The sequence below is a fragment of the Parus major genome, chromosome Z, assembly GCF_001522545.3.
Source record: "Parus major isolate Abel chromosome Z, Parus_major1.1, whole genome shotgun sequence".
Classification (NCBI taxonomy): domain Eukaryota; kingdom Metazoa; phylum Chordata; class Aves; order Passeriformes; family Paridae; genus Parus; species Parus major.
The window spans coordinates 69,395,856-69,464,918 of NC_031799.1; the positions used below are offsets into that span (position 1 = coordinate 69,395,856).

Below are 69,063 nucleotides of genomic sequence, written 5' to 3' on the forward strand. Positions count from 1 at the left end.
TTTTTTTAAAATCCTTTTTTAAGAATTCATACATGTATTTTTGGGCCTCATTCTCTTTCCTAGCACTGTGCAGTGCCATGGCAGGACCCAGCTCCATGACAGAATGCACTGGGCCTGTTTTGCAAAGCCTGGGGTGACCTGGAAACATTCCCCTCTTTCAGGGCAGGTGAAAGCTGTCAGGAAACATCTGGTGGTGGGGATGGTCAGCTCCATGAGTTTGTTTTGCAGTAACTTCAGCAGAAGAGAGGAGGAAGAGCTCTGTTAGAAGGGACTCTGTAGGTGGTGCAGAGAGCACATCTACATCTTTCTTTTTTTTTTTTTTTTCCCTGAGAAATAAGTGGAGATAAATAATTCATCAGGAGAAACAGCATAGAGGGTTGAATTTGTTGTCATTCCTCACAGAGCAGGCTGTTAAAACACATAATACTTTCTGCCAGGACCAGATTAAAACTTACTGTCTAAATGCATGAAAAAATATTAGGAATCTAAATAGGGTTTCTTTGCATGAAAATAACTGTGGGTGAAGTCAATAAAATGTGCTGCAGGAAAAATCTCATGAGGTCATTGCATAAATGAGAGTTAGTTAGTTCAGGCTGAGCACATGCTGAATCCAAGCACTCCCCTCGATCATCATGACAGTGCAGAGTCTCTGAGCTCACCAAAAGCCTCGCTGCCTCCACTGGCAGGCAAAGCAGGGAACAAACAGGAGAATCACAGAATCATTTAGGTCAGAAAATTCTTCTAAGATTAGGTTGGAAAAGTCCTCCAAAATCATTGAGTCCAACCACTAGCCCAGCACTGCCAAGTCCACCACTAAGCCATATCCCCCAAGCCATATCTACATGTTTTTTAAATCCCCCCAGGGATGGTAGCTCCATCCTGGGAAGCCTGCTCCAACACTTGACAACCCTTTGAAGTGAAGAAATTTTTCCTAACATCCAAATTAACTCCTCTGGAACAACTTTAGGTCCTTTTGTCTTGTCCTGTTACTTATAACTTCTGAGAAGAGGCTGAGCAGGGGAAAGATCTGAATGGCAAAAGGCTCATTGGAGGGCAGTGAGAACCCAATATTGATAATCACTGATCGTTGCCTGTTGAAGCCTAGCCACCATCATCACTAGAGTTTCCATTAATGTGAACATTCATGATAGGCATACTGGCTCTTCCCTGTAAAAGTGATGCTTATGGCAGACTCTTGGTGTGGGGCTATCACAGCCTCACCAGGACAAGTGGGAGCCACTTGTGAAGACAAGAGAAGATGTTGCAAGCTGATTTACCTCTGGGGATCTCTTGAACCAAAGTCCAAGACATCCCCATTGCACCAATGAGTGGAAGCATGGGCTGTCATGTTGTCTGGTTTAAAATCTGATATTAATATTCCTCATCTTCTCCATCAATGACATTTCAATCAAACTGTTTGTGAAAGTACCCTGACACCAATTCTTGTTTTTAAAATCACTCTAGAGAAGCCAAGTAACAGGAACATTTAGGCTCAGCTGGCAATTTCCTGTGTTGCCAGGTATCATCTTGTTTCAGCATCTGATCTCCACTTTTGTAACTCCTTTTCAGGCCAAGGCTACATATTGTAGTAACTACCCAAGAAGTTTGTCACGAGAAGAGATGTCCCACTGGCAAAGAGATAAGCACATCTGAATGCATTCTAAAGGTTTTCCTCATAGTTCAGCTCATTTGCAGGTGGCCATACAAACCTGTTTGTGTGGTTACAATTGCAGCTCTACTTAAGATGTTATATGTTATATACATGGGCTGGTTACAGCATGAAGAAACAGAAACAGCAAGAAAACATCTTGGGAATGCCCTGGTTTCATAGCTCCCTTCTTTCCAAAACTGGTCCGCTGCACTAAGCATCATCTGTGTTGGTGAGGTGGGACCCTGGGCAGGTGCCAGCTACAGAGCTGGGAGGACCAGCCCAGTCATCAGAACAAGGGATGTGGGAGTGCATCAGTCGTTCCATACCCTAGACACGGGGTCAGGGATGATCTCAGGCACCAGCAACTTTCATTACCTTGAAAACCCTGACTGCCAGTCCACGGCATGATTCCTTGTTTGCAGAGATAATGTCAATGGCTGGAATAATCCATCGACCTGATCCAAACGGAAAAGCAAACACTCTATTTCCATCCAGAGCCCTGTTTGCTAGGCTGTAGTGCTGGTGACACACTGCAGGACGAGCTCACACTCATTAAATATTTCAGTTCCCACTTCTATTGTCCTTTGCAATGGAAGCTCTCACCTCTGTTTTAACTATAAAACCCTTGTAGGAGACAGATCATCCACAGCTCTGACTCAGACCATTAAGGGCATGTTGAGAAATAACTTTCATTTCCCAGAAGACTAATTTACGTCAGCAAGCAAAAAGATAATCAGAGTCATAAATCTTGTTCCATGTCCATATCTCCTGATTGTTTTAGAAATATTGGGACAATACTTTCTATACCTTAACCAAATGCAGAAATTTGGCTTGGCTTTCCTAAGATCTGCAGAGCATGGTAGTTAGGCTGGTTTATATCTGCCTTATTTCCAGCAGGCTGGAATTAAGCATGGCCTGTAAATTATGTGCAACTTTTTAACATTCATGGATACCATAATTTTACTTCATTGATCTGTTCTTCACCATAATTGGCAACAACCCATGAGGAAATGGATGTTCTACATCAGGCAAATGGGAATTTTATTGATGTAGTTATTTGGAAAGCAATAGGCATGCTTAGCAAGCTAAAATTTTCCTATCCTTGATGTATGTTTGAGAGCAGTGTTGGTGTCCTCCTGCCTGCGTTTACCTGGGGTCTTCATGGGAGTTAGAAAACCCATTGTATTTAATATTTATAGGGAAGCTATCTTATCCATCTAGCCCTCTATTAATATTAATCAAGGTAACCACATATGTTCCCTCTATTAATATTAGTGGCAGTGAACACAAGTGTCAGTGCAGGGATTCTGAAGATTTTCCTTAGGACTAGCAGCCAATTTTTCATTTTCCCGCTTTCTCCATCTTCATTCCACACATTTCCTGCACAGTCACACATGGCCAACTGCAACACCAAGCTCTTCTGCTGATCCCCATCCTGAAGGAACAGCAATTCCTTTCACTTTAGGAGAAACAAACCTGCTGTGAATAATCTGGTTAATAAAGGCCATGCAGTGAACTACAGCCTTTGCCCTTGTGCCAGGTGTAAATTACAGAGACACAGAATCATTCAGGTTAGAAAGAGCTTTAAGATCATCAATCTTAAATAGCCCCAGCACTACCAAGGCCACCACTAAACCATGTCCTCCAGTGCTGCTTCTACGTATCTTTTAAGTTCTCCCCTGGGCTGGTGACTGCACTGCTTCCCTTTGCTAACACCAAATGCAGAAATTTGGCTGGTTACAGCATGAAGAAACAGAAACAGCAAATAACAACCCTTTTGGAACAGAATTTTTTCCTAATATCCAATTTAAACCTTCTCTGCTGCCACTTGAAGTCATTCCCTCATCCAGTTGCTCACCTACCTGCGAGAAGAGGCCAATTGCCCTCTTGCTACAACCTTTTTTCAGAGGGTGGTAAGAACCCCGCTGAGACTCTTTTTCTCCAGGCTAAACAAGCTCATCTCCATCGGCCACTCCTCACCAGACTTGCATTCCAAACTCCTCTAAAACCCTGTTTACCTTCTTTACACGTTGTCATGGAGTTACCTTTACCTTTAAGAAAAAAGTTGAAGTTTCTGAGAACTGCCTGGAGTCTTTTCTCCTGACCAATTATCGGTCATTGCTGAGAATTGACAGCAGTATAAGCCATTGAAAAGTGGGATCAACTTGTGAACCCTACCTTAAAGTGTAAAACCAGAGCTCTCTTGGTTCTCTTTGTTTCCTGGCTGTGAAGAGTGGCAGAGCTCCAGGCCTCCCGTTCTGCCCAGGCCATGCGGCCGGGCGGGGACAGGGCTGGGCCTGCCGCGTCTCCCGGCCGGGAGATGAGGGCCCTGCGGAAAGTTTTCCCCGGGCTCTGGCTGGGCCGGGCCGAGCCGATCTCTGGCTCGGCTGCAGGGTTTTTGCTGTAACTAAATTCACTAGAAACTGCTGAGTGAAGAAGGAGAGAGGCTCTGGACCTGCAGCGGGCTGGGGCGGCGACTACACTCTCCAGAGCAGCCATGAGGAACTCTCCATCGCAGACGGCTCCAGTTCCTGCACCGACCGAGGCCACAGAACTACCTACAACAGCCTGGGCAAGATTTTAACTCTTTCATTACCCAGATGAGACTTGCGGATTAATCTTTTTATCCAGAGAGAAAAAAAGAGAGTGATCAACATGAAAAGAGACTTTATAAACTACCAGTGACAGGAAAGAAAAGAAGCTTGAGAAAAGGTAGAGAATTAAGAAGATGCTTTAATTTAGCTGAAATATCTTTCTGTTAAAACTATGGAGATGGACAATGAAGTCCTGAAAAGAACTCCTTTAATTCATGCTAAAGTATGTAGGGAGGAATAAAGTGTTCAAAGTGTAAACTTGAGTAATTATGGTATAGTGAAGTGCTGGGAGATTTGAAGCCTTGAGAGGCAATGAGAAAACTGTTGTCCAGTGAAGCTCACAGAAACAGATGAAGAAGACTTTTTTGCTTTTGAATACTCATCCTTAAAAGTGCCGTCCCTAGAGATAACAGCACCTCTGGGCAGCTGATATCAGGGCAATGGAAAACTATAACAAAAATAGTTTTCTTGTGAGAAACTTCATAAATTAACAGGAAGAAACTTCTGTTTCTCTACAAAGACTGGTGAAAAGATTGTAGCAAGAATTGGGACTGTTTTAACCACCAAAGTTCCAAAGTTTTTGTCTCTGTTGTCATGTGAACAAAGGAATAGTGAGTAAATAGGGGATGAAAAGGTTTTTCTGGAAGTTTATTCTGGTGTTCTTATTATTGTAGTTTTGTCAATAAACTTTTTTTTATTCCTTTTAAGTTTTATGCCTGTTTTGCTCTTGTTCTAATCCATATCTCACAGCAAGAAATACGTAATTTTCTTAGTTATTGGTTTTAAACCACGACACACATGCACAAGAGTTTAGACACATCAACAGCCAAAAAAAATCAATGTCCAGAGAGGAGCCACAGCCGTATCTCTGCTGTCCTTATGTTTAGATGACGGAAAAGGAGAAACAGATCACTTTATTCCAAGGGTAAACACAGCCTTAATTAGATCAAATAGATTTCTTATAAAAATGGCTCCTGGTTGGACAGGGTGACATCAACACCTTTACTGCTTTTAAGAGTGAGAACAGACAGACTTCCTGGTGGGCCATGTAGCAGAGAGTTTTAGATGGTCCCCCAAAACTCCCAAAAAGAAATCATGATAACAAAGCATTGATGGTGACCTTTTGTGACTCCAGTCGTACATCTGTGGAGGTAAAGATTCATAGTGTGAGGGCTCTTAAAGAAAATTTAATTCTCTATATGCACCTCCTAAATAATTTTAATGGGCCATTTGCACTCCTTGCATTCTGCTTTGGGAAGACACCTTTTGGGAAGATTATGTTGATAAAAGAGATTTGGGCAAGAGAGTCAATCCTATGTCAGCTATTGGGTATCCATAATAAGATCCATTTTCTCATTTTATTTTCTGCTCATCAATCAGGCTTATGCTTGTTGAGTGTAACTGAATTTGTGTCCAACAGCAAAATGAAGATATTTAGATTTACTTTAATAAAATCTTGTACCAAGGTTATATTAAACTGCAGAGAAAAATGGGAACTGCTCTAAAGCATCTTAACTTGAAGTCTGCATATAGCAAAAATGATTCTTGTTCAAGCGTAGCTTGCCTTTAACTCCTCATTTTTCTCCAGAATGCACAGTAACAGCAATAGAAAAATGGAATGACCTTGGGCCTTTTTATTTTCTTTTTTTTTTTTTTTTTGGGTGGGAGAGAGGGAAAGAACTTAAAAATAGTTGATAAAAACCCCTTAACTGTGGTCTCAGAAGGTCTTGGATGGGTTCACATCTTATAAAAAGTATAAGTCTTTGTAATTTGTGTTACAATTAAGAAAGGATTATTAGGAAGAGAAAAAGCCATTTCACATAAATAATCCTAAAAGTGAAGTAAAGGATGTATTAGTATCCATACTAGTGCAGGAAAAGCTGGTGTAATGCAGCAGACAGATTAAGCATTTCTTTAAAGATCTTGGAACCCAAGAGCAGATTGTAATAAAGTAAAATGGCAAAAGAAAAGTTGTCTTTACCTTGTCCAGAGATTTTCAACCCTTTAGCAAATAAAGCCTAGAAAGCAGAATCCTCTCTGCACAAAAAAAAAAAACCAACAAAAAAACAACAAAAAAAAACCAAAACAGAGAAGGGGAAAAAAGGGAAACAAACCCCCCTGAAACAGAGTGTGTGCAGTCCTGCGCCAAGGGGATTTGTTGTGAAAGTAGCCTTGTGAGAATATCATCAGCCTTCTTGGGAGAGCAGCATTCACAGACAGCTTTTTTGGGAGTAAAAGCAAACATAACTTCCTGATATTTAACTTATTGACCATTAATAAATGGGTTGTGAGAAAACCATTCTTTATTGCACATAGGTCTTGATTTTTGAATTTTTGGGAAGGCAGTTAATGCAGTGACCATCTCACTGAATCACTGACCATTTTCTTGAACATGGGGAATTAAAATACTGGTTTTTTTTACAAATAACCCTTTTACAATAGGACTACCTGATATTACACAACCACAGCATCAGAGTGCACTCACCACACTTTTTCCAATGTGTGTGATCTTCATAGTAACTTTGTGACTATGCAGAACTCTTCATAAATATTTAATTCATATTATTCTGCAGACACAAGTGCTGGGGAAGAGTCAGAAAGTGACTCATTGTTTCTTAGTAAGAGATGAGGGACAAAGGAGCTCTGGCGTCACAGTGGGAGAGGGCTCTTGGTGCTTGATCTTAAAAATCATCCCAGGATTTAAAAAAATCCTGTGGAATGAAAAGAAAGTGTCTCTTGCACTGTCAACAAGGGTATGTGTGAGAAAACAAGCACAACTGGTCTACTCTGTAAAAAAAAAAAAATGTTAGCAGTAAAATAATGGTAAAAACAGTAGGAGTAATTTCTTTCAAGAGCTTTAGCCATCATATCGTGGATGGAAATAATAAATAAACAATGTAATCACACACTAAAATAAATGATTTATCATTGAACATTTTATGCAAGCCATTCCTATGCCCTTCTGGTACAATTTAATTGACTTACATTTATGCTCATATTTTTCTGGAATTTGTCTTCACTGATTTGGTGGCTTACAGCAAATTTACCATAAATGGTTAATTTCAGGATGGCTCTGAGACAATACCAAGCATTAGCTCCACCTTTTGATTTTAGCTGGTTGAATAAGAGCAGACCACTGACAGCTATGAAGATCCTGCAGGAAAAATTGGTGAAAAGATATTTTCCTGAAGTGAACTGTGCATGAGGTTTCCCATCCCATCCTCTGGGTGAGAAGGTGAGAAGGTTACAACCCACATTCACTCAAGCCAGATACAGAGACGGCTGAGCTGTCTATACTGTTATCATTATTATTATTATTATAGTTATTATTATTATTATTATTATTATTATTATTATTATCATCATCATCATCATCATCATCATCATCATCATCATCATCATCATCATCATTGTTAAATATAGTGATAATATATAGTCGATAATGTGTGGGAAATTTATTTACTATTCATTTTAAAATACTAAAGCCTTACACAGTAAGACCCCCTTTAAAAAACAAACAAACAAAACCGACCCAAAACAAAAATAACAAAACAAAAACAAAAGAAACACCACAATAAAAAGACCAAATATGTCTACAAATGTCAGCTGGACAGCAACCTCTGCCTCCTCAATACTGCCCCTTGTGAATTCTTTAAACATTCTTGAAAATGACTTCGAGATGACTTTAGATATCTTTTTCTGTGAAAGTTTCCACTCCATAAACCAATAGGGATTTTATTGAAAAGTGTCTATGCAAAGGATATCTGAAAAATGACTAATTGTCATTACATCAGCCTCCTTGATTTATCCTCATTACCTGACACTTACTCTCTCTGCATATGAAGGTTTTTCTCTACTTTGCATACCCTGGTATTAAATTCTGCCTTCAAGCAGAAATTTGAGCAACTGCCCAGGAGATAAATGGTCAGGTGTATCTTGCTAGAGTAACTACATATTTCTATTTTTGGCTGGGCTACATTTTGAGTTGCAGCACCACCCCAAATGTGATGTCTGATGCATGACATTTATTGTTATGAATTGCTTTTGCAGATCTTTCAAGCCTGCAGGATGCTATCAATCCTCAGGGAAAGCATTGAAGGGTAAATTCAACATCAGTTCCCATTTTAATTTTAAATTAACAGCGTCTAGATTGAGTGGAGCAGCACACTAAATGAGCATCCACAATTTCATGAAAAATACCATGTTGCTTCCAGTTTTTGTTGGTCCTGCTATCATTTTTCCTGCACCAAGAGGTCAGTGCTGGAGAGCTTAACCCATCTCCTGGGGATCTGCCAAGTGCTGCTCAGCATGAGGGGAGGGTTGAACAAGGGGATGCTCCTGCCTTCACGTGGAAGGAGCAGGCATTTTTTTTTACAGCCCCGCTGAGCTGATAAAAAGGTTATCAGTCAACCAAGAAAAATGTGAGTGCCTTCAGAAGCAGATTCTTCCCTATTATCCCCTCCAAAACAGATCAAAAACTGTGGTGCTACAGCTAATGTGTGCAACTCGTGTTTCACAAATCTGGCACTATCACAAATAGTGTGTCTCCATCCTACTATAATATTTAGGTGCTGTTTAAAGAGAAGTGCAAATCCTTCAGGGTGGATTAATCATTCGTGTTCAAATCAATCCTTAATTTGCTTTATACCTGCTAAAATCCTCATTTGGTTTTATGCTGTAATGTCACCAAGACTCACTGGGTACAGCTGCTCCATGACTTTGCTTTGGGCTGCTGTGTAACCTTGGAATGGCCACAAAAATCAGAAGAAAGTTGTCCTTTTTTGGGTGCACTGAAAATACAATCATTAGTAACATTTCAGGGGGGCCGAGAGACCACAACAACAACAAACAGCTAAATTGCCTGAGCTGTTTTACCAGCCAAGAGGGTGGCAACTTTGAGAGCAGATCAGTAAAACTGAAAGTCTGTATCAGTACAATGCTGACAGCAGGGCCAGGCAGGCAAACACTTTGCAGCCCATTTGTAAAACTCCTCTTTGGCACAGAGAAACTCAAACCCCAAGGAAGAGGTGGATTTTGAGTGGAAGCTTTGGTCCCGAATAGCCTGAAGCTGGTAAGGGAAAGCATCCCCAAAAGGATCCTGGTGACATCCCTGTCCTCCCTGCTGCCTGTGGCCTTGCTGATGTCCAAGAGGTGGAAATTGTCTTTGTTGCCCCGGGATAAAAAGCACTGCCTTCCTCTCTAGCTCACAGCCATTCAGGCTTCCAAACTTCTGCAAGAAGAAGCAGTAAAATAAGATGTAAAGTCAAGATACTGCTGTTTTATTCCCTGAGCAATGCCATAAGAGCTAAAAAAGGCATCATAAATATCGGCCAGCAAGTGGGAAGGCTGTTGTGCTCGATGCCAGTTTTATGATGCCAAGGTGAAGCTGGTTTGAGTCACTCATAACTTACATGGACATGGCACAGACTTTTGATGCTCACTATTTTTTCATTCCACCACAAGTTATAATCCTGAAAGTGTAGATCCACTTTCTTTTCCTACCTTTTCTTGTAAAGAAGCATAAGAGGTAAGAGTTTTCAAAAACAGGGTGCAGGAAAAAATCTGGGTCTATTTCACCTGTAAAATTCGCTAACATTTCTGAGCCAAGTTTTGTGTCTTAAGACTAGCACTGCCTAATATGTAAATAATATTCCCATAAATACATAAGAAAAAGCATTTTCCCCTTTTGAAGTGTGTGTTTACTTTGTAGGAGAGGTGTTTACTTAGTGTCAAAGAGATGAAGATTTGAGCTTTGTGAGCTCAGAATGAACTTCCCACTACCTGCTGTGGGGGCAGAAGAGGGTCCTGGCCCAGCTGGAGCACCCAGCTGCTACTTTCTTTCACAAGGAGATAGTAGAAAAGGGACAACTGAAAAGAATAGATGTTTTTTATTATATAAATATGTATAATAACTATACTAAATCTGGAAATATGGAATACTTCACTCATCTTGACAGCTTTGAAGACTAAGATTTCCAGTAGGAAATTATCACTGGTCATGAGGCAGTGTGATCACCAGCAAATTCCATGTAGGCAGCCCATACTCTAAAACAACCTAAGTTTCATTTTATACATGTATGTATATATATAGGTACTTAGCACTCTGAACAGCCTCAGCTGGTACTCATTCAGTGAGGGCAAATGCAACATTAATAAGTGATAAAGAAACAGATTTCTGTCCTGGTAGACAGAACTTGCAAGATGGACAGCCTGTGGGATGGGCTTTGGAAAACCAGTTTATTTTTCCCAGCCCCTTTATCTTTGAGCGATGGATTAGGAAATGAAGTTCTTTTGTAAAACGCCTTACAATATTGATTACTAGTCCTGCTGTAAAATGCACCATGATAAAGATGCTGTGCTTTTTTCTGTGATGTTTTTGTGGCGTTTTTTGTTTGTTTTGTTTTGTTGTTGTTGCTGCTGGTGGGGGGGGTGGTTTGTTTTGTTTCTTTTTTTTTGTTTTGTTTTTTTAATTGGCCAGGGCAATCATAATAATTTTGATTCCAAATACTGCTGCCCATTTTAAAGGGTATTTAAAAGCTTCTTTCTCTCATTCTCTACAAAACCATCATTTAAAAATTCCTCTCCCCTTACAACAGTCTATCAGGGTGCTTTGCACAATGAAGGATACTATTGACATATTCAGTGGGATATTTTTAGCACAGTGGGAAAAATAAAATCTTGGGAAAGGTCAGCCCTTTCAGTGTGCTAATTAAATTTCTGCAGAAGGAGATTATATCACGATGGTGACACGCAGGCTTGTGGGGACGTCATGCAGCGGCCTGCAGCAAGCAGCTTGGGTGAGAGAGGCTGGCAGGGGTGGACCTGCTCGCCTGACAGATCGCCCCTGAGTCATGCAGCACCAGATTTCCTCCCCTGATGTTTCCACTGAGGCAGGGCAAGCAGAGGGATCTTGCAAAAAGAAGTTTTTCCTGTTAGATAGTGGCAGCTCTGTGCATCCTCTCGGCACTCGGTGGGATGTGCTGAGGGAGGGATGGGTGCAAGGTGGGGCTATTAGCAAAACTGCATCCTAACTGCACTTGTAACACAGATAAAATCCCCAAGGATTCAGACTGGGGAAAACAAGTTTTCTGCAGTGAGAGTGGTGATGCACTGGCATCAGGTTTTCAGAGGAGCTGTGCCTACCCCATCTCTGGAAATGCTGCAGGCCAGGGTGGACAGGGCTTTGACCAACCTGATCGAGGGGAAGATGTCTCTGCCAGTAGCAGGCAGAGTGGAACTGGTTGGTCTTTAAGGTCCCTTCCAACCCAAACCATTCTATGATTTTATGTTGTGACTCTATGTGTCTATGACTAGAAGCTTCAATGCATTTCCAGTTCTAAGATTCTATGATTTTGGAGGAAGAATTCAAACCTAAGGTCACTTATAAACCAAAATAATGTCAACATAACCATAGGTAGAGGTGGGATTTGATATTTGGTGACATCTTGGTATCAGCAAAGTGCTCTGTAGAGCCTGGAATTTCAAAGCTCTGAACAGTGGTTATTGCTTGTCAGTAAACAGCAACCTTCTCCTCTCTTCAGGGGAGCAAAAACAACTTGCTCCAGTGGAAAAATCAAGGACGTGCTAAGTAAGATATTTCAAATAAGTAAGCTATTTTGAAAACTGACTTCCAATGGATATGAAGAACAAAAACTGCTTTGTGTTTTCTGTGGTAATTTGCTGTCTGGACAAGGCAAGGCACAGAATATCTGCACCAGGAGATGATTTGTGTTCTGCAGGAGAGTGAGAGGAGCAGCTGGGCAGCAAAGCCAGTGGCTTCACAGTCACCTGCAGCCTGACAGGTCCTCCCAGGCTTTGGATCCCTGTCTGCACCTGCCAGGACATAAAGAATGCCATCAATTCGTCCCAAAGCACTGTCAGAGGAGGACGTTCCAGCAAGATGAGCTGCCACAACAGGCACAGATGGCAAGCAGGAAGGCATTCATCTCAGGCCTACATGGAGGTGAAAGGCTTGGAATTAGCACACCAGACAAGATTCCACTGAGCTGCCTGAGTGAAAAACAGGGAGGGAACAAGAGGAAGATGCCAGGCCTGGTGAGGCAGATCTGGGTAACTCATCCAGACAAAAATTCCCACCATGGCAAACTGTAGGAAAGGAAGCAACTGTTTACACATATTCCATCCCAAGCTGTGGGAACAGCTCGTACGGCTCGTGGGTACCTTGGGGTCGGACTGTATAAAATTGGTACCTCCAGAAGAACACTCAGGGAACCTCTCCACTGAGCAGAGGAAGAGGGGCCAGCAGGACACCACAGGAAGCTGTGGGGTGGTGACTACTTAATCTGTCTCTCTCTTTCTCTCCCCCCCTCCATCCCTTTCTCTACCTCACATTTGCTGTTAAATAAAACCCATACTATTGGCTTTGGCATACAGTCCTGTTTGCACCTTAATTCCAGCAGAGGCATATTTTGATAATCAGATCCTAAAACTGTTTCAGAAGTGGGATCCAACATTATTCTGGGAGGTCATAGCAGCATAACAGCTGTCATGTACTGTCTCTTCCCCATCCTCCACCTTGCCACCCCTGCCCCAACCAGTGACTGCTGCCTCATTCATCCTCTGGTCCTGCTGTGGCTGCCGGTGCCAGAGCAGCTCCCTCCATCATTCCTGGCCAGGGATGAGCAGGGACTTATTTTTCCAAACATGTTCACTCATCTCCTGCAGAGCCCTGTGGAAATTTAGCAAAACCTTTGTGGCTGGGGACAATTTTGGTTGGTTACCAGCCAATGGCACAAGGGTTGTTCACCCTCCCAGTCGAGTCACTGTCACTTCCCAGCAAGTGTGAACCCGTCTTCACGCTTCCACAAGCAGACAGGGCAAGGTGCCTGTGCTGTGTGTGTTCAGTGGGGGATCCATCCTCCAGGGTGGAACTGTCACCGTCTTTCAAGACTCAGATTTTAATCAAAAATTCTGCACAAAGCGTCCTAACTCTGAGCTGAATGACTGCTTTGAATGGAGCAATTAAAAAGATGAAAGGGGGGAGGGTAGGCCTGTGTATCATGTTGTCATATGCTTCAGGAGAGTTCCTGGGGTGGGAATGATGAATCCATGAGCAAATTAGACTGTACAAGAAGATCAACAGAGTTAAACCTGGGTGCTGCACCCAGTTCTGGACCCAGAAATGGGAGGTTGTGGCTGAGGATCCCAGAGGAATTTGCTGGAACTTCACTTGGGAAAAGCAGATTTAGGATCATTAATTGCCTATGAAATCCTTGAACACATTGTATTTAAATTCAGATTAATTGCTCCAATCTGCAGTTAATTTCAGAGGTGCTGTCAGTGTGTTCTCACCGACACAGACATGAAAGAGGCTTCTGAATAAAATGTCTATGGCTGAGCTCTTACCCCACAAATGAGTGAGCAATGCTCCCAGCATCACGTCATTGGCCTCTGCCCCCTTTTCCACAGTCTTTTCGGGTTGGATGTGCAGAGGAATAGCAGCCTGGCATTTCTGAGAATGCTTCATGGCAGAGATAATTACATGGTGAAATGCAAACTAACAAGCTGCATCTACTTAGTATTAAGGATTAATGATCTCAGCTTTAGTCTCTGCTTCCCTGCAGGGTGGCACATCTCATGAAAATCATGCTTCAATAAATACAAAAAGTGTGGTGTGCAGTCTATGCAGAATGTATGTACAGAAATTAGATTCTTGCTCTTCTCACCCGTCATCTGAGGGTGGTGCTTCACTTGCCTGAGAAAAACAAAGATGCAGATTAAAGAATCATGGCATCACAGCATGGTTTGGGTTGGAAGGGACATTACAGACCATCCAGTCCCACCCTTGCCATGGGCAAGGGACACCTTCCACTAGACCAGATTGCTCCAAGCCTCATCCAGCCTGGCTTTGAACCCTTCCAGGGATGGGGCAGCCTCAGCTTCTCTGGGAAATCTGTTCCAGTGGTTCATCACTCCCACAGTCAAGATTTTCGTCCCAATATCTAAACTAACCCTGTCTTCTGTCAGTTTAAAGCCATTCTTGTCCTTTCACTCTAGTACCTTGTCCAAAATACCCCTCCAGCTCTTTTGGAGCTCCTTTAGGCACCAGAAGGGGCTCTAAAATCTCCTCAGAGCCTTTTCTTCTCCAGGCTGAACAACCCCAGCTCTCTCAGCCTTTACCAGACCTGCCATTTGCTGAGACACAAGCCCTGTTCTGCTCTCTGCTCTCCAGGATTATTTATCCCCATTTCCAAGCTGCCTTCACCAGCCCTTTCTCACTGTTCTTTGTGCACATTTCATATGACCTACTGACACATCCAGCTTAATCATCTTAAGCCTGTTTGAGCAGGAAGGAACCCCAGGTGGGAAAAAGGAAAAAGTGATATTTCTGTATGCAGAGAGAGAAGGGTTGCCTGGAGGCATAAAACACCAGCTCTGCCTGGGATACCAGATTTTGGATTCCCTAAATGAGGGACAACACAAGTGGATCCCTTCCCTCTGGGAACACAAACCATTTTGCCAGGCTGGCTCCCCAGCCAGGGTATCTGTATTCTGGAAATACGCTGAAGGTTGCTTATTATGTCGTTTCACTGGCTGGTTGTGTGAGTAAATCTTGTAGTCAGGTGAAGCATGAATAGTTTGGCACATATAATTTACTCAATGTATTCAGATGTGGTGTCCTGAATACTAAGCACTGTTCTCCCATCAGTGGAAAAGGTTTTAAATGCTGGGGGCTTTTTTTATCTTCCTTGGCAATCAGTGGGGGTTATATGTAAATCCTGTACTTGTGTGTATGTTTCAAATAAATAGATCTGGGTTGTTTTGGTTTTTTTTTATAAAAAAGAAATTATCCCAACTTACAGTGAGACAACAGGCCTGTTGAGTCAGACTCCAAGGGGAAATATGGGAGGAAGAAAAAAAGCAGGTCAGGACTGAAATGGAAAGGTACTCTCTTGAAGAAGGCTCGAGGAAGCATGCCCTGTCCTCCCAGCCCTTGGAGGCAGGACAACCACGCTTTTCCCAGCCCCTGGAAGGCAGTGCCCAGTCTCTATCACCCATGCCCAACACTGCTAATCATCATCAGTGACTTCAGAAAGGTTCTGCTCCCATGGCCACACCTGGAAACCCTTCTCCCCATCCCTGGGGAAGAACTAGAAACATGTCTGTGCATCCGGGCTGAGAAGTGGAAGGTGTTTATTAGGCAGAAATCTTCCCTCACATATTCTTTTTTCCTTTTTTTTTGTTCTTGATTTTTTTTTTTCCTTTTCTTTTTTTTTTTTTAAAGTTAGAGAGCACTGTCACAGTGAGCAGTTATTATGGCACAGCCTGTCAGCTGTAGTGCTGGCAGGTGGGCATCTGTGGGTTGTGTCTTGGGTTTGCTGATAAGGACCTTACACAAATAATATCTCCTGCCTTCATCAGTCCCTCTGAACCAGCCTGTCAGCTCAGGAGACAGGGAACAAGGCTCAAGCTTGATTGCAAGCCTCCAGCTCCCTGCTGGGGAGCTGAGAGGACAGGAATCAAACCCTGGGGCTGATTTCTAATTGGTAAGATAAGGAGACGTTTTAAATGAGATAGCTGCAATTAGGATGAGAGGCACTACAGAGATCAAGAGAAATGCTTCTTCATAAGAACAAGCTGTTGCTTCTCTCAAGGGGAGCAAGCAGGGGAAGGGTAGCCTGCCTGAAATGGGTTAGCTGCAGCAATTAGGCAGGAAACTCAGTATACAGAAAGAAATGTCTTCTTTCAAGCTTATGACGGATTTCAAAGGAATCAGGGCTCATTGAAAAATAAATTAATAATATTCATCTGACAGCTTGCTTAGCTCGGTTATTTTGCTCTTACCTTCATGTTTGGAACATTATTTTTAATTACTTCTGTAATTTTCAAGCATGCATGGGAAGCATGGGCCTACTGCAATGTTTGAGAAGAATGAGACAATTTTTATGAATCCAGCAGGGAAAGTTAATGGTCTGCCAGGCCAGTGGTGCCCACGGGGCAGTGGAGCTGTTGGCAGTGACCCCACATCCTGTGGATGATGGCCACCACTGGCTGATTCCTTCATCCACACCTTTCCTCTCAAAAAGCCATCAACCATCTTTGGAAACCAGAAGGGCTCAGAAGTGCTGTTTACCCCTAGAAACAGGGGTAGGAGGACAACTGCAAACTGTTTAGCAATGGCAGATGACAACTGAGATCAGAGCTAACACAAAAGTTCCTGGTAAACACACCTCCCAAAAGCAGTGACAGAAGGTATCCTCCACCACCATGATGCTCTTACCACAAATCTCACTTCACCTTTTCTATTTTCTTCACCGCTAATTTTAGTCTTCCATATTTAACACAGTCCACAGGTTTCTGATATCTGCAATTTTCTGGTGCCTCTTCAGTTATGACACGATTTGGATGTGACCTGTTCATCCACAGGAAGCTGGAGATGAAATTTCCAGCATTTGAAGAACACTGCTTGAGCATATGCTGAATGCAGAGCAGCTGACTTTTCCCTGAAAGTTACTTACAAGCAGCACTAATTATCTTATTTTTCTGAAATTTTACGAGTGGCGTCAGTGCTTAAAAATACCATCAAGACAGTCTAGAGAATAAGGTTTTGCTGGAAATGTTGAGCAGAGCTCAGAGCTGTAGATGATAAGGTCACAGTGAAAGGGAGCACAGAAACTGAATTTCTTCTGACAGCCCTCCCAGTGCAGCAATGTTGAGTATCAGAGAGAAGCAGAGGTTTCCATATCTAAAAATAAATTGAAACAAGAGCATCTTGTGGTCTGCTCAGTAGCACAGAGCAGCAGCAGCTGTGGCACTTCCCTTGGTCTCCCCAAGGCTCCAACTGGGAGGATTCAGGCCACTGCCCTTCGTATATTGTTTAAATTGAAGCACTCCAAATAAGCAGCCAACAAGTATTTTGACATGAAAAACTTGCCTTTAGGGTTTCTGCTTTTTCTCATGCAATTTTTTTTTCTTTTTTTTTTTCATCCTTCCTGCTTGTGCCTTGTTCTCCAGCTCCCTTATTAGCACAGAAGACAAGGATCCAGAGAGCCAGAGATTCTCATCTGTTTCAGTTCAAAGGGAAGAGAAAAACAGGGCAGAACCAGCATTGCCCTGACAGAGCACAATGAATCCTTAAAAATAAAAAAGAAAAGGCCAGGATCAAGCACTTTTTTATGTCACAGGACTGCAGCAGATAAAAATGGATCCACAATGACCCAAATGCCTTGAGCAGAGACCTTTGCCCCTTTCTGCTCTTGCCCTTTGCTGCATCCAGCAATAGACCTGGGGGTTACATGGGGTTGCCACTGGCAGGTGAGGGGCCACACATTCCCAAAAACCTGCTGGTAACCTTGCTGCTGCATTCTGAGGGTCTCTGCTCTTCTCAGGGCATGAACCCACAGATGGGGGCAGCCCCTGGAGCCACACAAGGGAAAACCAGGCAGGGCTGCTGCCAAAGCAATGCAGCAATGCATTTTCCTGGTTTTAGATGAAAGCTTGGTTTAAGAGAAACAGGCATTTAAAGAAATTCTTTCCTGTGAGGGCTGTGAGGCCCTGGCACAGGTTTCCAGAGGAGCTGTGGATACCCCATCTCTGGAAAGGCTGCAGCCTAGTGGAAGATGTCCCTGCCAGTGGCAGCAGAGTGGAACTGGATGGTCTTTAAGGTCCCTTCCAACCCAAACCATTCTATGATTCTATGATTTTATGACTCTATGATTCTGTGATTAGATGTTTCAATGCTTATTTAATTCCACGGTTTCATGATTTGGAAGAGGAAATTCAAATCTAAGGCCACATTTTAACCAAAATGATGCCAACATGACCAAAGATGGGACTTGACATATCTACATTATTTTATCTCTGCCCTCAGTATAGTTTGAAGAGGATTTTGAAGGAAATCCTAGAAATTAAGTTTCAGTAGATACAAATATTTGCTGTTTGCTGGGGTTTCTTCCCCAAAATTGAATATATTGCTGCTGCTGGTGGACATCTGTTGACTTTTGCTTGGTATCAGCAAAGTGCCCTGTAGAGCCTGGAATTTCAAAGCTCTGAACAGTGGTGATTATTGCTTGTCAGTAAACAGCCACCTTCTCCTCTCTTCAGGGGGGCAAAAACAACTTGCTCCAGTGGAAAAATTATGAGCTAATTAGGCTATTTCAGTGCTTGAAAACTGGCTTCCAATGGATATGAGGAATGAAACTTAATCAGTGTATGGATAAAGCACTGGCTTCCCCCCTGAGTGCTGAGATTTTATCTGTCTGCATAGTCCTTGCAAAGTCATGGCATCTCTGTGTTCCTCCAGTTTCCCTCTGAACAAAAGAGAAATAACAATTCTGTTCCTTGTAAAGAGTAAGTTGATGAATCATGCTGTCTTCATGTTTTATCTCTTAACTTGCCATCCTCCCAAAGGGAATCATGGGACACTGTCAGAATACGTATTTAAAAAAAAATAAATTGGGATTTCTCCTTAAGATATTCTTAGCATTTGTATAACCAGAACAGATGCCATTGTTTATTCAGTTGAAACAGATCTATGATTTCTGGCTCTCTTTCCAAACCAAGAGCTGGCACACTGATCCCAGAAATGTGTGAATGGATTTGAGAGTTTTGTTACCTTGCAGACCACTGAGAAAATTCTGCTTTGCAGTTCTGTGTTTGGCTGTGCTTAGTCCTCTTCCACTGTTTACACAGGCCAAAAGAAGAGGTAGAAAGGAGGACTGACAGCCTCTCCCACCTTTCCAAGGACCACCACCTGCCCTGGATCTGCAGGCACCCAGCGGGATGGACACCATGGTGTGGGCACACAAGCACCTGCTGAGCATGGAACAGATAAATGAGATACCAGGCTGCCTGTCTGGGAACATCTACTGCTATGGCAACTTGGATGGGCTTTTTTTTCAAGGAAGCAACCTGAAAAACCACCAAGATGCTGACACAACATCTCTTAAATTTCATCAGTTTAAGGAGGGAAGGCAAGGGAAGGCAAGGCAGGAGAAGTGGCACATGGACAGAGGAGCAGACACACAAGTGCCTCAAAATCCAGAAAGGGAGACGGATGCCAGGATGCCAGAGAGGCCAAAGAACTGCATCAGAGACCATCTCCAACCTACTGAAGCCCACAGAAGTCATTAAAAATCTATCAGGTGGCTGATACCACATTCAAAAATTTTTTTCTCCATTTTCCCCTCCACTCCCCCCTGACCTTTTGTTAGCTTCAAGAAAAATATCAGCACAGAAACCTCCACTCAGGAAACAGGGTTAGAAATTTTTTTCTCTCTCTCTCATTGGCATTTTGTTCTGAAATTTTCTTCAAGAACTGTTTATTCTGAGAAGTGCGATGTTAAAATTAATGCCATGGTCACTTTGAATATCACAGAGCCATCTAACCACCCCTCTCATCTCTGAAATCAGTTGTGTAGGTGATGCATGACACTGTGATAGTGCAAACAAACATCTGCTCCTGTGGGCGTGGGCTTGCTCACTCCAACATGCTCTTGAATCTAATTGGGAATTTCCAGGCATATATTGCTCACGCTCCTTCCAAAATAACTTGTAAGTATAAAGTGTATGAATTAATCATCCTTTTAATCTGGCAAAAGCTGTGCTATATCTGCTCAATCATGAGACATTTATTTCTGTTCTGGGTATTCAGGATGGAATATTTTTGGGTTGTTGGGTTTGGTTTTTTTTCCACCAAGTGCTGAGAGGAATTTCCAGCTTAAAGAAGTAAAGCAGTTGTTTTTTTGCAACAGAAAAGAGATTTAGCAGCATGGTTGTCAAGCCTACTGTCTGAAGGGAGAAGGTCAACCGAGGCTGTTTGTTTGATTGGGTTTGTCCAGAGCTCCACACCACGCTGAAGTGCATGTACAGTGTGATAGCACGAGTGTCCTCGTAGCTCAGAGTCTGGATGCACACACCAGACAGTCAGCAACATTTCCCTGTCCAGTCTCCTCCTTGTTGTGGCTGAGAAAGGGTGCTGTGGCCACTCAGGCACCAGCCCAGGTGCTGGAATATCACTGACTGTTCTGCTCATGCTGCTGCTCATGATGGACTGTGCTGTTATCAATTTTGGCAGGTCATTTCAGACATATCCACAACTCAGAGCCATGCAGGTCCACATGGCACAGACTGTCAAAGTTCCCTGGTCCATGGCCATGAGCAGGTGGAACACACCCCCACAAAAGAGTTTCTGAGCACTGAGGGAAAATGACCTTTGGCTTCCTGTTATGGAACTGTGCTCAGGCAGCAGCCAAATTGACAGAGGGAGGTCCGCGGTGCCATCTGAGCAATGCATAAATGTGAGAGTACTTCTAAAGCAAGGCAGCTCAGGTGTTTACCTGAGCCTGGAGTAGGCAGGAGCCAGCCAGCTCTGCCAGCAGCACCCTGCTGGCCAGAGAGCTGCAGCAAAGCCCACCCAGCAGGACAATTTCCAGATGAGAGTTTCAGACCCACTGTCCTGTTGCCCTGGTGGAGTCACCCTGGAGCGGAAAATGAGGCCTGAAGACCAATTTTGGGCTCTGGGGCAGAGAATCTGCACATGGCAGAGACTGATGACACAATTCACAAGGAACTCAGCACAACCAGAGCTCAGGATACTTTTCCCTCATACTTGGCTGGGGTAGGCTCCAGAATCTGAGGGCTCATGTCATTTTCCCAATGGCTGTTTCCTCAGGCAAGGATTAAGATGTAGGAAAACCTTTCCACTAGATGACTTATGAAGAAGACTGTAATACTGAACACATAGACAAGGTGAGTTTCACAACCAGCAACACTGTCATATCATAAGCCAATTAATTCTACACAGTGCACCAAAACAATAACCTAAGTCTAGACCCCATGGGGGATAAACATCTGGAAGCCATAGCACAAGAGAAAATGGCCTCAGATTATGCCAGGGAGGGTTTAATTTGGAATTGGGAGAAATTTCTTCAGCAAAGGGTTTGTCAAGTATTGGAACAGACTTCTCTGGGCAGTGGTGGGGTCACCATTCATAGAGGGGTTTAAAGACATGTAAATTTAGGACTAAGGGAAATGGTTCTGTGGCAGGCTTGGCAGTGCTGGGTTGAGGTTGAACTTGATGATCTTAGAGAGCTTTTCTAATCCAAATGATTCTATGATTCAAAAGAAAACATGGCTAAAATTACTGTGACTATAACACATCAGACGTGCTGGCCTGAACAGGACACTTCTGCCAGACCCATGAGAAGGAGAAAGGATCAGTTACAAAGGAAGAGCTCCACTCACCTGCATGACCCTTCCTGACAGCTATGACACAGGAGATTGATTGATCCATGTACTATGTTAGAAAAATAAAATAAACTTTTTATTTATTTGACATGGAGAGCAAGCGTTTAAGTGGTTCTTGTGACTGAAAATAAGAATTTTTCTGCAACATAGTATTTCAGCAAAAGTTTCTGTGGAGGAGAGAGACATATAGATATTGGCAGAGTAGCTGAAGGAGTCTCTAATTAAAATTTATCCCATTTCATTCATTAGTTACAGAAGGTCATTTAATAATGCCTGTCTTAGCAGTTTCATCAAAGTGGTACCAAATAGCACAATGTCTTATGTGATATATTCTAGAACATGGTGTAATATAAAATACTAGTCACAAAGTCAAGTCAGATTTTTATGGGAGAAAACCATTAGAAGAGAAGCAGTTACAAGAAAGTGAAATGTCTACAGCAATTCAAAGATGAGCTGGTATGGCTTGCCTTCTATATTGATTTTGCTTTCTGCTTAGCAACAGGATCTCATGTGGGTTATATAAAAACACAAAAACACCAAACAATATGATTCAGGATCACCTTTCCCAGAAATATTACTGACATTAATCTTGGATGGAACTGTTTTACCTTGGAAGATTTGAACAATAAAGTACAAACCTGAAGTATTTGATCTGTGGGGAACTAACTGGGAGTGCTTGCTTGCATCTAAACAAAGGCTTTGATTTTAATGTGATTAAATACATCTTTATGTGACATCTGTTCAAACATACCAGGGGCAACTGAAGACAAAGGAAATGGGTTGATGGAAAATAGTGTAGAAAATAGGCTGTCCATAATGGCTTGTTTCAGAGAATAGGACTTGTTAAAGTATTTCTATTTATGCAGCTCCATTCATCTCCCCAGCAATGTTATAGGTAGGATACCTTTTGTTCTGTACCCAATCTGGTGACTTTTGCAGGACTACTGAAACTCTTGTGTGAGATGACTGGAGTTTCAAATGCCTGTGCTTTGAATTTGTTAACCTTTTACATCTCTGTTCTGATGATACTCGAGTGACTGTATTCCCCAGAAAGGACATTTTTGCCTGTGGCTAGACACCATCATCTTGGAAGATGCTTAATGTTTTCAGCTGTCACTGGAATTAATTTTAGCTTGTTGGGAGCTGAATTTTCTTTGCTTATGTGGTTGGCTTTGTTTGTCCTGCAAGGTCTTCCACAATCCTGTGGCTCTGTGCTCTGCCTGAATTATCTTTTCCTAGAGGAAATGATATCAGATTGCTCTTCCCTGGACCCAAAAGTGGTAGCTAGGGAAATCCCAGCATGTCTTTTCTGTGCAGGAAGAAAAAATTTCTGTGATTCTTTGGCATTAGCAAGGTGATTTGGAGAATGCTTTTTAAGACACACATGCTTCTTCTTTTGTGGCTTCCCTCAAATACAGGATGAGATTAAAACATCCAGTGTCACATGAAGCTGCTACTCTTTTGTAGATGACAGAGAAAATATTTCTTCAGATAACTGGCAGACACTGTGTGGAATGTAATGTTAAAAAACCCCAAACCAACAAACCCAAAGAGATAGCTTCAGGTTACACAGTAAGTTCAGAAATGCCAATACACTTATCTAGGGGTAGTTCACCTGCCTGCTTAAAGTGTGCAGCTTGTCCTTTTGTACCCTACCAGCACTGTTACTGCTTCTTGGATAGCTCCTGGTTCTGCAGTTCTTGTGGGGGATTTCAGCCCTCTCAGCACAAGATGCTGAGACAGTACAGGTTGGGAAAGGGCCTCATCCCTCATTGGCTCCCCTGCCTTTCATTGCAAATGTTATAAATCCTAAATCTCAACAGGTACATTACCTTTGTGATAATTTATGGATGTTGATGTTACATTGTAGTGGGCTGACCAAGCATCCACCCTGTCCCTTCACTCATTCCCTTTTGCCAGGGGATGGAGAGGAAAAAACTCAAAAGGAGGCAAAGGGACTCATGTGTTGAGATAATGGAGTTTATTAAGTAACACAAAAGCTGCCCATGTAAGCAAAGCAAAATAAAGGATTCATTCAGTACATCCCACTGGTGGGCAGGTGTCCAGCTGCTTCCTGAGAGGCAGAGCCTCAGCCTGGTTAATGGCCACTTGCAAAGACAAATGTCATAATCACTAACATCCCATCTTCTCCTCCTTTCCCTGAGCTTTTATTGCTGAGCCTGACATCATATGGCATGGGATATTCCCAAGGTCAGCTTCAATATCTCTATGTCCCCTCCTAACTTCCATCCCACCTCCAGACTCCTTGCTTTGGGACAGGGCAGAGGAAAGAGAGAGAAAACATCAGAGCTCACATCAATGCATCACATTGCTATGGGAAAAGGGACCTCCATCCCAGCCAGATGGGATGGAGGCATCAAAATGGGCTGGGGTGGGGTGACCATGGTTGGCAGACAGACAGACAGACAGACACCCAGCTGCTCTCTCCCCTTCCTCAGTGCAGCAGGGGAAAAACGAGATGGGAAAGCTCATAGATCAGTATAAAGACAAGGATATCACAAACTGATTACCATCATGGGCAAAGCGGACATGGCTTGCTGAAAATTAGTTTATCAGTGCCAAGTAGAAATTAAGAATGGTTAGAAACAAAGATGGGAGCTAAAAAAGCCTTTCCCATCACCCTTTCTACCCTTCATTTCTGACTCTACCTCCTCCCACCCAAGCAATGTGAAACAATAAGGATTGAGGACCGTCATCAGCTCATAACATTCCCTCTGACACTCCTTTCTCCTCACACTTCCTTCCTGCTCCAGGACAGGCCCTTTCCCTGGGCTGGAGTCCCTCAGATAAGCCCATGCCATGTGGGTCCTCTCCATGAGCCACAGTTCCTGACTGAGAATGAGCACTGGCACCTCTTCCCACACCCAAATATTCCTCACACCACAATGGAAGGAACACCATCACAACACCAACAAAAGTGGCCAATTTACAAACATGATAAAACTGCAGTCTTGGCCCTTCACAACACTGCAACAATAAAATATTCCCCACAATTATTCCGCTTTTCTGGGTGTTTCCAGTCCAAGTTTTGTCCACTGCTTCTCCAAGTCTTTATCTTAAATCCCTGACCAGATCCTTCCTATTCCTAACTGGAGGGGAAAAGCAGATCCAGGTGCCATTCTCTTGCTCTTCCTACTGCCTGGGGGAGGACATGAGGAAGTGAGGGGGTGAAGCCACCTCTAAGCTGAAAGGCCACGAGCAAAAATTGAAGGGGAAAATAGCAGCTCAGAAGGGGTCACCACTTCTGTACTTATTGATGGCATGGGTCCCAGTCTTGTGCTGGATGCTGGGACAGACACAGCCAAGTCCCAACAGAGTGGTGAGGACACATCTCAGAAGACATTTTAGTTTTAGAAGTCTTCCTGAGATCAGCAGGGCCAGAGTTGGTCCATTTGCTGTGGCACAGGACACTTAATCACAGGATTATACAGTATTTCAGCCCATGAAGTGGGAAGCACAGGTTTTCCTTCTTATCTTTGCTTCTCACTATCCTGCCCTTATTTTCAAGCAGTAATAAATTATTGTCAATTAAATTGAATTAGTTAAATGAAATTCATTTTCCCCAAGTCGTATCTGTTTAGCCTGCAACTGCAGTTGGCAAGTAGTGATCTCCCTGTCCTTATCTCAACCCATGAGCTGCTGCTGTTGCCTATTTCTTTCCCACCACCCTTTGGAGAAGGATGAGGGAGAGATCAGCAGGGTTGGAGGCCTGGCAGGCTGCCCTGGTCATCCCACCACACATATGAAGGTTTTTAATAATTTTCTACCCTTAGCAGTCAGTACTCTTTCTACTTAAGGTGACACCTTGGGGTTTTTTTTTTGTTATTTTGGGCTTGTATTTCCTGTGGTGCAGAAGGTTTTTGAAAACCCCTCTAGAAAATCCCCTGGGGACAGAATTCAGCAGCAGAACAGATGCAGAGCCCAGCACAGCAAGATCCAGGCATCTTTAATGGGATGAGTGTGTACATGATAAAAGAGAAACATGCTTGGCATTCCTTTCTGGGTTCAGGAAAAGTCTCTGATGAGGAGACAGTGCAGACCCAGGGAACATGGGGGTCCTGGATGGACCTTCTATAGGACAGTGTTAGATGGAGGGGTGCACAACCATGTGCTGCAGAAAACCTCTGAATTTGCTGCCACATCTTTAAAGCATTTTCTAAAATGCATACCCTACCCTTAAAAATTGTGTTTGCTTTGGCTGCCACAGCACTGATAAAAATGCTTCCAACCACATGCATGGCACACTAACTGAAGGACTAATTTTGTGTGTTTATCAGCTTTGGACAGGGCTGAGTGATTTAGTTTGAAATACCACTGCTTTATCACAGCTGAACCTGGACTCAAAGAATATTTAAAGAAATCTTTTGGTACTTCAGTAACCCAAACTCTTGCACCTTTGAAGCTAGATTGTAATAATTTGATATAAAGCAGCACTTGAGTTATTAGATAAAAGTACACAGACAGCCCTTGGAAGCATCCAAAAGCGTCCAGAAGCACCCAAAAGCATGATGTGTGGCCAAATGTCACCCAGCAGGGCAGGCTGTGTGGCACAGACACTTGAGACACTGCTCCAAGGAGCACCAAACCCAGGCACAGGCCTGGCTTATCTGCAGCCTGATGCTGTAGAGTGGCCAAACCAACACGTGGATGTTTTCATTTCAGTTTAAGGGTGGTTAGACTTATTCCTCATGGGCATAATACAAACCAAAGCTAAGTGCTTTAAGCAGTGGGATGATGAGGAGAGGAATTTTATGCTCTATGAAGAAGTGAGATCAATTTTAAGCAAGTTTAGGGATGTGCTGAAGGGTGGGCTTGGCAGTGCTGGGCTGGACTCAAGGGTCTTTTGCAACCTTGGTCATCCTGTCCAGTTCTATGAATCTTTTCTCTTATTTCTGTGTGTTTCAGACCCAGTGTTGGCTTTGGTAAGGAGCACTAATGTGTCCCAGGTTTTCTCAGCAAGACTACCCTTTCATCAACACAAAAGCTTTCCTGAAATTTTAACCTAAATTCATCATTTATTGTAATTCTTTGTTACCCACTCATTACTTAAAAAAAAAAAAACAAAAAAAACAGAAAGAGAGAGAGAAAGACAAGATATTTTTAAAATGCAGCTTTTAATATAGCTCTGAATAGGATTTAATTTGTTTTCCTATGTATTTTTTCTCTTCTCTCATATATTCATGCTCTTTGTTCTTTCCGGTCTTCTCTCTGTTTCATCCTACTTGAAATGGAACACGAAGAGGAAGAACACAGCATAAGAGCCATTTAAAATAATTAATCAATGTACTTAGTCTTCTAAAAATACTCATACAAAACCACCCCCTATAAAATAAACGTGTAACTAAAACAGTAATTTTCAATTCTAGGAAATGTTTTCATTAAGGCTAAATATTAATTATGCTGTTATTAAAATAAATCAACAAGAGATTCATGAATTTATTTGTCCTCATATAGGGATTTATTGAAGAACTTGCAAGCAAGGACAATGAAATCATTACCATAAATAAAATATTATTAAAAATGTAACACAAGTATGAAGAAATTTAAAATGTCAGGTTTGTAGAGAAAGATGATAAAATTTTTCCTTAAAATATTTCCTTTCTTTGATCACTTCTTCTATCAGGATTACAAAAAAAAAATCCAGATTGTGAACCTAAATAATACTTCTTTCTATTGCCATCAGTGAAATACTTGAGCTGGACTTTGTCCTTACCAAATAGAGAGATTATTGCCGTTTCTCTGTGGATATCCACCTCACCTACAGTCCCACTATGCATTTTCCCAGGGCTTTTTGCTGGGATTGGCTTCAGCTGTAGAGCAAACAGAATCATCCAGGTGGCCACAAACGGGTGGTTGCTCCCCAAATGCTTCCTGCTGGCCCCGGGTGGCTTCTGGTGTCATCAGGGCCCCTGTTTAACCACATGTATGGCTGGGAGGGCATGTTTGTGTTTCATTTGTACAGACATGATGAGCTCCTTCTCAGGGTTTGTCTGCTGTAAAACTGGAAATGTGTCATGCGCTATTACCCAAGCAAATGTAATGCCCCCAGAATAAATATGCCCTGCGAGCTCGCAGGCTGTAATTGATGGAAAAACAGGTGTTCCCCCTTATCCTCTGTGATTGCCTGCCCATATGGCCTCTTTTATGCCATCCTCCAATTGCTCTGTAGTGCTGGCTCCTGCAGAAAAAGAAATAGTGCTACTGTAAAGGAGTGGGTTTCAAGAGTGTTCATCGGTCCAGAGCCAAATTAAATACAAGCAGCACAGCCCTTTTTGGTATTTAACTAATTAAACTGCAGCAGCCACCACAAGCACTTCAGGCATCAAGCTGCATTTCCAGCTACTCTCGTTTTGAAACGTGGTGCTCTGACTTAGCAAATTAAAGCCACATATAACACAAATTCCCATTTGAATGGTGTTAACATCCTCAAATTGGACCCTCCAAATAGAATTAGTAAAATAATATCAACTCCTGGTTGGTTTTATACTCTACAGCCCGAAGTTTTATGTTGAAAAAAACATTTAGCTCCCAGCAGCTGTGTAAGACCTACAGGCCTTCTGGTGTTAAAACCAGGAAGATTTTTTTGGAATGAGGTTGTAGTGGTTTAGGTTTGAAATCTGGGAAATTTGAGTTTCCCAGCTAACACACCGAAGAGTGTAGTGGGTTTAGCACTGGCTAAAATCACCAGTGCACCTACTAGAATTATTTGCTCATTTCCTGCAGGCAGAAATGTCAGTGTCTTATAGAAAACCATAACAGTTTTTCTACAAGATTTTGTTCTCCTGGGTGAATGCACATGGGGGAGAAATAAAAGAAGAAAAGTGGCTTCATCTTAAGAGATGAAGGCTGGTGATATTCAGCAGCCAAAATACTTAGTCTACTAAGTCTACTACGTCTAACTGAGTTGAATGTTGATCCCTGTGCATTGATCTGTTCCTCCCAGTATGTGTCTCTGTCTCTGCATCATTCTTTCTTTCACAGCAAGGCTTGCAGGGGACAGGAGAAATCTCTGCTTCGCTTGTCCATGGTGGTGGAAGGTTCCCAGTGTCAAGACCTGGTGTTATCGCTCTCTGTCAACCCAGCATGTGTGCAGGGAGTCAGTAGCATGTTCAGGGTATGTTCCCCCTGCTCCCTAAACACGCATCTTTTGGTTTCTCACAGGAGAAGTTTTATTGTTTACCCACCAAGAACTACCTAAATTCAGTTTACATATTGAAAGCAAGCTCTGTGATTAGACAAAATATGCTTGCCTTGATCTTACAAAACCAAGTGGGCTGATCAAGATATGACATCAGAGATTAATCTTCTGTCTGGCTTTTATATTGTCACTGATCTAAAAGAAAATGTCACTTCATAATACCTTTCTTCATCCAAAATATGCTTGCAACAAAACAAGGTGATGAAATGGTGGCATCCTCCTGAACCCTTTTGAATTTTTTGCAAGTAAACAAGGTGATTTTACCTACCTTTGGTTTTCCATATGCCCTGCTCCTGTTTATCTCTGCTTTTTTCTTAATTGCCTCAGCAAGAAGACAGCTGCTCCTCTTCCACAAGGTGTACAAAGAAGAAGAAGAAATGCATCTTTCTCACTTTATCCCCTCCTGGGGTGCTTTCATTTCTGTGACAGCTTTTTCAATTCACAGTTTGCAGAGTTTTGTGCCTGTGCTTCCCACCCTGTAACATAAATAGGGCCCTGGCCACAATTGAGAGGTGCTGGAGCTCCTGAACCCTTCCAGCTTTCCCCTCTGCGCTGTTCTGACTGAAGGGATGGGTTTGTTGGATGTCAGTGTGGATGTGGTGAAGCCACAGGGTAGCAGCTGCAGAGAGTGATGCCCACACCGTGAATAGATAGTCTGGGGAGATGCCATGGCAGCCAACAGAGAGCTGGGCTCAAGATTATGGACTTGAACTTTGAATAAGGATTACTAAGTTTAAATAAGTTTAAATAAGTTTTAATAAGCAAAGCTGGTTTTGGCTTTTCAAAACCAGCCTGTCTCCCCTTTTCATCGACAAATCTTAGAAGGATCAGAAATGTGGGTACAAAAACACAGCTACAGCCTCAGAAGTTTGCATGCCTTTTGACAATAAGAGAGAAAGATCCACTCAGTTAAACTCCTGGTCCTTGTAACTTAGGATTTAATCCTTGGTGTAACATGCTGTATTGATGTCTTACCTATGTGCAAAGGAATATTTTGTACTAGGTCTACAAGGACATATTTCTACTTGGGAAATGTAATGATTCCCACTGATCTACCACACACTGAAAAAAAACTGGCACCATATCCTTACTGGGATGTGGATCCCCTGGAAGCAGGTCTACCTTGAATTTCATGTTAAACTGAAGTTATAATGAAGAAATAATATTTTAATAATCAGCCTTGTGCTTGTTTCTGATCTTATGCTCAGGCAAAATACCACTGGGTGCAGTAGGGACTAAATAAATATTTCACTGATAAACAACAAGCCTAAATTGTTTATGAAGCATAAAACAATTATCTTTGACTCCACCTGATGCTGCTGAGCAAGCTGTTCCCATTTATTATGCTATTATTAGATGGGAATGTAGTGCATTGGACAGCATCTTTCCTGAATGGATGACATAACCAAATCCACGTAGCACAGACTCATTCTCCAGCACAATTCAGAACTCTGTACACAGCCCATCATCTTGCATGGGAGGATTTCTTTAAAACCAGACATATGTGAATGAATATTAATTTAGAAAAGAGTGCCTAGACTTCCAAAACACTCCTGGGGGTGTAAGTGTTCTGACCACTACTTAAAGACTTCAGGATAAATTGTAATTATACGTACATATGACCCTGATTTCATCTCTATATGGAGACTCAATTCTGCTGAGTTCCTTAATATAAAATGCAGTAAAAAAGCCATGCCAACTTGCAGTCTCAGTGATGAGAAATGAGAGGTAAAAAGCACTTTGTGTTTTGAGTAGAACATTGCTGGTAACACTCATACAGGAAAAACCCACATGGAATCAGAAATTACTTGGTGAGATGGCCACATTTAAATAAAGCCTCAGAAAAAATTCTAAAAATGGAACAGAGGGATCTTTAAGGCATCTGTCCAGGAAAGTGAAAAAAAGGCATTTTTGGCAGTGAACACTGAGAAAATCAGGCAGAGAATAAAACAAATTAAAATGAACAGGAACCACATGTCCTGGTTGCTGCCTTGGCTTTGGTGAATCTTGACCTGTCACCACACCATGTTGCAGAAAGCAAACGTGGGTGAGCAACAGGATGGTGCTGTAGTGCCATTTTATCAGTGTTCTATTCTATATCAATATTTATTGATATTCTCTTGTCGTTTCCAGTATACTTACTAGACACTCCCCCTTTCCCCCCTCTTAGATCCATTCATATTCCTGCTATTTGAGGCTCCTACTCTTATGGCAGAGCAGTGGCAGAGATTACAGCCTCCTGATCCCTGTGGGTCCATGGAGATACCCAGAACTATATCCCCTCTGGCATGGTGATGCCTGGGGCTGAAACGTGGGACACTGAAACACTGATCTTTTAAAATGCTTTCCTCTCCTCATTGCTTCATATTTATGTTTTGGTTATTTTCCCATTTTAGAAGCCAATGAAGAGCAAGGCAGGCATATCTGTCACTCCATAATAAATGGAAGGAAGCCTGGTACTGAAGCACAGATCTAAAACCAGCTTGCTAAAATTTGTAATTAAAAAGTTGGAACAATCAGGGAATTAAATACACTGCACAGTAAAGTGAAGATGCTAAAAGGTTCAGTTTCTGAGGCAAAGGGCATTTAGAAAACATCAGGAAACTTTTAGAAGCATTTTCTAGTAGGTGAAAATACAGTGAAATGGTAGAGGGAAAGTTAGATAAAACTGAAAGAGCTGGGGAAATGCAAATGCAAAATGAAAATGTGGAAATAAGTGTTAACAAATTAAAGCAATTGCTGAAAAACTACAATGTGCAGACCACCGGGTGCGACTGAAATTATTTTTAAATGAGAAATTGTACAAAATTAGTAACTGTTCTTGAGGATAAACATATTTGCCCACCATCATCAGGGTGGGCAGGGTGTCCATTAAAGCAGCGCCTCTGTGGTGTGTCAGAGGTGTCGGGGGACACTGCGCTGTAATCGTGCTGTGCCGCCCAGTGGGTCCCCGCTTACAAACCCAATTGAACAAAAAATGCTGGGCTCGCCTGGCTCTGCCCTCGCACCGAGGCGAGAGGGGACCCGGGCTGGGGGCGGAAAACCCACCGGCGACGGGATGGGTGCGAGGGGCGGGCGGGATCCGCGCTCCTGCCTCACCTCGGGCTCGGTCTTACCCATCACCTGCGGTAATAGGAAAGATCGCACACCGCCACCGGCCCGGCGCCCCACCACCCTCGGGGACCAGATCCCCCATCCCCCGTCCCGCCGAGCCGCCGCCACCCCCGCCATCCCCTCCCCGTCCCCCGAGACCCGCCGGGCTTCGCCCCCGCGCCCCCGTCTCCATCCCGCTCGCTTCCGCGCCCCCCCGGGAATCACCCCCCCCCGGCTCGGGGGCCAGGTACACTTGACGTCAGGATGGCTGTCGTCGTTTTGACGTGTAAACACTCATTTCCATTCCGGCTCCGGAGGGTCTGTGAGCCTCGGGCAGCCGCGCCGGCAGGCAGGCAGGCAGGGAGGGCTCCGCTCCGCGCTATCGCGTAGCAACGCTGCGCCGCATCCCGCCCGCATCCCGCCCGCATCCCGCCCGCATCCCGCCCGCATCCCGCCCGCATCCCGCCCGCATCCCTCCCGCGTCCCGCGGCCATGGCCGGGCGGCGCTGGGCCGGACGGTGCGCGGCCCTGGCCGTACTCCTGGCAGCCTGGTCCCTGCCCCGAGGAGGCAGCGCCGGAAGGCTCTTCCTCAACGAGTGGGCAGCGGAGATCCCGGCCGGCCCCGATGCTGCCAGAGCTATTGCGGACGAGCTGGACTACGACCTGGTGGGGCAGGTACGGCCGGGAGGGGGACAGCCGCTGCCGTGCATCCCGCGGGATGCTCCGCGACGGAGCTCTTTCCCCACCCCGCGAGGCTCCTTCCGTCCCTTCTCCCTCAAACTTGTGCCCGGCTGCCGCCCGCGGGGCTCGGGGGAGTTTACAGCTCCCGGTCCACACCGCAGCCTGCCAGGGTCCGGGTCCTTTCCTGGCGCCCGGCCAGGGACGGCTCTTTCAGAGGGAACGGGGCAGGGAGACTCGTCTCTTCCCCAGGGGACAGGGCGGGGACCTCGGGCTCTCCTTGACGGGAACGGGCAGGACGCTCCCGTTCTCCTTGGCGGGGCTGGGCAGGGTCGGGAGGGGGGTCCGGCTCTCCCTGGAGGCGTCCAGGGAGGGCAGCTGCTCTTCCTAAAACCGGAGAGTCAGGAGGGGCTCTCCGCTCTCCCCGAGGAGACCGGCCGGGCACCGCGCTGTGCCACAGAGGACCGGGCAGAGCTCCCGGCTCTCTCCCGGCACTCCGGGCAGGAGGAGGAGGGCGCGGGTGGTCCCGGCCCCACGCCGCCTCCCTCCCTGCCGGCTCCATCGCCATCGCGGGGCTTCTCTCCAGCCATCCCTCGGGCGCTTTTTTGGGATGCCGTGACGTCAGCGTTGTCAGGGATGAGTAACCGCCGTGAGGGAGCAGCTTCGTCTCACCTCCCGGCGAGGGTCCTGTGCCGGGCACGGTGTCCCCCAGCGCTGGGACCCTGCTGCCCCCGGCCCGGCCCCGTGGTCGGGGTCGCGGTCAGCTCCCCTCCGTGCTGTCCCTCTGTCCGCCTGCCCATCCCCTCGTTAGGGCACGGCTTGTTCTCCGCACTCCCAAAACCATTGGTGTGATCCCACCTCTGAGGGTTTAGTCCTTCTGCTTTTGCAGCCAGTACATTTGCCCCCAGAGCTGCCAAAGGGCCCATCCTTAGGGGAGCGGGGTGCTCAGAGTCAGCGGGGTGCACCTGGCTTGCCCGGTGGCTGGCTGCTGAGGAGTGAAAATGCTGCTACAGTGGGTGCCTGTGCGACCCAGCCCCGCAGTGAGGTTTCTGAAGCCGCACAAAGCTTTTCACACCTGCCCAGCTGAAACCCGGTAAAAGCAGATAAAACTTTTGTTTTATCTGTGCACAGTGTGCACGACCTGCCCACTGAAATGTGCCGAGGTGTGTCCATGAGTGTTGTGGTCACTAGTACAGGTGCTGTGTAACTTGGGTACTGTAGCAGTAATGACTGCACTTGAGTAGCCCAAATGAAATTACTCCTCCAGCTTCTTTCAGCAGCACACAGGCTGAGAGAAGCACTTGTTACTTGAAAAGTGCTTCCTTGTTTGGATTAAAATATCTAGAGGCTAGTTTCTTTCTCTTTTGTCTTTCAGGCAATGTGAATTCTTCCATCTTTTTATTGTTGGTACTTGTTCACAGTGGGGAGATACCTCCTAATAATTAAAGCATGCCTGTGTTTTACAGATTGGATCCCTGAAAAACCACTACTTATTCAGACATAAGACTCACCCAAGACGGTCCCGAAGAAGTGCTATTCATATCACTAAGAGACTTTCTGATGATGAGCGGGTAAGTGTTAATTTATTTTTATTTTTATATTTTTTATATTCTGCCTCCTTACCGCCAGCTTCGTAAGGAGGTCACAGGCAGGCCTTCCTCATTTTGCAAGTCTAATATATTCAGCTATACTTGTGCTGAATAATACTTAACTATTCTGTCATTCACAGGCAGAATCTGACCCTCCCTTACCACATATTTTTACAAGAGTTTCCAAATTAAGATTTAGAATATGCAGCACCAGAATTTCAGATGTTGATGTGCCACTGATGAAAATGTGAACAGGGAACCAAGGGGCTGGATTCAAAGTAAAAATCCATAGATACACTAAGTTTAATTAGGCCACGTCTGTGCAATTACCATCTGAATTAGGTTTGATTTAAAGTGACTGAATATTAAGTAAAAAAAAAAAAAGAAGTAGGAAAAAAGGGCTGAGGTTCTGCTGGATTGGCTTCTACAACAAGCTAAAATCCCTTCTCAAAGGATCCATCAGACATTCCAGAGCTGCAGTCTTTTGTTACAATGATATGCCACTGCAATCAGAGAACAGACAAACTGGGGAGCCAAGGTACGACCCACTGGTGAGGCAGACTCCTTGTTTGTCTGGCTTTATTTCAGAGAGCAGCACTTCTCTGTGTAAGCATAATGAAAAACTGGGGTGCATGACAAATTTAAAGAGCAGACCAGAAAGCTGTCAGCCTCTCTTACAAACTGTTTTCTGGGAAATGTCACAACAACAACATTTGATTTTAAGATCAACATTGTTGCAGCAATCATTGTGACAATATGAGCTGTCCAAACCATGAAGTAACCTAGTTGTCAAAATGAGCAAATTATCATATAAGGACAATTCACTTCAGAATGAGTAATCTTCTATCTGGAGGTTTTAGATGCAAATGTCAACTAGGAGGAAATATTCTGTGTGGCAAGACAGAGTGTTTGTTTTGCCTGTTTTATTTTAAAACTGTATAGTATCATCTATTTCCTTGCAAACATGAGCTGGTTTAACAGTTAAAGTTAAAATAATCCTAACTTGGGAATGTTCAAACCTGCAGATTCAATCTAAACTAGTTCCAATTTAATTATCCAATTATGCCTACATAAGATGACAAGATGTCATACATTGCAGTATGATGCTCAGGATCAGAGTTTTGGGTGCAGTCTCTCTTTTTTTTGGACTTACTGCATCAAATTAATCTGTTATGTGGAGAAGAATGAGAATGTTCAACACATCACATTCTAAAATTCTAGCAGAATGGAAGTGATTGTATTATGTTGCTACCAGACATTATTACATCCTTGCATTCTTAGATTCAAAGTGCTGCAGGTGATTTGCTAAATTTATTCCAATTTCCATTTTATTTACCATCCAGTATGCAAATTAAGTCTGTGAATAAATGAGATGTAATTATGCATTATGTAAGTGTATAAACACAAAGCAATCATGTAACACTGTTTAGTTGCACAGGGACCTTTGCTCTAAAGAGCTGCTCTTGTTCAGCAGCAGCCTAGTTAAAAAGATTTAGATTCAACCTTTAAAAAGGGAGAGAAAAGGGAATCCTGTTTTTGTTTGTATAACACCTTCATGAATTTCACGGTATGTTACGTGTGAAAGCTGTGGTAAAACTTGGCTCTAATCTGAATATTTATCTGCTTCTTATAGTGTTTGTTGTAAAACAGAAAAAGGCTGTGAATACATTGAAGGGATATAATTATCTGGTTACCTAACTTCTTCTAGTATTTGCACTAGTTTCCAAATCTACTTTCTTGCAAGTAAACTTGAGTTGAGATGTTTTTTTACTGCTTTATGTATCAGTGATTGGAGATTTGGCATGGGGCCTTTAGCTTTTGCTGGAGATGGATGGTTGGAACCTCATCCAGCTGCCGAGTGACAAACATTTGGCTGGTTTGCCTGACATATGTGCTTGGGAGTTTCAGCTCATTTCCCTTCAGTGCACTTGCTCACCATGAAAAAAAAATAACAAGCATGGAAGTTTTCAATTGCTAATTACTGTTGGGTGGTGAAGAGGTCAAGCTTTGCTGTGGGGAGGGAAGAGAGATAGAGGTAATTGTTCCAACGTGTGCACAAGTATGTATGGCCTGAGATATGAAGCATAGTTTAAAATACCTATGCTTTTATGGGTATATTCATCTTCTACGACCAAGGTTTGTAGCGGCTTTAGGACTAAATACATAGCAAAGAGAATCACAAACATGCCTAATGCAGCTACCATTTTAAAGGATTTATGTTCTTGTAGTGAATTTTCATTAGGCTTTCATTAGAAAATTGCATTTTAATCAAATCATTCATTTTAATCATAACTTCTGAGTCATTATTATCCCATACGTGACGATAGATGTCAGGATCACAAAGCTGTTCAATCACAGTAGATAAAAGGAACGGAATCTATTCACAGCTTGAAAGTGAAAGATTAGATCCAAAGCACCCTTCATGTGAGGCTTGTCACAGGACCTTGGCAATCTTACCAAACCTGAGTTTGCTTTTCCTGCCTGGAATTTGGGATGAAAAGGACGAACTATGTCTGCATCAAAGTGACCATACAAGGATCAACTATGGATAATGTTTTATTCCCTTTCCAAAAGGAGCACACAGCACAGAGAGAGGCATCATCATCATCAGAATTTCATTTGAACTGGGTTCAGTAATACATTCAAGGGTGATACACACTTAAAATACAACCTAGTGCCTTAGAGACTGCTGTGTCTGTGCACAAAGGCTCGTTTGATGCTTTATCAAAGCATGCTGAAGCATTTTGGCTTCTAGTTGCCTTAAGTGGAATTATGCCAGTGATGAGGTTAGTCTAATATTCATTGCTTGCTAATTGACCACTCTTCAAAACACTGCTAGGAAGGAGATTTGGAGGTCCAGCTGGTCTGTGAGTAACAGCATTGATATGATTGCTAGACTGAAGCCAGATGTAATATTTCTTCCTTCCTTTTCACTCCCAATAGAGAGTTAATAAAAGGTAAGTAGCAGGAAGAAGCAGGCCATGGTTTTCCTTGTTTCAGTAAGCACCATTGCTTAGATGACCTTCTAGCCATACTACATGGTTTTACTCAATGTGAAAACCTGCCTTGTGTCACTCACAGGAGATTTTTATTAATGTGTACTTAAGGATTTTCTGTTAATTGATTCTACAGTATTTTGATTTCACCAAGTTCTCCTCCCTAAATCTCACTGCACTACAGTTTAAATAATCCTCTTTTCTGTACCAAATGTTCCTTATTTTGCTTCAGGCACCAAAATTTCTCTGTGTGACAAAATACTTATACTCTAGGTTATACCTTTATACTCTAGGTTGAGAAAGACCCAAATTAAAGAGGTTCACTTGTCATATTTTTACAAATAATTGTAGGTGTCATGGGCAGAGCAGCAGTATGAAAAAAAACGAACCAAGCGTGCCTCAGTGAGAGACTCAGCAGAAAGTCTTTTCAACGACCCCATGTGGAATCAGCAGTGGTATCTGGTAAGATTTTATTGCCTTGTGGAGCTGGGGAAGGTGGTTATGCCATCAGCTGCATTATTTTATCAGTATCAGAGTGATTGCACTGAAGGGAATAAATGAAGATTCCCTTTCGTTTTACAGTGTCCGCTGTAAAAATGAGTGAATTCTGTGCATAACATTTTCAGGAAACCTTCTCTCTTCTGTGGGGTGTTGCTTCAACAAAGATTCTAGATGCCAATTCAGCTGCTGTTTAGTATGGGGGGGGAGTGATTTCACAAATTCATAACTGGTAAAATCCACTTTAATGATGATTTTAAAATATTTTCTCTTTTTGTGTAAGAAGTCCATTACCATATCTGAAGCTGGCCATGTATTTCTTTATTAAAATTGGTAATGCAGAATATATACACCAGATGAAAACAGAAGCATCTGCATGCAAGTGACAAGCACCTTCAGCCACCTGGACTAGGATTTATATATTAGAGAGTCTCTAAAGCTCAATCACATGCTCAAAACCTCAGGAAAAAAAATTTCCAGGGCTCCACTGTTTCTGTCTGCATGTGCCAATTGAGAAATACAGTTGATTATTTAGATTTTTACATGGTTTCTCCCAAGAGCCTGTGTTTCTGTTGTGCATCTAGCTGTACCTTCAGTTTAGGATTCATTGCTTTCACTCAGACTAGGGATGGGATTAAAGGCAGGTATAACAAATCAAAGAGAAAGGTCAAGCACAAATGGGGTCTGGGTGGCTGGAAATACTTTTCCTGAGTTCATCCTAGAGAAATCATACCAAACTCTAGGCTGCTTTCCTTCATTTCAGCTAAGGAAGGTAAATTGTAGACCACGTAGCACAAAATATTTCCATGAAGATTCCTGCAGAGTTTTTCAAACAGAAAAATATTGTTATCTGTAACAATATTTCTTTTCTTTGAAGCAGAATGTCTCTTTGCTTCCTTGTCTGTATCCAAAAAAGCAAGATATTTCCAAGATGTCTGTATTAGACAAATACACAGACACATGCAGGATTCATAAAAGCAGTCTGGAGGAAAAAAAACCCCAAAACCTGGCAATGTTCTTCTGTCCCAGCGATGTAGTTCCTTTTTCCACCTATTTATGGTTTTCACTACTTTTCCCTCTAGTTTTCATACATGAGAAAAAAAAACTATGCTATTTACCCTTGCTCACAATGCACATTGAATTTTTCTGATTAAATGTATAAATGTGTTAGAGATTTTCTTCCAAAATACGTTTTTTGCCTTGCAGTGAATAACTGACTATTACCTTATTTTTATGATTTGATGGCAACAATTTTAGCTCCAGTGTACCTCCACACATCACCAGGAAAAAATATTATTTTTATATGGATTCAAGAGAACGAAGCTTGAAATCTCAAATAATTTCCTAAATGGAAGCAGTCAGGTATAGAGAGCAAAAAACGAAAGAAATCTCATCCTTATAGCAAATTTATTTTCCTAAGCCTTGTATTTTATGCAGCATCTCTTTGGAAACAAAGACATAAACAAACCTGCTGTCAGCTAATGTAATTGTGCACAGAGAAACAGAAAGAAAGTGCTTCTTTTTGCATCTGTGCTTTTATGGGGCTGCAAGCATGTTTTCTAAATTAGATGTATGTACTGATCATTTAGTATTATAGGGGGAAAATGACCCATTTAAGAGATACTCTTCAAAAAACTTGCTGCAGAAGGCTATACATGATTCATACTTCCAGCTGATTTACCAGAGGAACAGCAATGAGGGTAGTAAAGAGAAAATTGTGATTCAACACTGTTGTTCCCAACCAAACAACTACCTTAATTGTTTTACCCATTAATTATTTTGCTCTGGCTAACTTTAACAACCAAGGAGGAAATAGACTTGGAGGAAATCCAGCTCACTGCACTGCAGGCACTGCCTTGGCTCCTCATCAAATGGAAAGAACAAACATTGGCAGGTCTGATTATTAACCCAGTGTTCCAAGGTCCATGGGTGCATCCCCACCACTCCCTTCAGTGTCTGCTGCCTGCTTACCAAAAATACAAGATGGTTTTTGTTCAGAAGTTGTCTTCAGGGATATTCAGGCAGTGGGGTAAATCTTTCAGCGCCGCAAGTATTTGATGAAACTCATTTTTGTTTTGTGTTTGCAAAATTTGAGCAAATACAGAAGTTAAAGCTGAGATTGTTCACAGCATCTTTAAAATATGACTTTGGACCTGTTTAGTAGAAATGGATAAAATGTTGATATATTTTAACCCCCTCTGTCCCACAGCAAGATACAAGAATTACTCCTTCCCTGCCCAAACTGGATCTCCATGTTATTCCTGTGTGGCAGAAAGGATTTACAGGCAAGGGAGTTGTCATCACAGTCCTAGATGATGGACTGGAGTGGAATCACACTGACATCTATGCTAACTATGTAAGTTTGAGCATTAGAGTGCTATAGAATATATCAATCAGTCGTAAATTTGATAAACAGACACTCTTCCCCAGCTCATTGTGTGTTCTGTAAGTCAGCTCCTGCAGTACAGAGACTGAAATATTTGCCTTAGGCATGGTTTGAAACCTGGTCTGTGTCACAGGAAGCTGAATGTCACTTATCAATGGTAGCAGGGTGGATATTTTGTTGTTTTGTTTTTCCTTCAGTAGATTTAGTTCCCAGACACATTTGTATGTAGTGGTTTAATGCTAAATTATTAAAGCTCCATGAAAAAGTTATGGAATTGTTAATGGCCATCAAGTTCTACCAGCTTGATTGCTGCCTATATGAGGCATATCAAGTAAATAAATACAGACTCTAGAACCCATTTTGTTAGCAATTTAGAAATGTCTTTCCTAGTTGTCTGAATTAATTCTGCTTTTCTTTTTTCACATGTAGGACCCAAAGGCAAGTTATGATTTCAATGACAATGATCATGATCCCTTTCCTAGATATGACCCAACAAATGAAAACAAGTGAGTAGGTTCATAATTGTCTGAAGAGAACAAAACATTACACTGTTAGTTTCTGTGTTAGAGGATACAAGTGGAGAAATTTCTGTGTACATCTCCTCTGGCAATTATTTTATAAGAGGAAAAGTTTGTGTAACAGAATCACTGGATGGCTGAGCTTGGAAGGGAATTCTGGAGGTCATCTGCACAAGGAGGAGCTTTAAAGCCTGCTGCCCAGGATGATGAGGATTGGCTTTTGAATACTTGCAAGGAGGGAGAGGCCACAACCTCCCAGGACAACCTGTGGTGGTGCTCAGTTGGCCTCAATGTTAAGAAGTGCTGTTGGAAATTCAGAAGGAGCCTCCTGTATTCCAGTTTGTTATATTCTCATATAACATTGGCATAAGCACTGAAAATTCCCAGATGAAGCATTTCATAACTGTAATCTCCCTATTATGTCCTGAATTTCTTCATGTCTTTGTACATGTAAGGGGCTGATGTGTTTCTGCAAGATGAAGGGAATGATCTATTCATGCGTCTCTGTGTGTTTCTGGAATGAGACCTCCCAAAGTATATTTTTATATCAATTCTCTTCTTTGCACTGGGAATTAAAAAAAAAAAAAAAAAGTCTCTTGATGGGTCTGTTAGACCTGAGCACATCCATCATAGCCCTGTTACGGATTTTGTCCATAAGAAAGAGAACAAGAGGGACCTCCTTAGAACCTGGTACACAAAATAGTCAATTTTTAAAACAAATTAGGATGCCACTACTCAGTACAGATAGCAAGAAACTGATGCATTGGTCCCCTGTTTCCTATCAGACAGTACAGAAGCATTTACAACACAAATCATTGTATGAGGGGGAAAAAAAGAAAAATCAGTCGGAGGATAAAAAAACCCATGAGAAAGACATTAGAAAAATGGCATTTTTACTTTGTTACAGTGTTATTTTAGAGAAAGAAGCCATTATCCTCTTGTTATGATGTCATTATCTCTTAAATCTACCTGTATTGCCTCTAATCTTTATTAATAAGTAAATGGAATTCAGCCCAGAAGCGCTGAAGCATGTCATTGAATAACAAGCTGTAGCATTACGTAATACAACACTCTTACCTTGAGACTTATAGGAAAGCTTTCTGTATTGAGGAATTAGAATCACCTGTGGGGGGGAAAAAAATAAAAATAATTGCATAGAAAATCTTTTGTTACATGAAAAAAATAGCAATGGGGATACTTTGAAGGCTCACTTTCTGGAATCCTAAATGAATGCAGTCATTAAGAAAAAAAGTTTCTAAATGTGTGATTAAAAAATACTTGTATCATATTTCTGTCTGAAGACAACTTCTTAGCCCCATAATTTTATGTTGCTTTTTCACTGTACAAAAATACTGGTATCTACAGTGAGATTAAGAGAAGTATTTATCTTCTCATGAAAATGTTCCTTTGAGCATTAAATAGGCAAAATTATATTTAACGAAGTTTAGGTGAAATAAGTATTTTTGTATCATGTAGCTACAACTCAAAAGCTTTTCAATAGCTGCATTTCATCTCTTGAAAGGAAGAATTCAAACAAATCAAGGTCCTTGACGAGTCTTTCTGTATAACAAACAGCAAAGCCGTTATGATGTGTTCTTTATTCTTGCTGTATTTATTCAGGCATGGGACACGGTGTGCAGGAGAAATTGCCATGCAAGCCAACAACAGAAAATGTGGAGTTGGAGTAGCCTACAACTCCAGGGTTGGAGGTAAGGAAACAAAAATAAGTAGATGTCTAATATGAATGGAAAGGAGACAGATGCTGAGTGTTGCCAGATACCATTAATCTGAAATATGAATGATTGGTCATTCTCAGAAAACATTTATCTTGCAGTATTATAAGTTTCAAAATCCTGTCTGGCAACAGTGCTGAGTGATGCCTGTATATGACAAGATTTCTTTAATAAAGTCTGGAATTTGGTTATGAATAGATAGATAGATAGATAGATAGATAGATAGATAGATAGATAGATAGATAGATAGAATATATAACAACAGCAGCAACAGTATAGGCAGGGATGATGATGATTATGATAATTGCAATAAAACTAGTTATCATCTTGTTAATAACATTAATAATAAAAATATTAACAACATCAACAAAAATAATAGCAACAACTTATAATTTACCTAGAGTTAAGACATCTTTTAAGGAATGAAGGACTAATTACTTACTATTGCTTATCCAGGGGAGGAGAGGGATTGAGTAGAGTGAAAGTAGGAGTACACAAAGTTTTACCCATCCATAATTGCAGCATATTGTTCCCTTTTACACAATCACATTTGAAAGGTCATGTCAGTCAAGTTATGCAAACAACTGCCCTTTTTGTTTCAACAACTTCCTTCTCTAGTGTCTAGTAACCATATGTTAAATTTGAAAACAAGTAGAGTCTTTTTTGCCCATCAATCAATATCGTTGTTTTGTTTTTTAATCAATGACTCAATCTGTTGGTTGTTTATGAAATAATCATGATGCAAGTATCAGTTGCAAATGGTACTTAGCTCAGAGGAAATTATTTTTACAGTCCCACTTTTTTTAATTATTCCCTCTCTTTCCTTTTAAACAATGGGATGATGAGTGGCAATTGACTCCCATAGCTGTCGTTCCCACCTTTTCACCATGGTGTTTTGTCGGATCCCATGGATCCCAAGCTGTCATGGATGTCAGCCTTGCAGTTTGCCTTTGCCATGATGCATTATGCTGTCATGATCTGTTTAAATAAAATATCTCACTCATAACATGAAGACGTCAGATTTTCAAAGGAAGGCAAAATGGATGAAGCTGCAAAGATGTCTGAACTCCCACTGTGCCCATATTTTAAGGCTCTTGCATCTACGGAGGAGGTTCTTCCACAGCTATTTGCATAGGATCTGTGCTCATTTGCATATGCAAACTACAGATCTGTGTGGGATGATTTATCTAGAAAAGGGAAATAACAGTAGGAAAAGCAGTCCAGCAATCCACATTACCCAGCAAGCAGCATACACTTGGGTGGGGGAGGAGGAAGAATGGAAAAGAAAGAAATGGAAAGATCTGAAAGAAATTGTAAGCTGTTAGATGTGACCAGACTGATTAAGACAGGGGTGGAAGAAAAATATGTTCAAAGAGCAGAGGAAGATAAGAGAAGTCTCCAAAAGATTCAGATAAATTTGGAGTGGCTACACACTGGGAGATTTTTTTTGGTGTTCTGAGCTCTACAGGATTCATTTCTCCTGAGGCTGCTTTTTTTCCTTTTTCTTTTTTCTTTTATTTATTTTTAAATCCATGAAATGACACATTGCACACTTCTACTTGACATTAGCTCAGAATAACTTCCTTAAGTGGCTGTTTGCTTGTAGCAGTTGCCAGACTGGATGAATCCAGTGGTCCGGTAGGTGGACCTTCTCTCTGATAGTCAATATCTGCTTTAGGGAAAGAAACCCTGACAATCTGGAATACCTTGTTCTCCAACTTTCAGCATCACAAGTTGGTTTAACTTTGCCTTGGGGGTTAAAACAAAACATTCCATTATTTTTTGTTGTTGTTTGTTTCCTGTGAAAGTACTGAGTTTAGCAGTCCTGAATGTTCTCTCCAGTAACATCAATGCCTGGCCCTGTTGTGAAATACTGGCTAACTTCTCCATTGCTTTGTGGCTGTGGGTACCATGGGCTCCTCTGTGTGCTGTGTGAAGCAAAAAACACTCTTAATGCCAGTTTTCAAAGTGACACCTTTGCAGTGCCCTTTAACATTCACCTCTTGGCCTCTGTAGAGCTGAGAAATGTGTATTGCTCACCTCTGGTATAAAGCAGGGCACGTGTATTTTCATGCATACCTGACTCTACCACAGTGTTATGATATTTCCATGGTGCTGCCATGGTAATTAAATGGTTTAGAAGCTCCATTTTACAAAGGACTGGGCTGAGAATTTGTGCACAGTGATGTGTTGCTAAAAATAGCTTTCTGCCAGGCAGATACATATATGTGCATCCAAAATTACCTTGGGCTTTTCCTGCTTTTGATTTTGTGGGGCTGATGATGGGAGCAAGAATAGAAAAGAGTCCATGCAAGAGGACATTGGAATCTGCTGAAGGGAATATCACTGCAGTCATCAAATCCCTGACCTGACTTGAACAATCAGGGTTTCTGAGGATCAGGAATGCAAGGCAGTGTTTTTTCTTCCTTGAAAAAACATCACTGCGGATCATTGTTCTTGGTTTGTTTGGATTTTTTTCCTTATTACATTATTTATCTGCAGAGTTTTCTTTTTCTGTGGGAAGTATCAGCACATTACTCCTTGCATTCCCACTATCTTGTGTGTTGCAAGCTCTCACCTGGGGCAGGTCTTTGCTGGCATGAGAGAGTCTGGCAATTCTGAGACAATAGAAAAAAGAGTAATCAAACCATTCTAAGTTTAAGACAACCCTGGGTAAGTGGTGTATTTAGTACCTGAGGCACAGGTGCTTTTCCCAGCTTTGGGAGTGATAGTGGAGCAGCTGTAACACTGTGGTAGAGAGGATTAACTCCTTTGTCTTATTTTAGCAGTAATGAATATGAAATAATAAAGCTCAGCTTTATCTCTGAAGTATTAGGAGTATTAAGAGGTCAGCCATTTGGGAAAAGAATTATGCTTGCAGTCTTTTTTCCCCTGCTTAATAGCTTAAAAAAAAAAACAAGAAAAAAGAAAAAAACACGGAGCTGCAAGGGTAACGTTAGAGGTTTTATGTTGTTGGGTATTTGAGGATATTTTTGGACTTTTTTTTTTAATTGAATTACTACATTTTGCCTGCTGTGCTTTGGCAAAATCCCTCTTTTGTGGAAAATACTAAAGAACGAATCCTCATAATTCACCAACTGCCAGCAATGGTGCAGCTGCTGTAGCACTAACCTGCCAAATCCAAGGGAACCCAGACATGTTTATTGCTTGTAAACACAGGCTGAATCCTGACTGCTGTGGCTCTTATATTGCTGCTGGTGCTCTTAGCACCATACCACAGTGGGGATTTTGCCAGAGTTCTGCTTTTTCTGCTGTCTTCCAGCACTGGACAGTGGCAGCAGCCCCACTGCAGAGCTGTGGCTTTGCTCAGCAAAGGATCCGATGCAGATGAACCACAGTCTGCACCTGAATTTTAAGTACCACTGAGCTCAGGCTCACTCTGAAAGAGATTAGATCATGCAGGTCCTAATAAATTGTTAATGACTAGATATCTCTGGATTGCTCACAGTACAAAAAAACCCCAAAACATGGCAGTGGAAAAGCAGTGAGACTTTTTTCCTGTGGTGGAGATTGAAGAGATGGTGGAATTGCAGCGTCACAGAGACAGCAAAACCTTTAATGTGGGGGCCAAGTGCTTTGGTCAGAACATTCAGAACTACGCCTTTGAACTCAAACTCTTAGAACTCTTGAAGATAAAAGTAATGTTGGTAAAACCTATTTAATTTCAGTGGCATTTTTAGCAGCTTGAGGAGTCTTTGTTGCAGATGTAAGAGAGAAGACAGAGAAGAAAGAGAATGCAATAAGAAAAGCCAGGAACAGTAAGCAAGACATCATCTTCTTGGGTCTCTGAAGTAGTGAAAGAAATAAATAGGAGGCTAACAAGATTTTAAGGTTTTGGGTTTTTTTATGTTTGTAGAGAAACACTGAGCTTTGCAGATAAAATCTAACTGTACTTTTTTACACTGGCAGGAGCTATCATCAATATTGCTTACATGAACAGCAGTTGGCTGTGGTTGCAGTACTTATGGCTTAATTTTACTGGAAACATTAAAACCAGTTAACAAAGACAGGGAGGAGGGAACAGAAAATAAGTCCAGTCTGATTCTTTTTCTATTTTTTTTTTTCCTGTGAAGGTATACGAATGCTGGACGGAATAGTCACCGATGCTATTGAGGCCAGTTCAATCGGTTTCAATCCAGAACATGTGGATATTTACAGTGCAAGCTGGGGCCCTAATGATGATGGTAAAACTGTGGAGGGACCTGGGAGGTTGGCACAGAAGGCTTTCGAGTATGGGATAAACCAGGTATGATACTTCAGGGAAAAAAAAAAAAAGCAAAAAATTTGGCAGAGAAGAGAATTTTAAAATGGTTGATACCAGAGAAAAAAATGAAGATGGTTTGTGTTGTCTTTGCTCAAATATATTTGAAAGGACATGATATATTTTAATAGTACAGGTGAGAGAAATTTCCAGCCAGAATGGGCTTTTGAGAAAACACCATTAGGGCTTTCTAAACTGGTTTATAGCTGCTAATCTCCATGGATAAGCTTTTTTTTTTTTTTTACATCCTTAATTTTGCTGCCTTTGTCTCACCCTACACCCAGCCTTCTCTGCTGCTTGTTTTACATTGAACAGTAATTGGATTTCTGCACTGAAAGACCATAAAATTTAATACAAAATTCCTGCTCCATGAATATTTTTCTGTGCGAAATAGTGATGCATTTTAGCACCCTGTGGATGAGCTTGTACTGTGCTAATTGCATTAATTTTTAAATTGGTGCATGTCATGATCCAATTAAAATGAAAATAGTACAAATGTGTGATGAAGAGTACTGGGAGCAATATTTTTGCGGGTTTCTTTTTTCCTTGTTACACTCTTTGGAGCTGTTTGGATGATAAATAGGGTGCAAACTGAGAGCTGCCATGAATTTATTAGTAAACTACTCTTGCTCTTGCCAGTCAGGTGAAAAGATATCTAAAGATGGACAGGTACTAATAAAGAGAGAACAACTGAATCATAGAGGGGAGAAGAGAGAAATAGCCTGAAGGACAAGCAAACAGACAATTTTGGATAAAGGGCAATTAACATCAGTAGGTAGAGGAGAAAAGGAGAGAACAATTCAAATGCTGATAGCTGACAAAGATACTCTGAGGGAATAATGGAGACTGAGAGGAGAGAGTTTGTAACAGGTTATATGTCCATAGGCAGGCAGCAAGAGCAGAGGGAGAATTAAAGGTGAAAATTAGACAACAAATTTTCATTGGTCTTACTCTGAAAAATCAGCTTCTTTGGTGGAGAATGCAGGTTTTTTTGCAGCTTGTTTTATTTATAATAGGGAACAAATTTACCCATTTGCCTCTCAGGATTCAAGGATTCCTTTTGCAAAGGTCTGTCTGGTTTCCATTCTGCTTAAAGTCAGCCAGTGTTGGGATTGACAACAGCTCTGATCCCTGGATCTTCCACTGCTGCTCTGGTGAAGCAGAGGTTTAACCTGAAGAACCAAGGAATTGTTTTCATCACTCTAAGTGAAATCAGAGCATATGTTGGGGTACACCAGTGCTTTTCTGGACTGCAGCCTTTGTTCTCAAATACACTATATAACTTTCCGCAGTTGATGTGGCTTTTCTTTTCAAATTTAGAACTCGCATCACAGGGTACATCTTATTTCTCTTTGCTTTTAATTTTTTAATGTTTTAAGTGAAAATATCTTAGCATTTGCATAAATAACTTCAAACCTCACCTAAGTGGAATGAGAAAAAAAAAAATTGCATTCCAACTGCTGAGGAATATTAAATGTGCATATATTAATAATGAACATATATGTGCAAAGATATTAATAATGAACAACACATGAAATTTTGCTTGTCACACGAAACGTATTTCTTTCCTCTGAAGAACTAGTAGAGGTTAAGACTGGATAGAAATACATGTTTCTGCTGTGATAGCTGTGATATTTTACATGGTTATGCCTGGAGGCTGGTGATGCTGACCCACGGATCTGTGAGGGAAGGAAGGGTATTCAGTGTGTCCCTTGTTCATACTCCTAACACATACCTCCTTGAGTACAGGAAAGGAAAATTAAATAAACCCCACTAAATTTGCCCCTTTTTTTTTTTTTAAAGGCATTTTTTCTAGAAATGGTGAGTATCAAACAGCAGCATGTGGAAAAAAATTACTACTGGACACTGACAATACAGACTCTGTTTTTAACCTGAAAACCCAAGGAAAGCTTTTGTATCTGGAACACTAAACCTCGGCCAGTGAGATTAAGAGTTGTGCTGTAGGGTGAGCAGTGGCATATTGAAAACAGATGATTTATTCTGTCTCTGTCTTCTACAGTGCTTATGGAAATTGCTCCTCTTCTATGTTTGCTCATTTAGGCTTTTTGGGGAAAGGAGTTGTTAAGGATACATCGTGAGATCTGAAATCTCTTTTTTAACCATTCATTTCCTTTTTTATTTTTTTCCTTAGGGCCGAAACGGAAAAGGCTCCATTTTCGTGTGGGCTTCAGGGAACGGAGGTCGTCAGGGTGACAACTGTGACTGTGATGGTTACACTGACAGCATCTACACCATCTCCATTAGCAGTGCTTCTCAGCAAGGGCTTTCTCCCTGGTATGCAGAGAAGTGCTCTTCAACTCTGGCCACAGCGTACAGCAGCGGGGATTATACTGACCAAAGAATTGTAAGTTGCTTTTACCAGTTTCAGAATAAATAGAAAGGTATGATATATGCAAATAATAAATGGAACCTTTTAAATGCTTGGCTTTGAGTGCCTGTTTTATGTTACGTGTTATGTGTTTCGTGCTTTTGACTGGAAACTTTAAGGGATTGGTAATCCAAAAAGTGATTGTATTCCTGTATTCTTCTACCTTAAAGCAATGGTTAAACAAAATCGTTGTGTCAATGCAGTTAAATAAGCATCCTGAATTTGTCTGCGGTTTGTGAGCACTGTTTGTGTATGAAAGTGGTCCCTGCACGGTTTGATATGGTACTATTCTTCACAAAGGGCAAATGAAGAGAGATTCAGAGTAAAAAGAAAACCTATGATGTTGGGGCCTCTGCCATACCTTGCCATTACCTTTTTTAAGACAGAGACAAGAACAACGCCTCCAACCCCTCAGCAAGCAGACAGACCAGCCAGTGTTCTTTTCTTAATTGTGCTGAAGAAAATTGCTGTGGCACAATAATGCTGAAACACCTGTAATTTCTCTCCAGCCCTGGTAGATGCTAATTTTACAATACACTTCACTGATGGGGATTAAAACAGTGTCATTCCAAGTTAGCCTGGAGATCAGTCCTTATTAAGTGGCTTCTCTTTATAGTCGAGATACATGGGCTGATGAGTTTCGTGTTTATTCATTGAAAATTATAGTTCTGCTGAAGATGGAGCAGAACACCAATACTAATCCTATGAGTAATTTCCTAGTAAGCAGTAATTTTGAATGTTCTAGGCCCAACACAATGATCTGTTTTCATGATTCACCAGTAAGCCTGAAACACTTATTGTGAAACCTTAGACTAAAATAAGATATTCAGTGTGGGAATATTTTGTTCCAACACGAAACGTTTTGATACTAAAATTATAGTTGAAGCAAAAGGAGTGGATTGAAATATGAAGAGATTTAAACACTCATCACTTTTTTTGCTGGTGAGGAGTGTATTAATACTCATCAAGTAAGGGACGCATAGTTACGTTTGTGAGTATGGATATGACTATGTACAACTGTTTATTTATGAGTTTGTTTGTTTGTTTTTGTCTTATTTTCTGTCAGACAAGTGTTGATCTTCACAATGAATGTACAGAAACTCACACGGGGACCTCTGCATCTGCACCCCTGGCAGCAGGAATTTTTGCTCTGGCGCTGGAAGCCAAGTAAGTTGTCACAGCATCACCTTTGAAACTTCTCTCTCTCATCCACCCCCACCACCTTCCCCAAAATGCCTGTTTTAAGAGGCACCACCTCACAATGCAGCACCACTTTTTGTCAGTCAGACTTGGTCAGGCTGATGGCTAAAAATAAGCAGCTATTTGCCCCAACACTTTCCTAGCAAAGCAGAACCGATGTGAGTAAATCATGATGACAGGAATTTTGTGTATTGGCAACAGCATTTACTGATTTCTGGTCAGATGCATCTAAAAGTGAGGGTGTACATGGATTCAGGAGAATGATTTGAAGACAATAGGCTGCAGGACCCTAATAGGTCCTGCCTAACAATAGGCTGCACAACCCCAAACTAAGCCTCAGCCAATTTAGAAAAGAATTTCTGCCAGTGATGAGGCATAAAAGGGAAGGTGCTGAAGCTTGTCTGTCAGAGCAGGTAGGAAGCAGCCAGATTTGGATCCTGTAGGGCAGGCAGTCAGAGTTTAGACCTTGGGGAAGCTAAGAAAGGGAAGGACAGTGACTTTTTTCACAGAAAACACTTTAGACAGTAGTGCATAGTTCAACACTTGTATGGTGTAGATTCAGCTCCATTTTCCACTGAACACACCTTTGGTGACATGAGCCAAGGCACTTAGATATTTTAAAGGGTAGAGTGAGTCACAGATGGAACCAAATACCCAGTTTTCAAAATCCAGGTCCTAAAAAGATGGATGGGAAATTCTAGTATCACTAGCTAACTTTAAATGCCTGAATTGTTTCAGAGGATTGGGCTCTACTCTTGCTGGACACCTGTTCTTCATGGATACAGAAGTCTTGTCTGCCAAGGACAAGTGCAACAGGCTGTGTGTTATAAAACAGTGGGATGCCATATACACTCAAAGCATGCTCTGTTTCAGTCTAACAATTGATAGAAAAATGATAGATAGCCCTGCAACATTTAACCAGGAACATTTTCCAAACAGCCCAGATCTAACGTGGAGGGATATGCAGCACTTGGTAGTGTGGACCTCAGAATATGATCCACTGGCTGGAAATCCAGGATGGAAAAAAAATGGAGCAGGACTGATGGTCAACAGTCGATTTGGGTTTGGGCTACTCAACGCCAATGCCTTGGTGGATTTAGCTGATCCCAAGAGATGGAAAAGTGTACCAGAAAAGAGAGAGTGTATTGTCAAAGACAAGAGCTTTGAGCCCAGGTAAGGATTTTGCATCCAGTTACCAAGCTGGTGTCTGTTGTAATAAAGCCTGAAGGGTCATATTCTTCACAGATTACTCTGAATGAGAATAAGGGACTTATTTTTATTCATTTAGATTTGCCAGACTCTATTCCCCAGAAGCAGACAAGCAGCATTTGCTTCTTGGTTTGTTTTTTTTTATTGTAAGACTGATGGAAATTACTAGAAGGAAGTCTTAACAAAGACTAAGACTATTATTTCTGCTTGTGCAGACAATGTATGAAAAGATGATACTGTGAAGCTGAGCTAAATCAGTAAGGCTGTGAATTTTTAGACAACTATTAGAAGACAGATAAAAAGATACTGACGTCTTACAAAGACTTAAAAAATAAAACGTCTGTAATGGGTCTAAGCAATTCTTCTCATGTGACAGGTTTGTATATGCTGAAATCAAGGTGATATATTGAGCTTTAGTCATGTCTGTAGCATTTCTCTTATGAAACACAAGTGTCTCAAAAGCTCACTGAAAAGTCTTATCAGCCACGTGCCAACAGCACAATGAGCCTGAACAGACAGATTAATTATCATTAGTCACTGAGCTGGTTAATCAATAAGGATATCTAGACTCTTTCTGTCTCCACATGTTCTCATGGTTTTTTTATCGAGAAAAAAAGATCTATTTCAAAGGCTGAAATTATACCATATCAATGCAACAAAGATCTGTCTGCAGAAATATATTGCAGTGCTTTGGAGAGTCACTGCTTGGTAATCTTATTATTTAAGCTATATTACCATCAAATTGTTTTTATGGACTATGTCCTTTTCAAGGAATGTTGACCCATTACTAATGTATGCCACATTTGCTCATTAGGTATTTTCATTGCAGTCCTGTGTGTTATATGATGAGAACAAAGATCCCATGATCCTGAGTTTAGAATTATTTATGTGGAGATTTGGATACCCATTCTGTTTGGAAGTAATGGGAACTGTGCAGAGAAAGCTATGCAGAGTGTCTTTCTGTGCAGAGCATGAACACTTAGATATTGCCTTTATTTGTTGAGCTGGCACTGACTCCTCCTTTCTCATCATTCTGAAATGGCTGTTAAATGTGTCATTTACACTTCATGGCCCAAAATCAAAAATTCCTGTGGGTAATTAAAGAACTACCTCATTTTTGACAGATTATTAAGAGCAAATGAAGAAGTCATCATTGAAATTCCCACAAAAGCCTGCGAGGGTCAAGAGAACTCCATTGCATCTCTGGAGCACGTGCAGCTCGAGGCAACGATTGAATATTCCCGTAGAGGTGATCTTCATGTCACTCTGGTTTCTCCATCAGGTATGGGACAAAAAGGGACATTTTGTTTGTGATGCTGTGGTGTGCAGCATTTACTTTAATGAAAAAAAAATTTGGTTTTCAGTGGTTAAAGAGAGCTAAATATATCATTGGACAAATCCACTGAGGATAAATCATCCAGAGTGCTCTAGAGACCCCTCTTCAACCTCCCCCTGGTTCTGGGTTATTTCTGTGAAAGGAGATTTGAAAATCATACTTCAGAAAATAAGGGCACAGAATGTTTTCACAGAGGGAGCTGGACCTATGAAACCTCAGGTCTCCTGGCAGACAACGAATTATAGATCAATAATTCTTATCAGACTTCCTGTGATTTAGCAGACTAATGGAAAACTGAGGATATCTGATTCCTTAGGTTTCATTTCACGCATCTCCCCATTGGTGTATTTAAAAAAAATAGTGTTTTTGCACTTTAGTACAAATGTACTAAATGAGCTAGAATATGGCAAGCTGTCTGGACAATGCCTTGAAACAACACAATAAGACAAAAAAAATAAAAACAAAAAGGAAAAAGAAAAAAAAATATTATAAACAACTAAGAGTAAAGTCTGTTAGATCAACTGGCATTAAAATGAAAAAAAAAAAAGACAAGCTTTCATATATGAATTTAAATATCAGGCTTATCTAATTTTTCTGTTTCTAGGTAGCAATCATTAAGTACTGCTGCCTCTACTGCACTATCATTTTGCTTTCATGATGAAATTGTTTTTCCCTTGTTTCTTGTTACTCTTCTACTTTCCTGCAAAACATTAGTAGCAAATGTTTGTCATTCCTTTTCTATATTTATGTTGTTACCTTTAAATATATTCATAAATTGTGACAAGGCTCCTTGGGGCTTCACTGCTCCTCATAATGTAAAAGTTGCTCCCTTGCTTTTTTCCTTATATATAAACAAGCCAAACAAATTTCCTCCTGTGCAGTAGAACCTCTTTTGATGCAGAAATGCTTTGTGAGCTGCAGCATTTTTGTAATAATAGCAATGCAAATGCTTTTTTCACCCTGTTGGAGGACCAGGCTGTAACAATACTCATCCAAAAACCCCAAAAAACCCCAAACCCCAACCCCAAACCAGTGATGAAATCATGATAAAACTGTGGGTTCTGCATGAGCTGGTTTACCATCAAAACTTCCATTTCAGAAGTTTCTTGAACAGCTCATCGGTGGGAAAGACTGGCTGTGCCTGACATCTTCTCCTTATGCTTCTTTTATGTGCATTCACTACCTTTTGTGCCAGAGATAGAACACTGAACAAGATGTACCTTCTTGGTGTGACCTGACAGCTCATGCACTCCTAAGCACTGCTGTAAAAATAATTACAAGAGCCACTGCTAAAGGAGCCACTGCTGAAGAGTGTATTTTCCAGGTCACCTCTGCTCTAGGCACTGTGCAAGCTGACAAATATGAAAAGTAGGAACAGGCAGTGCATGGACAATCAGTGTTGATCTTGCACCCACACAGGGACCAGCACTGTCTTACTGGCTGAGAGAGAGAGAGACAAATCTCCCAATGGCTTCAAGAACTGGGACTTCATGTCTGTCCACACTTGGGGGGAAAATCCAGCAGGCACCTGGGTTTTAAGTATTACTGATATGGTGAGTATGCCTGCATGCTAACTAGCTGTGTTGGGGAGCTAACACAGATGAAATGATCACTCATTACTACAAAGCACGTTGGGTAACGCTCATTAAGCCAGCTAAATGAGGGGTTATTTAAGATATCCAGCTGGGTTAAAGATTAAAGAAAAAAAGTAGGGTCAGACTTCCTTGTTCTTTACCTAAATGCAAAGTGCCATTCTCATTTCACTGACAGGTACTTGTCAAAAAAATTTCATGCTTGTGTTTTTCAGACACACGTCATCAAAATTAATCATTTCATAAAGTTTTCTGCGATTCTTGGGTTGAAATATGAAAACAAATTAATGTATGGTTAACTGTAAATTCTTTTCTGCAGAAAAGAACACAGCATGGATCTAGTCTTCTTCTGGTCCATGTGCACAGTTTTCATTAACTGAAAACCTTTTGAATTAATGATTTTTTTGGGGATCTCAGTGACCTATTCTGATGAATACATTTCCCTAATTTCTTTCTGAGAGTATCTAGTGTTGAACAAGGTATAGGATTTAAGGATTATGTAACAAGTTATAAATATATAACAAGATACAATATTTAAGGATTAAAGCCAAGTTGCCTACAGATATGAAATAAATCAGTTTACTAAAGCCACGTGGGAATATGGATTACAACTGCAAGACACCAGAATTAAGCTGCTTGGTAGGCAAGTGAAAAATAATTCCCTTCAAAGAGAGAGTGATCAAGCTCACTCATCTCATTGAAGTTGTCTGTTAATAAGCTTGTCCTTAGGGGTCAGATCTTGCCAAAAACTGAAAGCTTCCTGTTAGACACTGAGCCTTCAGCCCCTATTGGCCTCAAATTGTAAACATGAGGGCATTGCCAAGAGCTGAGCAGATGGACAAGGCACCAGGAATAGACATTACTATCACCAGTGTAGTGTTAATGCTGCAGGCTGATAGATAACCCCATGGTTACAGATATCCTGATCTTTGAATGCATTTTTTGTGGAACAAAGCTTAAAAGAGCATTTTGTTTGTAAATTAACTCTCCTTTCAAGTGAGAGCTTCCTGAAACTTACAAAAAAAGCAAGATTTTTGCCCTCAAGGCATAATACACTCTTTCTTCACCTTACAGGTTTTTCTGTTTTTTGTACTTATCTCCTCCACTTTCTGCTTCTGAAATACTGCCACCAAAACTTATAAATAAACATCTGCTGTTTACTTCCACACCCTATATTTCAGATTGCTTTTGTACACCAAATAATAGAAAAGAATAATATTTCACCTTATCATTTCCAATGGTATCTTTTATAAGGAAACTACCAAGGAATGGCCTAGTGAACAAGTTCTAATAATACAAGATACTACATCAGTAACTTCTAGCATTTTGTTTCAAATGACAAAATTCCATTTATGATTACAAGATGAATTAATAATTCTGTTACATCAAAATGTGAATATTTTGAGTGGTTAAGCTATTGTGTTAAACCCCACATTCTAATATACTCCGTCTCCACTGCATCTGGGGGCTTTGTGCTTATGAATCATACTCTATAGGTAGGTATTGAAAGCCGGATAATTTGATTTGGTCGCTTCTGTGTACTCTGCATTCAAGTGTCTATTTTGATCCTTTATGTCCTGAGAACCTATTCTGATGCCACGCTTGTTTTTCAGTCCAGACGAATACAAAATGAGGGAAGGATTGTAAGCTGGAAATTGATTTTGCACGGCACCGCTACCCAGCCTGAACACATGAAGCAGCCACGTGTGTATACATCCTACAATGCTGTGCAGAACGACAGAAGAGGAGTGGAGAAGATGACGGATCTTGTAGAGGTAGAGTTATATTGCATTTATTCCTTACATGTTTTTCAGTTTATAAGGAAATGTTTGGGGTTTTTTTTTTGGCCTAGTAAGAAGACACATATTAATTTTGTATTCATTTCCTCTAACCCCTGACTGGTTTTGAGTGTATATTGAAATTTTTCCCATGTCAACTGATAAATTTATTAGTGTCCGTTTTCAAATTTCAAAATGTAAGGGGTTTAGGATGATAACAGGAAATTTCTCCTAAACCATGGAACTCTATGGCTAATGCAATTGAGTGGTGGAAGGAGGGAGGAAGACACCTCTGACAGACACACAAAATTTATGTAATTCTACTGAGAACAAGTGTCACATTCTAGAGGAACTTTGGCTACTGGAGTGCTTCCAGTGAGTTTGGAAGGAGTTTCAGGAACAAAGGGCTTGACAAAAGTCAGATTCAGAAGTCACTGATTCAGAAGTTTGGCTCAGTGGATCTGTTCCTGCCAGATCCATTAGCACCCCCTGTTTACCCCACAGATAACAGTGCTCTAAAAATATAGCAGGGCAGAGTGACCCTGGGTTTCAGGATGCACAGGATGGTAGTAATGGACATTTTCATAGTGCTTGATTACATCAACAGCTTCAGAAAATAATCCCATCACATCAAATTTTCTCCCCATTAAGTAATTAGGACAGCAATAGAGCGCAGATAGTTTAACCTTCCTCAGACAGGTTATGAAAGGTGGGTGTGATAGTGGTCTTTAAATCCATTACATAAATGTCACCAGGTCTGGCAGCCACAGGCAAGGAAATAAACTGGAAGAAAGCAAATGTGGATTTGCAGATGCTGTAGGAGAAAATGGGCAGACATGGTAGAAATTACATGAAGATAAAATGAGTGCTCAGTTAGAAATACAGTTCTAAGCTGAATGAGGAAACTCTGCAGGAATATATTAGTGTTGAAACAAGATCAAGCCTCTCACCAACTGCTCTGTGAACCTTTATTTGGTATTGGTCTTCCAAGGTCTCCTAGATATGTGCAACGACAACCAATTAGCCTTACTTCACTGTCTTTTTCTCAGGTGAAATTGTCTACAGAGAAGGTTGCATAGAAACATCCTTTTCCTAAGAGTACAAGGCACAATCAGAGCTGACATCATCACTGCATATATGTTTCCTTCATTTAGAGTGCTGTGTCCTGTGGCACAGCCAGAAATATCTTTTAAGTCTGGGACAAATACTGGTATAAAATGTCGTGTTGTATCCTGCCAATGTGGAATCTGAATTTATTACTGCTGATATGGGGGGATTTGATATTTTTTATGGTATAGTCCATTCAATTGTTTGCTTTGGTTGATAATGGTCTGTTTGTTTTCTACATGCCCAAGTAGCTCCTGAATGGAAAAGTAACGTTTGCCCACATATAGATGGAGATAACCAACCAGAGCAAACCTTAATCTAGTCAGTCTTTCTTTGACACCTGACCTTTTCTCATGCTAACCTGTGTTCTAGGACCATACCACACTGGAGAGCCTGAGTGAAAAACCCAAAGCCACAGAAGACACCAGCAGCAGCAGTAACAAAGCAGAAGATAAAATCCCATCAGAGGCCATGCTGCATTTACTGCAAAGTGCTTTTAGCAGACAGATGGATCAGAAGCAACTGCCAAGGAAGACTGCAAGCGAGAAGTCAAACATTCCATTCGAACACTTCTATCAAGCCCTCAAAAAATTGAACAAGCCCTCCCAGTTGAGAGGCTCAGAAGAAAGTCTGTACAGTGACTACGTTGATCTTTTTTACAATGCCAAACCTTACAAGCATAGAGATGATAGACTGCTGCAAGCATTGGTTGATATCATAAATGAAGGAAATTAACAGTAGGGTATGGCACTGAGTTGGAAATATTCGTTCTCCCCACCTGTAGTTTTTTTTCCAAAGTCTGTGTATGCTCTAGTTGTGTGATTGCTGCTTTGATTGCTTCATATTTAATACAAATATCAAGGAAGAGAAAAAAACGGGTGTGAGGGGATAAGGCAGGAAAATTACACTTTTTAGTATTATCTTTTTTCAAAACCTTTCTGCAGTATAGATTTGCCCCCTCAGGCATGAAATGCAATAGGACTCCCCTGAAAACCCTAATACTCTATTTTAAACAATTTTCACATTACTTATTCTTCCACCCTCTTCACTTAAGCATGCAGTAGGATTCAAAACCTGAATTACCAAGCAGTTTTGAACCAAACTGCCAAAGCTATGGGGATATATTCTCATCCATGGATTTGTCATGAATATTGCAGTCTTTGTTATATTTGTCATTTATTCTGATTTAATACTTGCAGCCAGTATTGCCTCTGTCATAGGTGTTTTGTTCCTTCTCCAAACAATGCTCCCTTGCCCTTCTGTTCTCCTGTAAAGGAACATCTGGGAGGCTGGGTTTGGACTGGGGCATCAGTGAACACTGATGAAGTTATTCACAATTTAGACTACAGACAGAAACACACCCTGATAAAAAAGAGCCCCCAGTGAGGCATCCCAGACCATGGGATGGCATTCTCTCCAGCTGCCTGGAACTTACCCAGCTGAAGTGCCTGAATTATGAGCCTGGTCTTTCTAGGCTGTATGTGTTTAATGAGGACAGAGTCTCACTTCAGAGCACTTGGCTTTCTTTTTAATTGGTTATGAATCACCTGATGGAGTACTAAATCTATTTGTGTCAATTATATGAGCTTTGAGCTCCAACCTCCTACCTGTGGAGCCTGAGTTAGGTCCTCAAAGTAGTGATCTGCCTTTCTGAGATTCTCAGATTCCTGAGATCTGCAAGTAGTCAGGCTGAGTGGGATAGAAGGGGTAGCTGCTGCAGAAAAGTCCATCCACAGACTGTAAAATTCCCAAAACATCTAGGAAGATAAGGCAAAATTATCTGATATTAAAAAAACAAAAAACAAAATACCTTGAGAAGGGTGAGCATGGGTTGAGGCAGAGGTGGCTGTCAGAAAGCAACTAGGGTGAGCAGCTCCCTAACATTAGCAGTTTTATGCACATACCTCTTTAAAGAGAGTAAAACTTATGTATTATTTTGCTTTGACTAATTTAAAAAAAAAAAAAAAGCCATGTTGGATGCTCAGAAAAGGTAGGGGATCTAGAACAAGGAAATGAAGATTCCCAGGGGATAGTTATGTCATTGAAATGCTAAAGAAAACCCAAAAAAGTTCTGACTGCTTTTTACTTCCTCTTGTCTACTATTGAAATGTGTTTTGCAGACTCTCTAGAAATATTTGATTGGATTCTTCTTCACTGTCTATTCCTTAAAATTATGCAAGTATCTCTAAGACAGGAATTTTACATTTTGCTCATAATCCATCAGTTCAAATAAAAGTTTCAAACTTAACACTAAATTCTGTAATTCAAAGGTAAACCTATTTACTGCAACTTATTAAGTCTTCTGTGGAAAAAAAGGACTAAAGACAACCTTGAATATTATCTTACCAAATGTAAGACTCAGAAAAACATTCTTTGTGGTGGCTTTATGCCTATCCTGGGCTTAGTCTGCCTTTTTGACAGTTTTAAGGATTCTTTAATATTCTTCTAGTCAACAGTTGAAGGCTATTCCACTATTGAATGTCTCCTGTATTGAATTGCTCCCTCTCTACTAATAAAATTGCTTAGGAAGAGAAGTCATTAAAAAAAAAATATCCCTGCAAGTGGTCCATATCAGAAAGCTTTCCCCTTGCTGTCCTTTTCAAGCAAAAGCTTTCTGGCAATGCATAACTAATGAACAAGCAAACCATGAAAATTTCTAATTGCTGCTATTACAGAATGAGAGCACTTATTTTCACTAATGTTTAATTTTCAGAATAGACTCATCTGGTGAGGTAAGGGCCACTTTTAGTCCTGTGCAACGAAGCTTAGAGGCTGGTTCCCTCAGATAACAACAAATTCAGCCAGTCCTCATTCAGGTATATTACAGTGAGGAAAGTACTAACAACACTCCATTAGGCCTTGAAAGAAATTTCCAGGTTAAAAGGGTGGGAAACAAAAGACCCTCCTTTGTTTTAAGATCAGTTCCTATGCTGTAGCCAAAGTTTCAACAGAGGAAAAGTTTAAAATCTCTGTTTTGAATGTTTCCAACCCAGATCAGCTTGTACAGGAGTAAATTATTTTTATTGTTAGTCTTTCCTTGGTGCCTGTGTGGATTTTGTGAAAAATGTAAAAGTAAAAAAAAAAAAGTTTTCTCTCAGAATTTCAAATTATATTTTCGTTACAGGTATTTATAATATAGCAAAGATTTTATTGAACAGACAGAATTTTAAAAGGCATAATAAATTATATTGAAGAACCAGATTTTTTCTTGAGAAAGAGACAATTTCATCCAATAAACGTATTTTTTAAAAGGCATGTTACAACAGCAACTGCAACATGTATGTGATGTGATGTTAAAATTTGTCTACTAGTAGCATAATACAATGTGTTAGCAGAGCTCAGTGTGTGGTCTTAACATTTGTAAAGAAAACAGAAAGAAAAAGTCAAGGTATTGACTCAAAAGGAACAGGAAATTGAGTTTAAAATGAAAAATAATGGCTTGGGGAAATAACTAGGGGTTGGGTGGAAAAAAAAGTGAAATGTATTGAAAATGAGGGCTTTCAAGGAATCTCTTCATCAGTAACACTCGTTTCCTCCTCAGAGCTGCAGCCAAGAAAGGACATCAGTGACAGCAGCACTGTCTGTAATTCAGACAGTTAAAAATATTCTGCCTATTTAGTACACAGATGTGTGTGTCAGAAACACTAAAATGAAATAATGCAGCAAAAAGAGTCAGGGGGTCAAGGTAAACACGTGGGTCTTCACTTCCTTGCATGAAAACCGTTGAAACATTTGTTGTTCCCTCTGCCACTACTCACGTTTCAGGCCAGCAGAGAAACAAGCCCTTAAACCCCTATGCACTGTAAATAGTGTAACCAACTACCTCTCAATTACAAAATTTGCTTTGTCAAATGCCCTAAGGATAAATAAAACACTTTTGCTGTGATTTCAAGGGATAGTTTCCCTTGGGAGAAATACTTACAGTAAATGTGCACAGAAAATGGGTTTCTGAAGTAACATTTAGAAAAGAGAGAAATCTAAGCCTAAATTAGAACAAACTTCCACGCTAAACAGTATTTTTTTCTCACAAGTTGACTGGGTTTTGAAATGCTGCATTTGAACTTTCTACCTTCACCAGCTTTGAGTTATCCAAGCAGAGTTTCTGGTCAGTCACATCTTGTAACTCCAACCTTGTTAGTTTTCAGATGAGCATCCTCTTTCTTACCTCTCCCTCTCCTCTTCACTCTGAAAAGAAACATAAGCATTTTCAGTGAACAGAAGGCTATTTTAAGAGAGAAAAGGGGGGGCCTTGCAAATAAAGTGCTAGCTCTAGTATTTATTATTGCATTATCTCAGTGTCATAGATTAAACGAGGACGTGGTCTGTTTGTTAAAAGAGCACATTCAAGGGAGGGGGAAACACCTGATTGTTCCTTGTTTTTTGTGCACAGATCACTCCTGGAGGTGATAGTCACAGTTAACTCCTCGTGCATAAGAACAGCAAGAGGGACTGCACTGTCCAAGGGTCTCCTTCTGCAACATTAAGCCAGTGTATGCCACTGCAGTTTTCCAAACATCACAAATCTAAGGAAAGTTGGCATCTGAGTTAGTTCAGCTTTGAAAATAATTATAAATGAAAAATAACGGGGGGGAAAAAAATAGTTAATATATAACACAGCCTAAACCCTTTCTGTTTGATCAAGTATTTCCTTTCAGGAAGTCCATTTTCAAAGCTTTTAGGAGCCATTCCATTCACAACAGTGTTTTAGAAAAGGAAAACTCTAGAAATGTGTATTTTGCTTGGAATCAATTGGCTATCTGATATTTCTAACTGCAGACTGAGAAGATTCAAACTCCAACCCCACTTGGCTCTAATAAAGCTAATTTCTGTGAACACTCTTCTATTTAATTACACAAGTACCCATTAAAAATATCACTTCTGCTACTGCTATTTGTGAGAATAACGTAACCAGAAAGAATGGGAAAATTTTGCTTCCAGCAATGCACTAAATGCCTACTGGAAAAAAAATAGATCTAATATGTTCCAAGTTCCACTAAGACACCAGAGAAAAATAAATTTATAATATATGAAAGTGGGTGGTTATCAGGAAAATATATCTTAATGGTTATATCGTTTCAGCTATTTGACTGCCTCCAATCATAGCAAGCATATATCTCTTTCTTTCTGATGTCATATTCTTTCTCTATAACAAATTAATTGATTGCTGTTGCATGTAGCATTTTGTTTGACTATGGCCACATTATCAGTTAGTGTTTCAAACAATAAACAGGCAGCATAATGCAGTGCCATATATTCTGATAAGGAAATGCACTTAGGACCAGGGACATGCAGCTCTGCGTGTGCTGCTGCAGGGAGGGCTCATGTGAAACAGATCCACAAAGGCTGGACAAAGAGGAGAGCCATATGCCAGCCTCATTAGACTCAGAGAATTAATTCCCCTATTCAGAATAACATTGGTGGGGTGCATAACACCATGAACATCCAGGATGTCAAGATGAAGTTCAATCATACAGTTCAAAAGGGAGCTCAGCTACTTCCATCCTAATTCACTGTTCATGAGAGACATATTAAAAACTGAGGACTTTGAAAGAACTCTCAGCTATGAGTTTCTCATCTTTCACACTGTATTTCCATTACCTCACTTCAGAGTAGTGCACCAACCTTGAATGAAACTTTTCTGAAAATACCAGGAGTTATTAAAAACACTGCTTCATCCATGAGTTTCAGGCATCAGGCTGTCTGAATGAATTTCATTACTTACATTCTTATGTAGAAAAATACACACATGTGCACATGTAACAAGTCCATGTATAACTCCATGTAAAGTCTCTTTGAAGCTAGAATGCAGGAACAGCAAGAAAGAAGAAGCTGCAGCAATAATTTCGTAAAACAGAGCTTAAAGCTAAATTTCAGCTTGGATTTTCCATACCATAGTAGTATTGATAGTGCATGTTTTGGAGTGGGACAGAAAAGGAAGAGAGATTTGTTTGTTCGGTAATCCCTTTAGCAACTGTGGCTGAAAGAATTTCCCAAAGAATTCTGTATTTCTACAGTTCTACTAAGGGAAAAATAACTCTACTCTTGTAATGCAAAAAATAGCCATAACTCTGTAGGGGGCTTTGAACAGTTTAGACAGTTAAATATTGCTGGCTTTGTAAGACAATTGACAAGTGTGTATTGGCCTCTGAAAATGCTGGATCTTGAGTCTCTAGCAAAAATATTGCAGTCAAAATTCCTTCTTGACTTTGAGCATTGGATTTGAAGCTTTTTAGGAAGAAGTATTAATAATATATATGAATGAGTATTTACTAATATTTTGAACATTTCTATTTGAATATTATTTATTTTGGGATATTTATATCTTGAATATTAATTTATATTTACTTTAAAATTAATAGACATAATCTGCTTTAAAGCATCTATAGATCCAGAGGTCATTCTGAGTCACAGTAAGGAGGAGACTTCCTGTCTCCAGGTATACATAGTAATTGTGAATCACACTCTTCATTCAGGCACTGAATTTGTGTGTCTAGAGTTAGGCAGTGTTAATGTTACCCTCATCTCTTCCCCCTTCTCGATCCCAGGATGGAGTTGAGCCATGCTAAGCCCACCTTTGGTAAAGCTGGACTGAAGATCTTGCCCCTGTGCTCAGAAAATGGAGCACTCCAGCACACTGATGGTTACAGAAAATTTACAGGGATGTCCCATTCTTGTCCAAGATTGTCTTCTGCAATGGGATTGTTCTCTTTCCTCAACCCCCCAGGCTTGAGAAAAATCAATTCAGAATAAAAAAGACATTCTTTGCTTTAGCAAGTCATTTAAGCCCAGGCTGCACATGATGTAAAACCTTTAAACCTACACTTAAACTTATTTACTTGCTTAAATCACTCTCCTGTCCTGTTTAAGTGCACATATGGGACGAAGTACCTCCCTGAGCACTTGGCTGAATCAGAAGGGATTGCTCCTGCGTGGTACTTCTGCACAGAACATGGGAGATACGATGCTAAAGTTCTGCTCAATTATTGCACATATCTCCTTGCAATCCTATGTTGAGTGTGTGAGTCATGTCTGGATTTCCATACACTGTGCCACCAAGTCTTATGGGCTGCTTACATTGCAGTGTACTGGGTTTCAACCTGGCATAGTGAATCACCTTTCCTCTGGGAAATACATGCAAAATCTTCTTTGTTTTTGTCTTTAGGGAAACCATACTTGCAGAGCCCCTGACAAGCACCATATATTTGGAGACCTTATTTCCACACAGGATAACTTAGTGTCCTTAATAAACATTTCAGATGTTCATGTATTTCACACCTGTGTGACCTTACTCTTCTTTGGAAGCTCAGAGAACGCTCTTCATTTATAAGAAGCTAGACCATGTGTAGTGTATTACAACAATTTATTTGTTTTCATATTAGGGGGCTGTACAGATGCATCAAGATCGAAGAACAGTCAGAAGATAGATGCTTTGTTATGAATTTTGAGTAATTCTGTAGTGCTCACTCTGAATGCACTCGCTTACCCGAGAAATGAAAACAGATGAAAATTATTTGACTTGGGTGTTATTCCACAGCAGTTGAAAAGAAAGAGATGGCAGTTTGGAAACAGAGCCAGGCAAGAAGGAATGCATTTTGTACATTTTGTGCTTTTCCATTCTCTTTATTCAAACAGCTCTATTACAGTACCCTGGCTTCAAAGGACAAATTTTAGAGATCTTTCTGCTGCTCATGCTGATGAGTCAGATATGGTTTGTTATGTGACAGGATTAATTGCTTTCTTAATCTCTCATGTCTCTCTTTCCTATCAGAAGTCTAATTATAAAATCCAAAGCCCAGCATTTTCAGCTATTCAAGGTTCATCAGCTCTGCAGTTTGTGTTAATGAGCTTGGTTCTTTGAATTCACCCCTGTAATTTTATACTAGCTGAAAGCCTAAGCCATTATCCATTTTTGAGAATAGTCATCAACATGTACTTACCTTTAGAGATGATCAGAATTTACTTTTCTCAGAAAAGCTAATGGTAATTTCCTCAGCTCAGCTTGTTGGACTGTTCAAAAACCCTACAGATACCTCTCAGAAGCATGACCACCACATATAATTCTTGCTGATGGAAGGGTCTGTCTTCACAGAAACTTTTAAAAGGAAGCAGAGGGAAGGAGGGCCCCAACTTTCCTCACCTTTCAGTGGCATCTGAGAAGCAAAACCCCTTCAGATATATTTTACAACCCAGGCTATACTGCACCTCCCTAGAACAAAATATCCATGCCTGGATTTCCAACTGTGATTAGGCACTGACCTAGTTGAATGTTATCATCTTCTGTTAGCTCAAAGTCAAGGCTCAGATTCCAAATATCTTGTGTTTGCATCTGCAGTGTGTGGAGTCATACAATTAGTTTCTCTGTGTGTGGGAGTAAGAGTGGAAGAGGAAGAGATTTGATTTACTGCATTGCACGTAGCAATGCACCTGATGTCTAGATCACCCTGCCCCATCATCTCCTCCTTTCCTGAGTCACAAGTGGAGCTCATCAGCTTAGGCATTTTGTTTTCATCAGGCAGTACTGCTGTCCCTCAGTAATAACTAAATTATGAAAAAAGATTAACAACCACCAGGGGTTTAGACATTTAAAAACAACAAGGATATTTCTTCATGGAGGCAGCCCTCAACCCTCTTTGCCTTCACCCTCAGTGAAGGGCATTTTTGGTGGAGTGAATTTAATAACAAAACAGTATCTCATGCATTTAATTCTCATTGCCATCAGTTGGATCTACATATTGTTTGCAAGGTTTGCAGGTCCCATAACATGTGGGAATATGATGGTTCTCTTGTAGGTTCCAAAGCAGACCCCAGACAGTAGCTAACCTGAAAAAAAAAAATATCCTCAGGGCCAGAAAGCTGTAAAATGGCCAAAAGCTGTTAGATTTGAAACAGAACTACTCAGCCTGAAGGTAGTGGTCATTGTGCTCTAGAATTACCAACAATATACACAAACAAGCATGGATATATCTCTACATAAATCAGTGGAAAATGAACAAAGGTAAGCATCACTAACTGCTCTCTTGAGTAGCATTAATTTTCCTTCAATGACAATGCTTTGCACTTTTTCGTAGACAGCAAATGGAGACCAGAGTGGCAGAGCCCTCCTGTTCCAGTAGCTGTCATGGTTTTTAACTTTTTCCAGCCCACAGGTGGCCTGGATCACAGAATCACAGAATCATGCTTAGTTGGAAGGGCTCCATCAGGACCACTGAGTCCATGTCCTGGTCCCATGCAGGACACCCCAAGAGTCACACCACGTACCTGAGAGTGTTGTCCAAATGCTTCTGTCAGTCTTGGTGCCATGACCACTGCCCTGAGGAGTCTGTTTCAGTGGTGAAATGTCGCCCTGAAAGCTCAGCTTCTGAGCTTGCTGACATGGTTTTCTAAAGACTTTCCCAGGACAGTAACTGTAAACATAGATATGTGTACATTCTTTCTGTTACACGTCTTCTGATGGACATCTCTCATGGCCAGTGCAGTGAGAAAGTGTTATCCTGACCATCCAATCCCTGGCCATGGTAAGAAGCCTATAAATCCTGGGAAGAAAAATAAACTCTGCTCTTTCTGCACCATACCTCAACCTGTGTCCGCGTGATCTATTGATCTTCAGCGGTAACAGTGAAACATCCTCTGGGAGAAGATCTTTACTGATATCCAACCTAAACTTCTCCCAGCTCAAGTTCAGGCCATTTCCTGGAGTCCTGTCACTGGTGTCAGAGAGGAGTAGATTGGTACCTGCCCCTCCACTGCCCCTTGCAAAGATGTTGAAGCCCCAGTGATGTCTCCTCTCAGTTCCCTCTTCTCCGGCTGAACAGACTAAGTGCCTTCAGCCACTCTTTACAGGGCTTCACCTCCAGGCCCTTCTCCATCCTCATGGCCCTCCTTTGCACATCTCTGACAGTTTAATGTCATTTTTATTCTGTCATGCCCAGAACTGCATGCACCATTCCAGGTGAGGCCGCTCCAGCCCAGAGCAGAGCGGGACAATCCCTCCCTGTCTGGGCCGGCCCTGGTGCCCCAGGACAGGGATGTCCCTCCTTGCTCCAGGACACTGCTGGCTCATGTCCAGCTGGCCATTGACCAGGACCCCCAGGACCATCCCAGATGGAGAATCTGGCACTTTCCCTTGTTGAACTTCATACCAGTGGTAATTGTCCAGCCCTGTCAAGGTCTCTCTGCAGGGCCTCTCTTCTGAGGCAGTCAACAGCTCCTCCCAGCTTAATGCTGTTGTCAGACTTTCTTAGTGCTCCTTCCAGGTCTGCATTCAAGTCATCTGTGAAGATGTTGAAGAGAAACCACCTTAAGATGGAGCCCTGCAAAACCCCACTAATGAAAGGTCACCAGCCTGATGTCACCTGATTCTCTACACCTCTTTCTTCTCAACCCATGAACCAGCTGCTCTCTTATCATATGATGTGTTTGTCCACCTGTGGGACAGACATTTTGTCCAGAAGGATCCTGGGAAAGCTTTGCTGAAATCCAAAAAGATTACATCAGCTGTCTTCCCTTGATCCACAAGGATTTTTGTTGTTAAAGGAAATCAGGTTTGGCAAGCAGGACTTTCCCCTCATAAAGCTCTGCTGGCTGTAACTGATGACTGTGATGTTCCTCAGCTGTTTTTCAATACTTTCCAGATAATCTTTTCCATGATTTTACCAGTCAGTGAAATGAAACTGACAGGCCTGATGTTTCTGGGGTCTTCCTTCTTGCCCTTCTTGAAAATCAGGACAATGCTAACCTGCTTCCAGATAGCTGGGACCTCTTCACTTGCTTACTGCTCAAAATTGAGGTAGGCTTTTGGATGACATCAGCAGCTGAGGATTCTCAGACAGATCCCATCAGGCTCCTCAGCTCTGTAGCAATCCTGTTGGAGCAGCAGATCCCACATAAGAGTCAGCTGGGAGTTAAATATTCGTGCAGCTGTGATCTTCCAGCTCAGGGCACTGAGACACCTGTGGTCCAACATACATGTTGAAGACAGAGGTAAAGAATGTGTTAAATACCTGTGCTTTGTCTGTGTCCTTGTTTGTGAGGTGACCATGTTCATCCTGGGATGGGGCAATGTTATTTTTACACTGCCTTTTGTCATTAATACATTGTAAAAAACTCCTGTTAGATGAGCACCAGCAGTTCAGCTAACCAGAAAAATAATACAGGTGGGGCAGGATTGCATTTTTGTTTGCCCTGAAGAGGGGAAGGCTGAGACATCTTCATATATATCTCATGTTTAATAGCTTGTTGTGCCATCTGTGTGACTGCTGTCCAAAAGCCTTCTGATCTGGGGTAATGCTTGGCACACTCTCAGTACTGCTGCTGACAAATTGGGTTGCCCGGAAGCCCCTCAGCCAGATTAAAATGTTATTTATGATTTTTTTGGCTTCAGGTAATACATGAATTCCCAGCACTGCTTTTCTCTGCTAGACAAAACTCTGGCACTATCCTGATAAACACTCCTGGAACAAGATGAAGCTGGCTGCAGAAACAGCTGGCAGACAGGATTTGTGTGACAGTCTGAGCAGGGCAGAGTTGGATCAGAATGAAGCAAAAAGAAGAGTGAAAAGGGTGCAAGAGATTTGCATGGATGAACAAGGAACTCCTGTCATTATGCAAGAGTAAGCAGGAAATACACAGAAGATGAAAGCAGGGTCAGGCCACTTGGAATAAACATAAAGAGGTTGTCAGAGTAAGTAGAAATGAGACAAGGAAAACCAAGGTGCATCTGGAATTAATTCTAACCAAGGATGTTAGGAACACGCTGAAATTCAACAAAGGAAATGTAGGGTCCTGTACCTGGGCAGGAATAACCCCAAGCACCAGCACAGGCCAGGGTGATCTGCTGGCAAACAGCTCTGCAGAGAAGGACCTCGAGGGCCTGGGGGACAAAGAGCTGTCCCTGAGCAGAGTGTCCTGGGGACAAGGAGGCCAATGGGACCCTGGAGTGCACTTGGAAGGGCATTGCCAGCAGGTCAGGGAGTGATCCTGCCCCTCTGCCCAGCCCTGGGAGGCACCT

General features: G+C 41.5%; 1 protein-coding gene across 1 annotated transcript; it reads left to right on the forward strand.

The window, feature by feature from the left end:
• Positions 1-32,081: 32,081 nt before the first annotated feature.
• Positions 32,082-60,488, forward strand: PCSK1 (proprotein convertase subtilisin/kexin type 1). Its single transcript, XM_015615264.1, has 14 exons — positions 32,082-32,440; positions 33,910-34,014; positions 37,380-37,490; positions 39,736-39,882; positions 40,342-40,418; positions 42,051-42,139; positions 46,258-46,430; positions 48,598-48,810; positions 49,901-50,001; positions 50,974-51,207; positions 52,368-52,525; positions 53,999-54,132; positions 55,785-55,946; positions 57,429-60,488. The coding sequence occupies exons 1-14, from the start codon at positions 32,258-32,260 to the stop codon at positions 57,789-57,791; spliced, it is 2,250 nt and encodes a 749-aa protein (XP_015470750.1). The 5' UTR covers positions 32,082-32,257; the 3' UTR covers positions 57,792-60,488.
• Positions 60,489-69,063: the final 8,575 nt, after the last annotated feature.

What these genes read in the sequence shown, in the direction of transcription:
- PCSK1 (XM_015615264.1), top strand. Translation starts at nt 32,258, where the DNA reads ATGGCCGGGCGGCGCTGGGCCGGACGGTGCGCGGCCCTGGCCGTACTC. An exon ending in CTACAACTCCAGGGTTGGAG is followed by an intron (nt 42,140 to 46,257) that starts GTAAGGAAACAA and finishes TTTCCTGTGAAG; the next exon opens with GTATACGAATGCTGGACGGA. An exon ending in GCTCTGGCGCTGGAAGCCAA is followed by an intron (nt 50,002 to 50,973) that starts GTAAGTTGTCAC and finishes TTTTCCAAACAG; the next exon opens with CCCAGATCTAACGTGGAGGG.